Consider the following 71,397-nt stretch of genomic DNA (forward strand, 5'->3'; position numbering starts at 1 on the left):
ATCAAAATTCAATATAGGAACTTTTTCTGTAGTAGGCTCTGAAATACTGTCGTGTTAATCGTTTAAGCTATAGTAAGGGCTGCGTTAAGACATTGTGTGGTTTAACGTAATCCTTAGACTCACAAATTCACTGTTAAAACACAGCCTTGTGAGAGCGTGGGGAGCACTGCCTATCAATTTACACTGGAGGAAAATCTATACGCAGAAAACAGGGGAATTGGTAAACAACCAGTTAAGCGGTTCAGCCCGCTGTCACTCTATCCCCACTGCATCGCAAAGTGCTGAATTCCTAAATGTGGAACCCAGATGCAAAAATAACAAAGACCACATTAAAGTGATGTTAATCATACAAGCTATGGCTCTAGAGGAAGATGCGGAAGTGCTTGGGAGGCTGATACAGGACTGGGGGAAAGATAACGCAGCCTACAATTGCTTTTTCAAATAACGTGTGAAGGGAAAAAGGTTTCTGTGCCTCTACCAATCCTCCTTGCGTGCAGCCTTGGGCATCTGAGACCGTGCACACACGCCCACACGCGCGGGCAGGGCTCCCAACCCCTCTGCACATGTGGGACCTCCAACCTTCCAGACAACCTTGGGAGAGGACTACCTTGGGAGCGATCCTTATTACAAACCGGCCACGGGATGTGGAAAATCTACCTTTTTTACACCAGGCTTTCCAGGGAACTGGTGATTTCCCTAGAAACACCCCAGCTGCCCAACCAGCCATGTGAAAGAAGCCCAAGCCCCTGCATGCTCAGCCCTCCTGCCTCTCCTTACTGGTGACAGCACAGAAGGTCCCTCCACAGTGGGGCCAGGCACGTGGGTGGCTTCTTGTGGCTGGCAAAGGAGTCTGTGAAAGGCCATGTAGTGACACAATGCAATTAGGTGAAGGTGAACACCAGCATGCACTTAGTAAATGAATGATTGCTTCGTTAGTGAGCTCTTTGGGGCTGGAGCCTGAGAGTAGGGCAGATATAGGCTCCTCTGTACTTAAGCTATACCACCTGGGGGAGAGGAAATGATGCCTTGTGATTGAGAAAACCTGATGGGTAAATTATCACCAAATGAGGTGAAAATCAGAAGCTCCCAGAAGGGATTGAGTTACAGGACTTTGAACCAGTCACTGGGGAGCTGAGCCAGACCTTGGTGCTGGAGGCCTGGTTAGAGAGGGTAGAGTTTGTCCTGAGGAGGTGAAAAGTCTTATGGCCTCTGGTGCTTCAGTGACTTTGGGAAGGTGTGAACTCTCCTTCCCTTGGAAGGACAAAGTGCTGGTGCTACCTTGACATTGCTGCCTGCTTCTCTTGAGAAGACTCCGTGTGGGGGAAATGAAGAAGGTGACATCTGGTAGCAGAGAGGTAAGCTTTATCTTTTGTAGTCCTAAATAAAATGGTATAGTAGTTTGGAATGACTGAGAAATAGGGTAGTGTGGTTGTTGTGGGAGTATAGCTGGAAGGCCAGAAGTAGGGCCTGGAGGAGCCCACTCTTGGGCAGAGGTGCCACGCGGTGTGGGACACAGCAGATGAAGAGCCTTCATCTGTTGGTCTTCAGTTGGCCTGGTTATGAGTATGGAAGCAGAGGCATTGGGATGTTGGGGTTGAATGCTGGACAGATGGCAACTTGAAAATACTATGTGAATCCCGTGAGAGGAGTTTCTGTGCAGTGCTTTTAGAGTAATTTTATTATAATTATTATTCAAGTGCTTAATTTGCTCTGGCTTCACCTTCTTGGTCATGACTGGGTTTGGGGCTGGTTATGTACAGAGGCAAGTTAGGCAGTTGCCTGGCTTGCTGTGGCTAGCAAAATCTGTCTGCTGGCTGTGTGCTTTGTGCCTTGTTCTGCTGCTACACTCTCTGCTCTACTTACTGCTGGGGTTATGTACAACACAGAGTAGGGGGAAGGTTCCTGCAACCTCTTCCCACCCTGCAGACAAGAAAATCCTGAACTTCTGAATTTTGCTTCTGTAGTCTGAGCTTGTCCTCTAAGGAAGAGCGGGTGTTGCTTTATCCGTGTAGGGGACCAAAAGCGTTGCTTGGAACAAGGAGTGCAGAAACAAGAGTAGGAAGTGATGTTCTGCCTTTGAAAGCTGGTTTGCTCTTGTCCTTGGGACAGCAGAGTTCAGCCTGCAGTGCTGGCTGGAGTGATACTGCTGGTCTGCGCCCCAACCCTGGGCGGGACGTGGTGAGCTTTATCCCAGAGTGAGCCGATTCCAGCTTTCTGAGTAATGCAGGCTTATTGGAATAAGCTTTCCTTTGATCTTGTAGACAGAAGTCCACAACAGCTGCTCTGCAATAGATAAGGACAGTCACTCTCCAGGCTGATGGTGTTTGGAGTTTAGTCCTCAGGATGTTGCGCAATGAAGGAGCATGGTCCATAAGAGCGAGATAGTCCTGCTGGTGTGCGCACCTGTAAATGGGACAGTGGTGTCAGGGAAGAAAGCTGTCCACTTGTGTATCATGGCTCTAGTGTGCTAGGTGTGATGTAAATGGATGAACTTCTGCTTTGTCTCTCTCTGCTGTATGCCCACAACTGTTTTCTCTTATGGAAACTGGGGAGAAATGCTATTCTTACCTGTTAAACCTGGGGCATGTATGCTGAATCTGGAAGTTGCTGTAAAGATTTTTTTATTTTTTTCCTTTTTAATGGAAATTACTTGGTTATGAAGTCTTCCCTTAAAGTTTTTAGTAAGAAGTTCTTAAAATCTGTTATTCCAAATAGATTCACTAAAATGCCTCTTTGTGCATTACTTGACTTAAATGTTGCTTTGGTCTTGCAAGAGAGAATGACAGCATTCACTTCAGATGGGTGTGTTTGGCAATGTTGATTTTGGGCTTCCTGCAGTGATCACAAAAACCTGTTGGATGTATGTATTTTCAGTAGGAAAAAAGCTCTGCATTCCCCTCAAAGCTTTTGCAGAGGATGAAAAATATTCTGTATGGATGATCTCTGAGTGTGGGTCACTATGAGTCCAAGCATTGGTCCTTACGAGGAATCCACTACATCTCCAGGCAAGCTGTCTAACAGAGCAAAGGGCACCTACTTAATGTCTGGAGCGGGGATGATGTGGTTTGTGTCACCCCTTGGCCTTTGTATGTCACACCTTTCTTGGCACTTGAGGATGTTGTGAGCTGAGATTCCCCTGACGGCAATGCCAGCTTTCCCTGTGAGGAGCAGGGCTTGGATTTGGAGGCTGCCAGAAGTGTGGGTGAGACTGTGGAAATAACCTTTGCCTGTAGTCGAAGGTAGTCAGGAGTGGTGGTGGACATGACTTCACCGTGCCCACTGCTCAGCATGAGTAACCAGTTCCATGCATTTCCATGCCAACCATTAATTTCCAGATGCAATGACTAGCACGGTATTTTCCATTTCCAGATCTTGTTTGTACTGGCGTGATTTAAAATACTTTGTAATTACAGTGGTTCCTATAGTCAAACTGCTAGAGCGATGCATGGTGCTTAGAAGTTTTTTCTTTAGCTAGCAATTTTGGTAATGACAGTAATTCAGATAATTTATCTTTGTGGCCTTGTGGCTTTTGGAAGTATAGGGCTTTTTTTTTTTTCTTTTTTAGAGATGTAGGCCTATCTCTATATATAGCTTGGTGAATATCTGGTATTCTAGATGTGTTAAAATAAACTCAACTGAGAAATTCCGGTCCCATTGCCACAAACTTTCTGATGTTGCTGTTCATGCTAATGCAATCAATGGGGGAAGAAAACGGAGGGGGCAGAGGGGCGAGCTTGGCAGGCAGCGGTGGGCACTGGTTGGTTACATTGCCAGGCAGCTTTGGGGGTTTGGTTGTGTGCCAGCAGCCTGTCCTCCTCGAATTGCTGAGCGATCATGAATATGCTGGACTTTTCCCCCGAGCTAAGCAGACTGGATAGAGGTGAAAGAGGCCAGAGCACAGCGAGAAACCCCTGGTGTTGGCACCGAGGTGTGCAGCCCTGGGTGTGTGGGGTGGGCTGTCCTGTCCCCAGAGGAACGTGGTGGTGATGCCTGACCAAGCTCTGGGTTGTTTGTGTCTGCTCCCTGCAAGTTAACAGTTGAGGTGGGATATGGCAGCTTCCTCTCAAAGATGAGGTGGCCTCAGTTGAGCTTCATTTTGGCCAACAACTCAAAGCACAATAAAAAGTTTTGGCAGCCAAATGTGACAACAGCCTATTGAACCAGGAAAATCCTTTGGTTTCAGGAAGATGGCCGAATCCCAAAGCTGCTCTCATTTGCTGGTTGTCCTGGTTTCGGCTGGGATTTTATTTTGGTTATTAAACTGTTTTTATCTCAACCCATGAGTTTTACTTTTTTTTTCCGATTCTCCTCCCCATCCCACTGGGAGCGGGGAGGAGTGAGCGAGCGGCTGCGTGGTGCTTAGTTGCTGGCTGGGGTTAAACCGCGACACTGGTTAAGTCTACCACCAACAGAGACGCTCCTAAATTACTTCTGGGAGAAACTGGTCAGACAGATCAGAGGCAGACATCTCCCTCAGCATGCAATTATATGTGCTGCTTGCTTTGAGAAGAGGCCAAAGTAAATGGGAAGCAGCAATTAAGGTAGGCACCAGCAATGAAGACCTAAAGTATAGGGCACGGTGTTTATCAGTCGTCACTGCACAGAAAAGGTCTCTTCTTAATTTGGCTGAAGAGGGAAGAGCTGTAGCTCAATATTTTTGTGTATTGATTGAGTAACTGTTGTTTTTCCCAGGAGGTTCTCATATGTAGAGAAGGGTGGGAGGGGCGGATGTTGATTAAATGTAAGCTCTTCTGCAAATGTGTGTGTGACCTCTGGCAAGTTGCTCATTCTTACCCTCCCTTCAGAGGCAAGGAACAGAGGTGGGATGGTTTGCCATACCTCTGTCCAATTAATCTGTATATTTTTCAACTAGAGGCTGACAAAACTGGGGGATCCCAAGCCTAGAACAAGCCCTTGAGGTCACTACTGACATACCAACAATAAATCAACCAAAATCACTTTTTTTTTTTAAGTCTTTAGCAGTAGGAGCAGTAAATGCAGTCTCTCTGATATTCTGTGACCATGTAGCACATTGAAGATTGCAGGAAAGAGCTGTTGAACACACAGCATGTCACGTCCAGGATGTGTTTGTGTCCGTAGTGCGTATGGGAAGTCATGTGGTTCCTGTAAAACAATAAAACCTCACTGAAATCTAGCTGAATTTGGAACCTGTATGTAACTAGAGATTCTGGTATCAACAGTTTTCTTTGCGGTAACCTGTGTATAAGGTTGCTTCTGCCACTTTCCAGAGATCTGCAAGCTAAATCTAAATCAGATGAAATAGTGTCGTCACCTGGCTCTAGAACCAGGGAGTCTTAACAGATGCCCAGGTGGCAGCAAGACCAGTGAGGGCCAAATTGCTTCTGTTTGTGGCACCTGTACATGTATGCAAGGAAGTGCTGTGGAAGGTGTTTTGGAGACGTAACAAAAGAGATGTTGGATATGTTCCACCTTTCTCCATAAGTGTGTAACTTGAAGCTAGCCCCATCAGCAGAAATACTCAATTTGATCCACAGAAATCTGTTGTCTGGCAAAAGGACAGTGTGCTTTTTCCTTTTTTTTTTTTTTCCCCCCTTCCCTCTGCTACTTTCTAGGCTTTGCTTGAAGCTACTGTTGGTTTTGAAGCCCTCTTCCATACCTAGATGGGTGTTCAACTCCCCAGGTCTTAGGGCAGCAATCAAGTTACCTTCCTTTTCTTAATTGTATGTATACACACATGTATGAGAAATATGTAAACACATATACATCTATGGTTGCAAGGGTATCCAAAGCACAGCAGTAGTGAGGACTTGCCAAAGCAGGCTAAGAGCTGGAAAAAAAATTGGGCAGTTCAGGAAGATGGCTCGAAATTAGTGCTGGAAAATAAACATCAGAAGGGTTGGAGCTAGCTCATTTCAAGTGCTAAAGGAACGGTCTCTGCCTGCCTCTCCAGTGTTTGGTCCTCCTCTCTGCAACCATCCAGTACAGTCAGTGGCTTCCCATCAACCTGTCTTGGATGTCTTCTTCCTTGCTTGTGTCCAGCGGACCTCCATGCCATCTGAAATCCCTTCTCTTCTAAACAACATTGCAAGACTCATTCTCTAACAGTGTGATCCTTGATGCTGTCACGGTTTTATTACAGGCCTTAGAGGTTTGGTAGCCTGTGGTCAAGTTTACAGCTTTCCCCATCAATGACAGAACTATACCCTGCTGCCATCAAGAAGCAGTGGGAACAGCAAAGCTCACTAATGCTTGCTTTGTTAATGAGAAATAGGAAGTATTACCTTCAGCCTCAGAGCCCTACTTGAAAAACAGTTGCCCTCATAATAAAGGGGGGGCCGCTCTGCCACCAGATGCAGGGTGCTGTGCTCGTGTCTTTGTCTAGTAAGTGCTCCTGCTGTAGGGACATCATTGTCCCAGGTCTCTTGAAAGCCTGTAGCTTACACAGTTCTTTAGGTTGCTAACTAAAGGTTTTTAATTTGTCCCAGTGTAGCTGTGGAAGAGGGACGTTGTCTTGCTTGCAGTGTGGTAAGGGGCCACAGAATATCTATGCCGTGCTCTTACAAACTGAGTATCGATCCAGTGTTTGATTGATCAGCCAGGGACTGACCTAGATGATCTCTTCCAGCTCTCCATTTGCTGAGCATCTTTCAAGAGGAAGCAGGTGAATCATGGACTTGATACTTCCCTGGTCTTCCACCCCTTTTCATAAAGTGAAGGAGGACACATCTGAGGGGACATCAGAGTATGTCTGACACATGGTCTGGAAATGAAGCAAAGGCAACTCCAGTATCCTGCAGTGTTGGCAGAGATGTTTTTCTTTTCATTTTCTGAGAGGTGCTGCAGCAGAAAACCAGATCTGCTTCCTCAAAGACTGTCACTCCCATCTGGAGAACATAATATTTAACCTGCAGGCTTAATTTGCTGTCAGTCTCCCACATCTCCCAGGAAGGAGTCTCCATCTCTTTTAACTTGAGGCTGTTACCTCTTGCCCAAACAACAGGTTTCCCAAGGCTTGTTCTTGAGACAGATGAGAAACACAAAATAAATGAATGCAAAACACAATCTTCTTCCTTTTTAACTAATACCAATAAGATAATACTTTGAAGAGAGAGTGCTTTGCAAGTGCTAATTAATAGGATTGTCACTGCGACTCTGCATTGCCACTGCAGAGGAATCAGGCTGCAAAATGCAATGTGTCACTGAAGTCGTGTCTCTCTCTGGTTGTGATATCTTTTTATTGAGCATCTTGTTCTCAGCTGCTACTAGAAGCAGGAAATCACTCAAAGCTGGGAAGAGCTGATACAGTTTGTGCCTTGAATTGGTTATGCTTTTCCACCTACTCCCGTGAAGCTGGAGCTATTCTTCTGAGCAGAAATCCCTCCAGCAGCTCTTGGAGGGAGCTGGCTGCCGTTCCTGACTGAAGACTGAAATGGTTGCAAGATCATGACTGAGGTGGTGGAGGTTGGGGTAGGGAATACCTCAGCCTAGAGCCTAGACTTTGTTCCCAAGCACACCAACCTCATGAAAGTCCTTTACTACCTTGTCTCGTTCTTTTCCGTGGACCTACTGGAAGAAACTGCGGGACATTGGGACCCCACTGTACTGTCTCTATCGGGTGTGCTCTAAGCACATCCCCACTAGTATGGACTATTAGGAGCTTTGTTTTTTCCTGCAAACCAAAAATACCAACTTTTAAAAATATCTGGAAATAAACAGTTACATGATCCACTGAAATTCATAACAAAGGACAAATTGAATCCTTCATGCTGTGTAACAGCCATAAATAAAGGCTTTATGGCTGAGAAGTTGTAGGCAATGTTCCAGCAAAATCGGATTTATTCCCTCCCCACCCCCTGCAATATAAATCTCTGGAAATGGGGGTTCCAAGAGCTGTTCTGACACACTGTTCACTACAGCTTCTTAAACCAGACTCCCTGCCAGTATTTATAGTACAGGTTCTGTGCATGGTGTGTGTGTATATAACTGCACCAGCTTTTACAGTTGACTCCTTGGTAGTCATGTGAAACCAAAACAACTGATGGGCTGAACTTAGAATCACTTGTGCATTTCTCTAATCTAAAAAAGGAAAAAAAAAAAAGTGTGCCTTGCTGTTAGGAAAAAGATCTCTTGATTAAAGTTGCTCCAAGTCAATGGTGGCCAAACTTCTGTGAGTTTGTTCCTTCTCCCCCAAACCACTGGCCAGGTTTCTAGGGGAAGCCTGTAAGATGGATTTTAACACCTGGTTGTACAGTTGCAAAGTGAGTACCTGCACGCTTTCTTCTCACAAATGTCTGGCCCTATCTCTGCTTGCTGTCTACTCCAAAACTTAGCCCTGAGGTTTCATGAAATACATCCTTGGAATAATTAACCAAGTCCTAAAACTGCTGTCCAGCCAAGTCATTCCCTGTTAAGTAAGAACAACTCAATTCAGTGGATTTAAGAGCTGGATTCTAGCTTCAGAAGCCACATATAGGTCAGTAGTGGCAGTAGATCACCGAGAAATGAATAAACAAATCAGAAGCAAAACTCTTCATAGGTCAGTTTGGGATCAGCTGAGTGTGTTGGTTTGTACTCCTTTCCTGTACACCTAGTATACAGTCAAAGATAGAAGCTAGAATGAGGAATTTGTTCTCATTAAGCAATTGCCCAAATACCTTTTTTTTTTTTAAAGAGGCTGACTAGTACTTCTGTCCAAGGCAGACAGATGTAGAACCATCGACCTCTCTGCTCTTGTCTACAGCTTGTTATAAACGCTGAACAAAATGGCTTAAATTGTTGGGACCTGAGAAATGATATCTTTGAGCTCTGACCCTTCATAACTGAATCCAGACATTGAATGTCTCTGCTTCCACATATTTTATATGAAGCACCTGACACAGCAGCAACAAATAACACAGGAATAAATCCAGCAGCCTGCAACAGTTTGCCTTCATTAGCCAAGCCAAAGGTCACCTTGCTGGTGTCACCATTAGTGTCTGGCCACTACCAGGGCCATTGCCTGCTCTAGACCTTAGCAGAGAGATTGTGCATTGGAGGGGAAGGTGGGGAACCAGGTCAAAAGGCTCGCAATGCCTCTGTGGGGCTTTTTGTACCCCACAACCACAGTGACATCCCAAACCTGTATGTGCCGCTTTGGAAATTTAGCATAAACCCAAAGTCCTGGGCTTGAGCTACAGGTGCTGACATGCTAAAGCACAACAGATCTGCTGAGATCCTGGCATCCCCCCCTTTTTCTTAAGAGCTGCTTAAAATAAGACCATTAGGCCAAAGTTATCAGCAGCACAGAGCTGCTAACTCAGGAGTCACTTCAGCTTCCCATTCAGAAAGGGCAAGTGCATGGTTTTAATTACAGGCAAGCCCATGGACATTGCAGTGAATACGGCCACTCGCCCCCTCCCAATTCCAGACACAAATGCTCCATTCCCCAAATTACTGCTGACTGGCCTGGGATTGGGTTTTATTGCAGACAAGCAAGCCAATTCTTTTGAGGGTGAGGTTAATTCAAGCAGCCCCATGTAGAGCTTTATTCTGCAAATGGTTAAATGCTTAACCATGCCTGCAGAAATTAGTCAAGTGCAAAGCAACCTCTCTAAGGGTTTGTGGGACTGAGGCTGTAGCCCCCTTTTCTCCCCTAGTCTCCCCAGTACTTTTCTCTGATGGGGGGAAAAAAAGTGAAGCCGTCTAAAGATTGTGCTGTCTTCATTTATGGAATTATTTCAAACATCAGGATTCTATTAATTGGAGAAAACAGCAGTTTTGTCCCAAAGTGGCAAACCTCACAATATCAAAATAACTCTCAAAACATTAAAACTAAAAAGTCTGCTCCTACTGCCGGGTCAGCAAACAGACCCTAGGAAAACCAGCGTGCATGCTAGGAAACAAATCAGTGCATTAAACGTGTGTTATCCAAAACTTCTGATCTTTCTTAGCTGCTGGTTTAGGAACACAAATTCTACTGCATTAAGCAGAAAAAGGGAATAGATATTTTTATTTAAAACAGAGTAACCCAAAGTGGCCATAATAACCCATTTGTGTTGCTTTTGTACTTGGGTAATGAATGACTGTAGTATAAAGTGCTCCTATTTTTTGCCTCAAGGTCTTGTCAATCATTACCTGATAAATAAAAACTTCAAACGGGCTCCTTTTAGCTTAATTGGGCAGAGTTTCTCTCCAAAGGAATGGCTGAATAGAGAGAATAATGTGTTTGTGGCAGCAATGGAAGTCAGCAAGCAGGGTATTTGGATGGAAACATACAGAGGATGCAAATTCTGAACTCAAAAGATGAGTCTTTTTGGTTTTACTTATCCAGAAAGTGTCTGTTCCCATTGCAGGCAGAGCTGAAAGGATTGAATAGAGCAGCGGAGGAAATCCCGCGATCCTTGGCAATGCCACTGAGCTGCGCTTGTGCGAGCTCTGCTCTCCGTCTCTGGTTTTAGGCTTTACAGCTGACGCTTCCATAAAAATCAGAAATCTTAAAATTACACTAAGGCTTACTTAAATCATTATCTTTTATTATATGAACGTTGGCAGCAACGGAGGCAGTTTCCTGCACAGGGACAAAAGGATCCTATTGTCAGTACTGGAACAGATCTAAACCAGCTCAATTAAGCAAACATAACATCCTCAAAGTTTGGCCTGAAAGGAAGTTAAAATAACTGATCTATAAAATGTTTTAAATGTGCTTTAAAATGTCATTACTCAGATAAATCTAGCTGTTTTGAAGCTGGTTCACTAGAGTTTTATGGCCCTGCCAGTTTATGGCAGCATACGTATTGATGTCAAGAATGCCTCTTCCAGAACAGTAGATGAGGAGACAAAGCCACAGTAGCGCTGCGGACTGAGGGGAGGCTGCAACCAGCTCGGGAATGGAGTTTTGGCTCCCAGGCTGGGAAAGCTGCTCCGAAGCACATCCAGCAAGTTGAGTGTGTTTGTGGCAGAGCTGGAAACCAACCGATATTTCATGATATAAGGCTGGACGTGTTGAAGTTAGTGGTAAAGCTTCTGTTGGCTGCAAGACTGGCACTGTAAAGCAGGATCGTTTTTCTTTTTTTATGTGTCTCTTCCCTTCCCCTTGCTGGAAGCACCTCTGACTTACACTGGGTCTAAATGCAGAGAACTGGGACCACACTGAGAAATACCAGAGGATCCTCCTTCTAAAATTAGTCTAGGCATACGGAAGCATAGTAGGCATCAGTTTAGGTCAATAAAGGTCTTTCCACTGATGCTTTGCTGGACTTCAGATCAGTGCATGAAGCAAATATACTTATGAATTTGTAATCGCTTGTGAAAGATGGTAGTTTAACTCCAAATTACTGATGATTTAAGCCTCTGGATCAGCAAATACATCTACATAAACTGGCACAACTCTGCTCACAGCTCAAAGTAAACAAGAACCAAAAATTGCTGGTATGCCCTGAAGATATAATGTTTAGTTAATACAGGGATTTAGACCGTTATTTTTTTTCAGCTGCCTCCATAGCAATGCGGTGTGGTATCCACAGTAGGAAACCTCATGCCAGCAGCATCTCTGAAATATGCTAAAACAATCTAAATTAGAAAATGTCAGCTTCTTGGCTGATGTTCCTTTGGAGTTTCTTTCTTCCTTTCTTGTGCCTCTATAATTTTATTGGGATGACTAAATCTCTGAACTATGTTAGCAGTAAACAGAACTAATTTACCCCCTGCTTCTTTGAAACAGCTGCTGACAGCTGCACTATAATTCAATCATGGATCTTTGCAGTGCAGACTGCAAAAATATTCATATTTTTTATATTCTTCCCTCTCTGTTGTATTTGGACTGAGGGAGTTGCACCAAATAGCGACATGTGCTGGTTTTGCCTGTATGTAGAGATTGATCTACGTGAAAACAGAGGCTCAGGATGAAATACTGCCCAGCCAAAAAGGTTCTTTGAATATAGGGAGAATAACCACACAGATACACGATGTTGTTGGGATATCTTTTGCAAAGTTGCAATGATTTATTTTACTAGTTTGTACAAAAGGCTTCTGACAACTCCTGTGTGAAAAGAACCAGAAACGTGTATGCATTTTTGCCAACTGTTAATAAATATCTTCTTAAATAAGGAAACAAATGTGTTTAGGAACCGAGAATCATTTTTCCTGGATGTGACTGAAAAGGAATTCCGAGGTGGAAATAAATAATTCTTCTTCCGCTTGTGACAACTATTTACATAAAAATGTACAAACAGTGAAGCTGATGTTGAGCCTAGCAACAGAAATCCTGTTATTATGTTTCAAAAAAAAACAAAACCAAAACAAAACAGAAACAATCCCCACATAATATTTAATATATGAATCCTATACAGCAAGATACCGTGGTCCGAGTTAAAAATGCAATACACCAACGCAGTGACCACCAACACTGAAACACCCTCAAGAAAAACTAATCCTTGACTACTAAATAGTGGAAGTTTAGGCATGATTAGCTTTTAACTTTCTAGGCAGCACCTTAACCTCCTTCAGGAGGTTTACAGAAGCACTGGTGTATATACGTATACAATGTCAAGACACTTCCAATCTGTGTGATTTCAGTACCTCGCTCTAAATAAGAGACGCACCGAGGGCGGTTTTGGCTGTTTATCATAGATGGTCTTGTCTGCAGGCTCCAGGGAGAGATGGGCTTGGGGCCACAGCTGTTGTCCTGCCGTTTGGCTGCGTGTGGTCCAAGTCTCACCTTGGGGCAGCTGGGAAGTTTGCTGGAGTTGCACTTGCAGAGCCCGTGTGCTGCGGCCAGGCTGGTCCTGCAGAAGTTTGAGTTGCCTGGGCTGGAAGCTGGTCACATCTGGCAATGTGGCAACTGCTCACCAAGGCCCTGGTCCAAAACCTACCGATGTCATGGAGAGAATTCCACTTTCCCATGAGCCTAATCCTGCTACTTAGAAAACTGCTGGGAAAACACCAATTGACTTAAATGAGATTAGTATTAGACCATCAGAAACAAGCTTCCAATTTATTTCATAGACAGTAATTTTTTTCTTCCTTTGCTTATTCTTTGTAAAGTGAGGCATCTGGTCTGGATTTGATCTGTGACTTAAAGGAAGAAGAGCAGTGAGTGATTTCCAGAATCGGGCGGTTGCGTTCATTTATCTTCTTTCTCTAACTCTCCTCTAAGGCAAGATACGGAGCCAAGTTCCCACTGCGGCTGCATCGCCCTGTCCGCTCACTGAGCAGAGGGAACCATCTCCGTGGATTTATTATGTTCTGGACCCATCTGTTGGAGGTTTAGGTTTTTGAAGTTTGGAGATTTAGAGCTGGATGTGCTGTGGACCTGGTGTTTTATTGGCCAGAATTTTCTTTTTTATCTCCCTGGTGAAATTTATGCCAATCCTACTTTTGTAACCACAGCGTATGCCAAAGTGTTGAATTGGTTTGTGATTGGTTAGTGCTACTTTGTATTCTTCTTCACAACAACTTTAATTGAGTTTTAATTACATAAGTGTGATGTTTGTGTAACCTGTGACTTTAAAAAAAGGAAAAAGAAAAGCCTTGAGGGGACGTTTTCTTGCTCCTGGTTCCAGTTTGTTGGTGTGGCTCTTGAAAAGGACATTTTTTTTATTTATTTATCTTTTTTTAAAAGGTGAAGCCAATAGTAGAGCAGGGGTTTTATCGTAAACACTGACCCTGGGCAGTAATGTTTCCTAGCTTGTTTCTAGCTGGGTCTGTGTGGTGCTGGGTGTATGTCCCAGCTTACAACACCTTCTGCACTTGAGCCTCCACATTGTCAAAAAAGCATTGGAACTTGTTCTGTCAGTGAAGTCAATGGACATTTTCCAAACAGAAGCAGGATCTTTAGCTGGCTTTCACAACTCCGTAACTGCTTAGGATACCCCAGCTAAACATTAGGTTTAATCCCTGTTTCTTAACGTTTTGCTGCTTTCCTGTTTCAAGTTCATAGCAAATTCAAATTCTTTCTGGTTGCTAGAGGAAATTTCCTTCCCTGTTGACAGAAAAAAGTATACCCAAAAAGTCTTGCTCTTTGGAATTATTTTCTTCAGTTCTTTTGCTTGCCAATTAGAATTTTTTTTTTCTTAGACTGATCTGTCCTTTGAATTTGCATCGATCCAGATATAGGTTTTGCTACTATAGTTTAAAACTAGAAGTTGCACGTAATTAATCTTTGGTTTTGCTTATGAAATTGAAGCAAACAGAGGGATGGAAGTAATAATTCTCTAACAAAATACCTGTTCACTCCAGGTATATTTTGTTCACTTATTTTATTGCAAACTGTGTTACAGGAACTACACATGCTTATTAGTCACAGCACATTCTCACTTTGGATAGATTATTATTTTTTAACTCACAATCAACACTGAGTTTGCAATCTTCAGAAAGACCCATTTGCAAAAGTATGTATTGTAGGAGCCAATTTTGTAGGCAGATTTGGTTTTAAATGGTTTCTCTGGCTTGTTTCAGTTTACAAGCTCATTGTCTGTAATAAACTAAAACAAAATGTGTTCAAATACCACTTAGATCCAGAAACTGTTCCATTGTCTGAACTTTCAGAAGCCCGGTCCTAAAAACTGTTTGGGATTTTTTTAAACCCATTGCTGGAGTGCTAACCTTTTCCCTTCCCCCATATAGCCATACAAAACCACTCTTTACAAATAACTTTTTTTTTTCTTTCCTACAAATCTAATGACAGCCACATGCTCGTACCACCATGTTCCTGTATTTTTTTAAGATAACATTGGAGCTGTCATCAAAATAGAGCACTGAGATGGCATTGAGTTGTGTAGGAGCGCAGCAGGGTTTCGGCACAGTCTCTGGGTTTATAAAGTGAACCTGGGGAATGAAAGTAGAGGCGTGTTAAGATTTACTTTTCCCCTCTCCTCCCCCATATTTTTCTTTCCCAGGCAACCTTCTTCTGTCTGTCCCATACACTCACTCTGACATGTTTCGAACACCTGGCTTTGTGTACAAACGTTTTGAGATGTCCCCTGCCTGTACAGAGGCTGACGCAAGCACCCAAGTCAGATCTAGTTGGAAATCTTTCAGTGAGGCAGGTTTTCATTAGAAAATTCCCATTTGTCAGAGCAGTCAGCATTCTGCAGAAGTGTACCAGTTACGATAAACTCTGTGGGATGTGCGGGCGAGGTTTTGTGAGAAATCCCATCAGCCCTGGGCGGGGGGCCCCTGTCCCTGCGGCTGGCAGCACTGAGACCCAGCTGGGGCCAAGGGCTCCGCGTCCCCTGTGCTCCCTGCTGTGGGACCTCCGAGGAGAGGGGGGAAAAAAGCAAATAAAAAGCAATCTACCAGGAGAAAAACACGCAGATACTTCTTCCCTTGGGAATGTAGATGCTTCTAGTTTTCTTAACGCTTTTTGCAACGTTGTCCTTAGATGTGCATGGGACGTAGATGCCTGGGATGTTAAGCTGGACCCGAGCTGGGTAGGGATGAGCATCCAGGCAGGTCAGCTGGGGGTCCTGCCTGGCCGGGGTACTCGGAACCAACGTGTCTTCTGGCCCGTGCCAAGAGCTGTGGTGCATTGGCTTTGGTGACACAGCTGGGGCTGGGTGGCCCCCAGCCAACGGTCCCCCTGAGCACAGGCGCTGTGGCGTGAGGACACGCCAGCTCGGGGCTCCCATCTGGACATCTTTGCACAATTTCATAAAACAAATACACCCACAGAGCAGCTGGGCTGTGTAATTTGGGGATTCGCTGACCCCTTTCTCAGTCTGCCTCCAAATCCGCTTTTGGCGGCAGTGTACAGTGGATCCTCACAGAGTTTTTCCAAGAGGTGCTGATAGCGGGTCTCGTGTCCTGCTCTTTCCTTCCCATGCAGCGGGACTATACCACCATTGAGATGCCTATCGTTGGGCCCTTTTAAACTAGAGAGAGCATGTCAATGCTCGCAGCAAAGACAGGGTAAGTCCTAGCCAACTATTAATTCAGGCCACTTGGCTAGACATGTTGAGGCAGATGCTGCAGGCATCTTAATGAGCTAATGCAGACCTTCCTTCTCTTGTTAGCTTAGAGATTTTTTTGCATACAAACTTATTTCTGAGTAGGACCTATCAGATATAATACTGTAGTAGGAGCTACAGTGCACCTACCAGTGTCTGTACAATGGCATGATTTGTAGCATTCATGTATGAATTCAACGGGAAAGCACATTCTCCTTCACAGTAATATGCAGCGTAGCCCTCCGGAGCAATGATCCAGTCCTTGAGTAAATTGAGTACGTTAAATTGTGGAGAAAGACAGAAATATTGTGCAGTGAAACAAAGAGTAAAACAACACATAAAACTATCAATTCATACATTCGCATGCAATTACAGTGGCCTGCAAAATAAAATCTGGTACGCTGGCCTTTCTAATGCTATCTTGTACACCTCTAAAGCAGCTGCTTTTCCTGGAGGGACGTATCCCACTTTGCAAATGTGCCCATAGACTAGGTGAACTTCAGGGTTTAGTTTATCCATTCAGCAGTGTCCTCCCGGCTGTCCACAAGGATCACTTCACCCATCACTGAAATGCAGGTACAAGCTTTCAGAAATGAAAATGTCTTTAACCAGATTTAAAAGAATTGATGAAAATGGAGAGAGCCATATGTGGGTTCAGCACTGCCAGAGGAAATTCAGGGCCACAGTTTCTCAAAAGGACCTAAGTGTTTTGACTTTCTAGACAGTCTCACACTAAATATTTATATACCCTAACTTTGCAGAAGCACTTCTTAAGCATGCTAAAGGCAATATACAATTTTTTTTTTCCTCAGGGATAAAAAAAAAAAAAAATCAACTTATTGAGTTGATCTCACTATTGCAGCTCGATAAGCGATCTGCAAAGGCACCCCAGCTCATATCCCGGTCACGCACAGCCTTACCTGCCACCCTAGGTCCCTGAAGCTGACGTAGAGCTCGTGCTTCTTGCAGGCTTGTCGCTGGTCGCTGCTGCTGTTCTCTGCATGGGGGGAATGGGTGGCCATAAGGCTGGGCTGCCCCTGCGCTTGCTGCATGCCCCAGCACCCACAGCAATGCCCCAACAGGGAGTGAGGCATCGCTGCTCGTCTGTCGCACTTAAGGCTTGCTTTTTTTTTTTAACATTTTCAGTTTTAGTCATAAAATAATGGCTGGGTTCAATACGTATGAAATGCCCCTCTGGTGCTTTGTGCAAAGCCAAAAAAGGCCTGAGAAAATAGATTTTTTTTTTTTTCTTTTTTCCCTGGGCTTCCTCTGACCTCATATTAGCAAAAAGCAGATTTCTCTGATTATTGCCTACTATATAAAAGGAGAACCTATGAAACGAGTGACAGGGAAAGGCACCCTTTGCCTATTTTCTAAATTCCTGTCTTTGAATCACCTGCATTACTAGTGATACTTGCAACTTCAGGCCTACAAAAGCAACACACGACATTAAGATAATGTGGAATCTGTTGTTTTGTCCAGTGTGGCTGGATCCAGATTACAGACTTCTTGCAACAGGTGACAATGCTGAAGCCAAAGAATAAAGCATGGACCTGAATTGTGGATCAGAACAACCATGACTATCAGTGCAGTTTTAAAGTTGTGTCCATCCTGGACATATAGCCTGAGCTGGAGACCCAAGTAGAAGTACCAGAAAAATATTTTTTCAACACTTGTTGTTGGAAGCTAACTCAATACAGGGTCCCCAAGCTGGAATCAGGACATTGGTCACAGGGACTTTTCTAACCTACTTGCAGAAGTAAGAAATTCTTTTGTCCGCTACCCATCCTTTAAAAATTGAATTGATATAGCAAATAGATGATAAAAATGCACACTTAAAACTGCAGACCACCTATGCTTGTGGAACTGCAAAACCCAGAGCTCAGAAACATAAGCTATGGAAAACGTTTTTAAGAGACTCTTGGATTTCAGGTGCAAAGTACAGAAATACATACACGTGGGCAGGTCAGAGAAGCCACACCGATCACCAGGGCTGTAGAAAAACATCACTAGTTCTAGGACAGGAATGACCTGATTAAATATAGGGAAGCTGCAACAAGACTGATGGGAGAGAGTTCTCCCATAACCTCGCAGGTAACCCCAAGTGATCCAAGGCAAAGGTGAGTCACATAAGATGATATTGTGCCGTATGTTGTCATTTTCCTTCCACCTCTTGCCAGCTTGCCTTCTGTTCAGTGAAGTGCTGGCAGAAATAGAGCTGGAATTTGCCCCTGCCCTCAGCAGAGATGGCCCTGTGCTGTAGTTCCTGCTGGGAAGGTCACCAAGGGCCCGTTATTCTGAGGTATCTCATAAGAAAGCCACGTCTCTATTTCGAATGCCTGACGGAGTTTTCTTCCATATTAGGAAGCACAGCTCCCCCCAAAATAGCTGTGGTTATCCTGAGCAACGAATGGGTTTTCCTCTTCTGCGCGAAATTTTTGGGACTACTTTTGGGGGGCTAGACTTAAAATCACAAACTCTGAAAATCTACAGCATTTTGATTCAGATCCACGGAAATATATTGTCATTTTGATCATTCATTGCTGTAATGTAATTATCTTGCATTTCAAAATGAGAGTTTATTTTATGTGGGAGAAAAGGAGATTTTCTGGTTAGGTGCCTTTTTTTTTTTTTAATTGGATTAATAAATCCCTCAGTTTAGCATTGTTTTGAAGGAACACTATTTTTCCAACTTCTTTTGAGTAATCCCTAATCCCAAGTAGTTTCAAACCAGCAACTGAACACTAGTGGTAGACCAAAGAGACAACAAACAGACTGAAGGTGGGAGAAACCATCCCCACATTATCCCAAGCCCAGAAACATGGACCCCGGCAGCCCGCGCTGTACCTGCGATGTTGGACACCCGGAAAGCTTCCTGGTTCTTTGGCGTTTTTGATCGATTCTGGCTCCTTTGCTTCCCTCCCGTGGAGCGAATACTGCGGAGGTGGACCTCGGTGGCTTTGAAGAAGGCTACTGTGAACGGCTGCTTGTTCTGCGGGCCGTGTCTTCCAATAAGACCCGCCAGTTTGGGATTGATGCTTTGCCCTTAATAACAGAATAGACTGATAAGAGAGCCTGCAGTAACTTTTCATTTTCAGCAGACGTAGTAAGGATAACAAGGAGGAGAGCCGCTGTCTAGCGGGTAAGGGTGATTCCTAGGCACATCTGTATGCGTCGATCCACCAAGGGCCTGGACTTAATCGGCAAAGCTGCTTCTGACAAGAGCAGCTCAGCACAGCTAACTTCATTTTATATCTGCGTGTAAAAGTTACATAAAATAGTCCTACATATAATTATTTTACCCTAAATCCGCTTAGCATTAACTTTTCCTGCATTCTTTAGAGGGGTTTCTTTAAGTTCACCAACCTATAATTTGAAGAGATCCTATAAAAGGAACCATAAAACTCAGCCCATAGGAACACTAAATTCCCACTGGAAGGTTATTAACTTAAAATAAAAATGCCTTGTATGAAATGTTGACAGAGTTCCAGATACACTGTAGCTGAGAGAAACAAATAGTTCAGATGTTTAGAGACATTTTGCTTATTGCTGCATCCCAGCACTACTGTACCTGGTAACTTTGTTGCAAAACTGTTGATTACCATTCATGCTTTCTTCATCCTGGGCTTTTAAAATAATTTGATTTTTGGTAAAAGATGATTAGGTGGTTTCTCTCTAGAACTAAATCAATTATTTACAAAAAACACAAGGAAGGGGGTGGCAGTGGGAAATTTAATGTCTTTCCCTGTTGTCTCCAAAGGATGACTGGGTGCTGTTGTGAAATGCAGGGGTGATATCCAGAATTATCCTGTTCTAAGCTACTGAGTACTGCTGCTAAGTCAAAGCTACATTAATGGCTTTTGTGATCCTGTTGCTAAGGTCAGAGCTGGCCTTGTCAGCTGCAAATCAAATATGCCAAAGGACAGCTGACACTTTCCTAGAGAAGCCCTGAAAGGCAGCCTGGCCAGGGAGAGCAGGCGAGGGGCTCTACAGCCTACTGACAAAAATGTCCTTATCTTACTCGTTTCTGACTACTGTGTCAAAAGCAGCTGGTAACCTGAAACATTTCTAGGTCATATTCTATAACTGCTGTTTTTAAGATGAGTAAAGTAAATGCTAAGGCTTATAAATTATTGTCTTTATGGAATTGTTTCCATCCTTGCTCTTGCATGTGGCCAAAAGATTGGTAAATGTGACAGATGCAGAAAAAGGGGGCTGTGGTCAAAGCTTGAGGCCAAGAAATGGACCAGCCTCAGGCTGGAGTCCATCTTCTGTTCTTCTAAAAGTGTGCAGCCCAGTGAGTAAGTCCCAAGCTGCAATACATGGGATTTGTGGAAAGGACTGGCTCAAGAGGTGTTTTAATGGAAGCTTGGCAGCAGGACAACTGCCCAGCATGGCCAGGCCTTGCAAACTAGATAAAGCAAAATGAATTTTGGGACAGGGCACCAGGAAAGCTTGGGTAAAAATAGCAAATGCAAAAACTCATGTACGTAGATTTATACACGGACACACATCAACAACTTCTTCATCTTCTGCTTAAGCTACTTTCCGGAAACTTGTCCAAACAGTTTTCATTTTAAACATTTGAGGCTGAGCCCACAAAGTGCTTAAGCAAGTAGCTAATGCTAAATATATAAGTAGTTCCACTTGTGCCCAGGCTTTGCTGGATTGAAGCCTTATTTCCTGAGAACAAGCTCAGCTGCAGGAGTTAGAGCTCACTGAATACTGCTCCTATGGCTTTTCCTGCCCCTTTAAAGAAGTCTTTCTGCTTCCCAAAGCTGTTTAAACTAGCAAGTACCTCTACAGCTGTGGTTTTTCCAGTGTAAATTATTTTACCTTTACCATGCCTCTCTAGAGTAGGTCAGCAGTATGCAGTGAGGGGACTCAACTTCACACTGATATGTTTAATGGATTGGCATTAGTGCAGCAATAAGTAGCATTTGACCAATGAATTCCTCGTCTAACACCAAGATGTCACGTTCAAGTCCAGCGTGGTGGCAGTGTTCCCTTGGCAGGGGGGAAAAGGCATGTAACACTGTATGCAAAGTAGCATATTTCTTTTTAATAAGGATGAGAAAAAAATCCCTTTCTAACTTTCCTATACATCTGGAAAGCAAGGTTAAACACAAGGACGCGTGTGTAGTCACCACTAGACAATGATAAACTTCTCCCAAAAGAACTAGAACTGTGCTCTTGAACAAGAGGGCATGGCTTTATCTGCTTTTATGAAGCTACTTTTTTAATACTGTCAAAAATGGGATCTTAAGTAATAAACTAAGTAAACTTAAGTGGGCAGCTGCTGTTCCCATGTGCTGCTGCCAAGCAAGGCGTATCGGGTGCTGGGCTGAGAGCTTGCTGAAGGCTACTGAGTCACTCGAACATTTCTTTTGCTTGCTGCTTGAGTTGATCTCCATTTTCTAAGAGTAAACAAATACCCTTTGATTCCACCCTAGTTGTACATGTTGATAGACTTATTTGGCAAGATTATAAAGAAATACAAAGATCAGTTAATTTCTTTTGTATAATTTCATCTGAACAGTGCTTGTGACGTCAGAATTTTTTTAAATAGACTTTATGATTACAGATCTCTATGTAACAACAGATACAAAGGAAAGGGTTTTTCTTCTAATTCACTTAAAGCTTTGGGGGTTGCCCAAGCATATAGTGTTGCATCAAAATTCTGCTGTTTGCAGCATATGATTTTCGTAAGAAGTCCAGGTGTAAAAGCAGCTTTCTTGTTAGTCCACACAATTGGTCTAAATCCAAAGTGAAACTTGGGGAGCAAGGAAGAACATGTCCTCGCCATTCAAAATAGAAACAAAAATTCACGTGTGTGGTGGAGAAATGTGAGTGCAAAGGTGTGCTGCCAGGGACTTGGTTACAGAAGACAAGCAGACAACTAATTCCTGTATCTCTATATTTACTTCTTAAACATTGCAGTTGGCTTTTCTAGCCTTAATGATAGGATGATTAAAGTATTTTGTTAATCTGTTTTGAGAAAGCAGCAAGTTACTTCGCAAAGGGTGGAAATCATACATAAACTCAGATTTCTCAGGAGTGCAAAAAGAAATCGGATTCCTAGTTTTCATTGGGTTGAATAACAGATGAGAATGCACTTATCACTGAACCTGGGACTTTCTGTCTTTGAAAGCTCTCTCTGTGATAGATCTGGCTGTACACTTTTAAGGGTCCACTTCTAATTGCTCCAGCAGAGCAGACAGGGTTACTGTAAGTGTGTGCAAAGTTGCAGCGTTTCCTTGGATGCAGGACCCTGACAAGTCTCCACTGAAATCTGTAACATTCATAAATCAGCTGCCTTCCTCCTTAATGCTGAAAAATGGGATTTGCTGTAAAATCACTAGGTGAGGATGGGGGAGGACAGAGCGATAAGAAGACTTTATCGGTAGAAGAGTGTGAGTGTAACACTGTGGTATCCATAGCATTTAGATATATTAAGCCTACTTCTAGCTATCACTTTTATGTGGACTCTGGGCTGGGTCTTGATGGTTTTCCTATACGTGAACCACAATTGAACAAATGTGCCATGATCGCGGACACAACTTCTGTACTTCCAATTATTTCATTTAGGAGGCAAACTGGAAATTAAAAATAAGGACAAGTGTTTGAAAACAGGTTAAGCTTGCCTTAGCTGTTAATTCACCTTACTGTTTTAACTTTAAGAGTTAAGATTAACTTGTAAATCAGGTTGAATTTGAATCTTTATACAAAGATGGCAAAAGGCATCTATCATTGGGGTGGGGACTAGTAACTTCCATGGTGAAGCTCCTGCTTTGTATCTGTGTTTGGGTTTCTGTATTCACTGATCACTCAGGGCAGGTTAAAACAAACCCTGTGCACCTCTCTGTGCGCAGGTCTCACATGAATAAAATCACCCTTTCATGCAAATGATTCTCTGTAGGTTGCCTGTTTCAAAACTGCTTTGCACAGTCTTTATGCAAAATACTACTTACTGGAAATGTTCAGAGTGTTGCATAAAAACCAATAGCAAGTGATATCATAGATGCCTATCTGGAGAATGAAAGTATGTCCTTAGATAACTATATTCTGAGTATTTATAGTAGTTTTGAGCTGGGTTTTTCTTAACCTCTCTTGTGGGGCAGCCAGGCTGTTTCAGATGGTCCCAGGTCCTGGGAACCCTCCAGAAGATCCAGAACACTTTGGTTTCCTTGCACAAGTCTCCAAGTGAGCATCAGGAATCTTAACTTTAAGATAAAGCAGCATGACTTTTTAGTTAAGACCAGGTTAGGAAAATTTCCTGCCTGATTCTAAACACATCCTTTCTGGAGATTTCTCAGAGCCAGGTCTTCCCACCCATTCCCAAACCTCTCAGGTTTGTACCATAAGCACACTGCAGACCTTGGACTCCAGACCAGGCATGACTTTACTAGTAATTTCTGCTGCCACAAAGGCAATTAAAATGGTTCCTAGCTGACTTCTGAATTTGAAAGGACTTTTGTGCCAATTAACACTAGTCTTCTACATCACTCAGTTGTGTCTTTTCGCACATAGCAAAGTTTCTTTCTCTCTCCTCGACTGGATTGTACTACCTGCAAATTAGCCAGCAGCGTATATACACCTTGATGACAATGTGTACATAGCTAATACCGAAATGACTGCAGACAGGTTCCCAATCTGTTAAAGCATTTGAGTACATCCTTAACTTGAAATACATCTACAGATTATTTTATTATTGTTATTTCCATCTCAGGCAAATCCAGGAAAAACATGCTTAAGAAATCCTGTTCAAAGGAAAGAGTACTGAATGCTAAAGGCTTCCCCTGGCTGGCAGTCGTGTACCTGGAACAGACTCACTGATTGATGTTGGTGTCTGACACTCACCGTCGATGCCTTCCACGGATAGCTGCAGGCCAAGATTGTGCTGGGGATTCACCACCCAGTGATTACTGGTTGCGGTAATGTCAAACACCAGCCACCCTTCTTCTGCAGCCCAGATTGTTCGAGAGTCAAGCAGGAACAAATCTGAATCCCTGAAATGAAGAAGCATAATTCCCAGTTACCCAGGCTTTCCACTGGCGTCTCTATAGGCATCCATGTACATGCTTTAAGCAACACCACTTGGTCAGCCTTTCAAGCAATAGGCAGATTATGCCGGAGCTGGGCTGGCATGCTTTCCCACCTAATCGCCTTCAGATGGAGCGCTTTTCTTCCCTTCAAAAAGGGAGGATGGGTTGAAGGAGAGCCGAGGTGGTTTGGGGTTACTTTGCTGTTACAGTTAACCTTAGAGCTGCTGATGCAACTTCAGAAAAAACACTTGCCAGGCACAGATTTGCAAAATTATTGTTTGCATATGCACACTTGGTAATTGGGCAGACAATGCTGCTCATTATCCTTTCCACACATAATTTCCTGACGTTTATGCATAATTGTAGCATTGGTGCAAGCCAGCTGGAACACGGGTGTGCATACATTAACATATGTAATGGTTTTCTAAATTTGTTCGTCTGAGGTTACAGATGATTGATTGAGGCAATAACCCTCTGCACAGTCACAGGTCTGCATTACTTTGGGTGGCAATTTTCTTCCAATTCATTGCTTAATTTTTTTAAAGGCCACTGCTGAGTTATTCTCGTTGAAGAACTAATATCAGAAAATGATAAAGATCCGAAATAGAGAGGATTTTGTGCATGTGAAAAGGGTGAAATCATTCTGGATTTACAAAACATTTCCTGGCAAATTTCTGTAAAATGAAAATTTGAGAAAACACAGATTCTGTAAAGGAAGGAATTTTCTCTTATCAGAAATCAGGAAAGAGATAAAACTTGGATGAAAAAATTGGATAGTGGTGCAGTGCCTTTATAAAAAAAGACTTTACGAGAAGAACAAAGAAACACGGTGGAAGTGTCTAGACAAGTCCCGTAAGAGCTGCTTTTGTACTTGCAGTGCACAAACATGATAACTTGTTTAAGTGTAATTATATCCTTTTGAATGCAGAAATATCCTTGGAAAACCCTTTAATCATGTCCTCAAAGCTTAAAGAAGGCCTTATTAATTTTGTCACTATTGATTTGTCAGTGCAAATATATATATTTAATATAGTTTAAACAGGGCCTCTTGTTTGCCCGAATTATCAAGTGATCAAAAATGAATCTGAGAAGTGCTGTCGGCATAGAGGCTTTTGTCTCGTAGCTTTTAGTGATTCTTTTCCCTGTGAGATACCAAGAAATTAGAGGCTTTTGTCCCACACAGCTGACTCAAAACAGAAATGGAGTTTTATTGCAATGTTTTTACTATCTAGCTTTCCTTTCAACCCTTGTGGGCCAGAGTGTGTAAGAGAGAATGGCTTTCCTCTGTGAGCTAATAGATGTTACTGCCTCTGGCTCTGTGCTGGCTTACACAAAATTAAACTTCTGAAATTAGTTCCTGCAGAGCATGTGAGCACATCGCCCGGCACGCATAAGAGGAGGAACCTGCCCTTTCCTCACCAATGCACGATACCTGGCTGAATATGTAGATGCAGCCAGTGCTGCTGAGGGTGCAATTAGTGCTGCATGTGGCAGCCTGAGGGAAAGCAGTGGCTTTCTGTCAGCTCAATTCAGAAAGAGGAGGCAAGGTCTGGTGCTTGCAAGAGATGTTTTGCAGGTGCGGGATTATAAGGAGTGTAATTCCTCCCCTCGCCCGGCACGTCCCTGCCATGGAGGAAGGCACCGAGAGGGAGTTTTGCTTTCTTGTAAACAAAGTTTTGGGTTGTGGAAACGAGCCTTACATCAGAACTGAACTTGCTGCAACGCTTCCTCGGCACTGGGGATCCTATGGGGAGTATCTCCGCTGGTGTTTGGGCAGCCAGAGCGAGTGGCTCAGGAAGGAGCCGTGGTGCAGCATTGGAGAGGCTCAACCCAGGTGTTAGGAGCTGCTCTCTGGAGCTCAGTCAGCTTTGCTGAGTGCACCTAGGACAGCTGAAGATAAACAGTACGGATAACCCCCTCCCTCCGCATACGCATTAGTTACAGGAATGTAAGATGCTTGAACTCTAACCGGGGGACAAATTTCCTGGGGTTTCATCCCCACCCAGAAGCAATGGCCCTGTTCCCACAGTGCATGACACAGCCGCGTGGACACCTCCCGCCCTTCCCTGTTTACAACACGCTGAACAAAACGCATCCCAGAGGAGCCAGGGACGAGGGAGTAGTACAGATTGGCCCGTTCCAATGGCTGAGTCCAAGTTTCCAGAAGTAAAGGGTTTTTATATGCACATACTGCATCATTTAAGCATGGCCCCTGACTGGAACTCATGATTCACACAAGGTTTAGTTAACAGGGACTTGGCTTGCTTGGTTTTTCTCCCTTGTAGTTTGCAGGTTGAAGATAATAGCAATAATGATAACTTTTTTTGGTTTTAGCTACTGCTCAACTGAAGTATTATTACTCAGAAAAACCAGCCTTTAAGCTTCCCATGCTGACATGATGCAATCAGGGTAACCAGACAACATGAGGCATCAAGTACCAGGGTGAGTCAGTCTGGGAAATTGTATAATGCGTTTGTTTTCCTGTAGTTACAGCAATGTGCAAACAATAGGCCTGGAGGGGAAGCCCGAAGTGAGAGAGATCAAAGGGACCCACTAAAGGGAAATGTCATTCCCGCGCACACTTGGAACATTTGGACCCAAAAAGGCCCTGTTTCAGATGCTCTCTGGTGAAGTTCAAGCACTCCTGGATTAGCACTTTCCGCTCTGGCCCACCAGCAGCTGCCAGGGATGGGATGCAAAACCTGACTGGTGTTGCAAGCAGAGGCTCCTAAGATTGTGGCGCCTGCTCCGATGTAAAGCAACCTCTTGTTCTTTTTAAAAGAACAACCTCTCTTTAAGTGAAATGCCCTGCTCTCCAAAGACTTATAGCAAACAACGTTAAATCACTAGCTAATAGACAGCAGGCCCTTTAGACATCATTGTTGGACAAGACATAATAAACATGGCAAAGAAATGTTATTCTGCTTAGACTTAAACAAAGTTTGCTCTGAGGGCTCCCATCTAATGACTTGTCATATGAGATAGTGCTAGTTAAGTCTAACTAATGTGGCTGGTTTGAGTTTTAGCTTTGAGATAAAGATCTAAGCACAAAGGGAAAAGGTTTCTAGTGCACATCTTACTCTCTGCTACCTTACCTACCAACTGTATGCATATTTAGAGCGTTCTTGGAACGATGTGAATAATGGCTCTGCAACCAGGAGGCAGAAAATCACTTTGGTTCTATGGCCCGGCATTCAATCCCTTCATTTGAGAGCATGTGAGAAACTATACGGAACCTCTTACCAGACCAAGAGATAGGAAAAGGCACATGATCCTCATTTTACAGAAAATTAAGCTGGGATGTGGAAATGTTAATGTCTAGATTAGAGTTACATAAATTATGAAGGCTGGATCCAGACCACAAGTATGTTTTGTTGAGACCACATCAAAATGGTTCAGCGTTCAAAGTACTGACATCAGCAGGAGTGTCAAAGCTTTTAGCAATGCTAAAACTCAGGGCTTTCAGCTCGGTTTTCTCAAGCATCAGGCTGTCAGGGGAGCCTAAGATGAGGACAGGAGGTTGGCACTTGTCTACTGATCACTTTAGTAGTGTCTGGCACTGGATGCCAGAAAGGAGAGTCACCTCCCGTTAGAAAGCACTCCCAAAAATTTATCTACAGGTCATATAACTGCTATGTGGTCTATGAAATTTCCTTAGTGAACGTGTTTCTGGACTCAAGGGTGAGTAACAAGTATTGCAAAGTGAGGGTGGCTGGGGAGGATGCATGTGAGATCGTGTCTGGAAAGCAGCTGGAGTTATGGAGGTGGAAGGGCTGAAGCTGCCAAAGGGCTGTGGAGGGCTGGTGGCATGAGTGGGGTAAGAAAAGGAATCACAGGTGATTAGTGGGAGAGAAAAGGACTGGAAGAAGTGAGGTATGTGGGGATGAGTGGAGAAATAAGGGGAGACAAAATACAGAAAAGGCAAGTAAAAGTATCCTGAAAGGAAGCAGTGAGGAAGAGAGTTAGCAAGTTCCAATGCGGTATTTCTAAGAGAAGAGAAAGGATTAACAACCACGAAGCTTCATGAAAATAGTATGTATGGGCTCTTTGCCTTTTGCTGGGGTATTTTTTCAGCCTCTAGGATGCACTTTCATTTGAAGCCATAAACATTAAAAACATATCCAAAAATCAAGTGCAGTATGTCCCCTAATCACCTGCCTTGATAAGTCAGGGCACAAGGAAGAATATGGACTAGCGAGACTCAGTGAAAATTGGAGAGTTAGCAATTCTGCAATAGCAAGAGAGAACAGGAGATGAAACTCTCTATTTATAAACTATAATGCTACAAGGTCTACGCTGCTTGAGGGTAGCCCTCTCACCAAACAGCCCCTGCTTTTGTGTCTGTTTTCTTCACTCGCTTTCCCCATCCCCCTCGTCGGCTCTGTTATTTCAAGCTGCTGGTTGACAAGTGGTAGTAAACACTAATGAGCACTTCCAAGTGGGATAAAAATAAATGGGAAGGACAGGCAGCAGCAGCAAAGGTGACTCTTGGCAACTTTCATCACATTGCAAGACAAGGTGATTTCTGTGACGAGCTGGCGCTCTGGGTTGGGAGCAGACTGGGAGCCCTGGCTCACCTGGCCGTGTCCTGGCAGCCGCCAGCCCAGGGCCACTGTCACCAGGTCCTGCGGTCCCCTGCCGGCGTTCATGTCATCTGCCAGCCCAAAAAGCACACTGAGGCTGCCTGACAGCCGCACTGCTCTAATCCCTACCCGCTAGTTTGAGGAATTACAGATCTAACAGCGTTTTAAACAATAATCATACTGTGACACCTAGCAGCAGATTTCGAATAGTTTTACAAATACGGGTCAACCCTCCTGCTTCCATTTTAAAGTGGGAAACACTTGAGGCATGGATATGTTAAATGTCCTATTGACTCAGCACGTAAACCACAGCCACTGAGCCAGGAGCATAATCCTGTCCTCTTGACTGGTATTCTAACCCTAGAGGGGCTGTTTGGGTCACAGGCATAGTGCAAGATAGCAAGTTTGCCAACAGGCAGCCCAAGGACAGAGCTGGCATGGGGAGATAGGGGCAATTCACATCCAGGTTTGAGCGGGTGGAGGGAGGAGAAGGCATAAAGGGCATCCTGGGAGGGTGAGAGGAGATCTGGGGTTAGAAGACATCTGTTTGGATTAAAAAACTGCAGTATCCAGATTCCAGTTTGCTTGGTGTCATTGCTTAAAGTCGGCTGCAGCTGTCCAAAGACAAGCTTAGGAAAATATTTTTCAGACTTTCCTACTTTGAGAGGGCCCCAGCATCTCCCTGGGCCTCTCCCTGGCACGTTTGCAACACCCTCTGTACACAGACCTGATGCAGCCCTCCTCCCACACCTTCCCTTCCCTGCGTGCCTGGGATCCCCTGGTTATCCTTCCCTTTCCCTCCCCGTGCCCCTGGGGAGCAGCCGCCAGCCAAACAAGGCTGGGGGGGTCTCCTCCAGGTGAAGGGATGGCCACAGCAGGAATACAGTTTGCTGGAGGTGGTTTCCAAGGGCTGGTCTGAAAACTGGCTGTACTGGTAGTGAAACGGATTGGTGTAAATTTTTGTTGAATCTTGGGAGAAATTAAATTCACTTTAAAATTTCAGCAGATTCTTGATTCTGGTTTGTGTGTTTCTGGTAGTCGTGCTCCCTTTCCTATGTAGTGTTTGAGAAGGGCAAGATCTAGGTTTCAAAGACTGATTAAAAGTGGCAATGGGAGTCTGTTACAGAGAGATGCAACATGTTTCCCAAATATGAAGCCTCTTGTAAAAGCAGTGCTGAGAGAAATGAGGTTATATACATATCTCTGACACTTTATATACAGCTGTTTCTATTCAGCATTGAATCGCTGTTTATTAGTGCATCACTTAGCTGAGCAAGAGCCCACTGGGGTATGCAAAATGCCTCCTGCGGCTACTCAAGTGCCTGTGAAGAGTTGTGCCTTGCTAAGTGAGTTCAAGATTTTTCAGGTTTTGCAGGCTGCAGTGGCTTTCAGGAATGGTCTGAAAAAGATAACTAGATACAGCTCTGTTCTTGGAGAGCTACAGGGTTTCCACGCTGAAGTTCCCTTGCTACTTGCTAAGAGATGAGTACAGTTATCAACTGACTTGCAGATAAGTCATCAAAAAAAAATATCAAAGCTATTGTCGGTACCTTTCTAGATGCTGTTAGTACTTGCAGATACCGTCGTGGTGCTGGGGCACAACGTTAAAACAAACTATGCCCTTTGCTGCACCGTCTCTAGAACAATCGCACTGGTACTTAAAAAAGCTCCAAAAAGGAGGCACATCTGCTTCACGGATTGGGTGGGCCTAAGCCTTTCTTAGTTACTAGAATTACATGTTTCAACCCACAACATGGAAACAGACTCCAATGAATGGGAGAAAGGGGTCTGGAGAGGGGCTCAGGTTTGATCTGGGTGCAGAAGTGGCGTAGTTTGAAGCACAAACTAAAGTGTTCCAGCTGCAAGTCAAACCCAGGAATGCATCGTGCAAGATCTTATTTTTCTGTAGGGCTGGTAACATGAGCATTCAAATCATTCGCTGCCTTTGAAGCCTGTGAAATCCATAATGGCCACAAAGTGAACATGTAGCAACTACATTTCAATTACCAAAGGCTGGTCAAGTACCTGGCTTTATTCTTTCCATTAACAAAACTCCCATCGACTTCAAAGGGCTTGGGATTTACTCCACAGTGCAAGTGCTGGGTCCAGTGAAATTGGAGATGTAACTCTGGGACAAGGTATTTTAGCTTCTGAAGGTGGAGACAGATGGGCAGGATCGAGCTCTGATGTTGACGGGAGCTATACAGTCTGCATTTTTTTGTGCAGCTTCAGGTTAATAAGCTGAGGATGATGCCCTGACTGATAATCTGCCCCAGAACTGCATGGGCACTTTTTGAAAATACACAAGTTGCTATCAATTGCAATAGGAGTTAGGTATCCAACCTTCTTGGCCACTGTTAGAAATCCCACTATGTACCTGTGTGTCTCTTCAGCACTTAAGTCCCTTTGAAATTCTTGCTTTGGCCATTGCTTACGACAATAGTGGAGAGTCTAAGGGTAATGGATATTTCTTTTGCAAAGTAATTCACAAACTATTTCATGATTCCACTGTAAAAGTATCAAAGTTCATTTTTCTCAGGCTCATGTCCATAAGCTTTATTTTGACATGTTCCCTGTGTAGATGCCCCAGATAAACGACCTTCAACACCTTGTAGCAAGCCTTGTTCCCTGTGATGTGTGCTCCCTAGCACTGGAATCTGCTTTGCTTTTCCGCAGCACCCAGGAGAGAGGAGACAGAGGCTTGAGCAGCACCCGGCTCCCTGATGGTAACCTTTAGTTCCCACTAGCAGGGTTTGTGACCACAAACAGGGACTTGATGTCCTGCTGCTCCGCACCCTTCTCAAGCCTCCTTATAAAACTCTTTCCCAGGCTTTTGGGTGAGTGAACCATGAAGACCAAACAGAGGTTGGACATGAGTCACTGGACTTTAAGTTATGTATGCGAAAGCTTTGAGACATGTTATATTAGTCAAAACATCAACTGGTTTTGCAGTGTTTATGATATTAGGAACACTTTTTTTTCATGAATGTACTTGTTTGCTTAAAGCGAATAACTGATGCTTTGTGCCTAAAGAATGCTGTACATGCCTTTTTATAAAGGAGATGTTGCCAGTTTGAAAAGCTTGCCTTGCAATTAATTCATAGATTTGGAAAGGCCAGAAAGAATATTTGATCATTCAGTCTGGTTTCCTATAAACACCTGTAATAATATCTTCAGTCTGACAGAGATACAACTTCTATAAGTCAAAGTCCAGAGTGGCACCCCGTCTGCTACAAAGGTCAGGGCTGGGCTCTCATTTTTACTGCCAGGGTTGTTAGGTGTCTATCTGTCCATGACTGAGCAGGTAGATGGCAGAGAGCTTCCACCCTGTGTTCAAATGTTGGTACTATTCAAGGGCAGGATTTCAGAAATAGTCTGCTGTGGGTGCAGCTGTTTGTCTGGAAAGACCTATGCCTGTATTTTTCACCGACAATAAATTGCAGACAAGAGATGTTGCTGGTTAGATACCTGCCAGCCTGTCTGAACTCGTAAAGCAAGTCATTAATTGTTGAACTGCTCATACTTATGGTTTATTTGAACTGAGGGCACACCATCACACCCTCCAAACTGGAGGCTCATCTGAGGTTTAACTGAAAACCAAGCCTTCAGCGTATCTGACGATCTCTTCACCCTCAAAGGAAAAAAATCTCCAGTCAGCCTCAGCTTGGGCTTTCCAGCTGCATCCCGTGCTGGTTTTGTGGCCCTAGAAGCTGTCCTGATCTCTGCTGCGTGTAGCCATGTTACGAAGGAGAGACGATGCTGCAGCTGCCTCTGGGGAGCCTGGCGCTGAGCTCCTGCGCGTTGGCGCGCTTAGACGGCGCGCACGTAGCGGGGGGGGCACGGGCCTGGAGAATACCTGCTCTTTCAGAGCCTGAAAGGCAATTCCAGCGATCTCCTGGGAGATCCCACTGCTCTTGTATTATCGTCGCAAGAGCGCAGGGAGCAGGAAAACCATTTGGGTTTTTGTTGGCCATTGTACCTGCCGGGCTCTAGGGAGAGGAGTCTACAAAGTCAAATGCGAGCAAAGGTTTTCTTGCCTGCGTGGGGGGGAGGGTTTGGCTTTGTTTTGCTCTTGTTGCTAACAACGTCAGATGGGTCTGACTTTCCAGCCTGCTCAGGGTGAGACAAACAGCCAAGGAAGCATCAAAGTGAATGGGTGTTTTTTGATCAACATTGGAGAGAGTTTGTTTTCTTTCTCCACTTGCCCAATGACACACTGACTTGGATGACTGGTCTGTGACAGAGCCGGTTGGAAAATGTCAGTGGAAAAATGCAGAAAAAGAGCAAATATTTTTACAAATGTTAGTGACAATATTTTTACCTTTGGTCAATCCAAACCAACAGGAATATTTTTTCAGGACAAACTGTTCAAAATTCACCATTGCCTGTGCCAAAATGTATGCAAAGGGTGAATATGCAGGAACGCTCGTTAAAAATAGTGTTCCTGTGGTGACTGTGATGCAGTAAAACTGCATCTAATCTTGTAGCTGGAACATCTGTATAATTAGCAAGATTCCCCACCTCTTCCAGCCAGCGGTTCATGTATATGCCTGCCCTTTGCATACATTTTTTCCTTTAGGAATAAGACTTTGTAAAGGAGACGCTTTGCAGAAACACTTGCTGCTCCACACGTAACTATTCTCAGTAGGTACCTTACAGCCCTCTCTCAACATAGTTTTAACAAACCTGTGGATGTATTGTCATAAAATTAAGGTAATAAATGTCATCCTAACTCTGTCAGTAAGATTCCTAGTGGGCACCTACCTCACTCATCAGGATCTGAAGAAGAACTTCCCTGGCATCTGATGAGGAAGGACATTTACTTCAAGAACAGGTTTCTGGCAATTCCCTAATGCCCTGGCACACGGGTTAGGGCCCCTTCATCTGCCAACACATTTCTTGTTTCTGCTCTTCCCAAGAATGAAAAGTCATCCCCGCAGGCTTGTACCTAAATAACCTACTCAAGAAATACAGCAAAGGGAGGCTTCTATCTCTGGAAGGGCCTAAGATCTAATAAATGCTTATGGCAACCAGGACATCTAAAGGGTCCTGTGCACATTTGTGGTTTGTTGCCTTCTCCTTTAAGAAAGCCTGGTTAAAATGTATAGTTTGACTTATCACTCTTTGAAAATAGATTAATATTAGCATAGTCCCCAAATCCTGCAAATTATTCTGTCATTAGAAAAGCCAAGAGAGCCATGAGTTTTAAGCCATAAACTCAGAATTTCAGATGTGAAAGAAAACACACCAGTGGTTAAATACTTTCACCATACAGCAAAGCCGGTAGAAATTGTCACCATTTAAAAATGTTGATAAGGTTTCCTGTCATATTTTAATCTTTTTTTCTGCATTTTTATTAGCTCTTATAAAAATATAAAGCCAGAGTCCTGATTACACTTTTTCTTTTTTCTTACCTTTTTGGACTTTCCCCTTTTTAAATCCCTAGCATTTCTCTTTTCATAAACCTAAATTAGGGCTGTAGTATTATTACCACACATTTAGTAGTCCTAAAGGATAACTTCTGACCTGCATATGACTGTAAATATTTTTCATGTAAACAAATGCAATCTCACTTTTGGTAGGATTTGTATGTAAAAGAAATATGTGCAAATGAAACTAAGTGCCTTTGATAAATGGTTTGGGATTGCTGATTAATTGGAACTAAAAACAGATGAGAAAATTGAACATATGTTCTTAGTCAAGTTCCCTGGAGGATTTGTCAGGGAGCTTTGCATACATTAATAATTGCTTGGAATGGATTTAATAGCTCATCTTGTAGTTTTGCACATGCAAAACAATCAGTCAATATAAAAAGCATGGTGTCATCTGTCTCTGTTAATTAGGGATCTCGAATGCCTTTGGTAATAAAGGCTAGTAATTAAGCTACAATTAGGAAGGAAGCATTCGGATGTGGTTTTGCCACCTCAGGATCCATAAGCGGCAGGAGGAAGAGAGTAGGTCTCCCAGAAACCTGGAAATACTCTCAGTTTATGATCTTTCCCCGCACTAGCACATGGCTAGGCTTGTTGGCTCCTCAGCTCCTGAGTGTGCGGAGGCTCACAGGGCACCTTCTCCCCATGCCCTCGGTGGCTGACTACACATGGCAGCTACGTGCCTGCTGCATTGGCGTCGACTGAGATTTCAGTGTACAACCCTGATGCCCAAACCCAGCTCTTCAGACACTTTTGCCTACGGCACCAATATTCCTAAAAGTATTAGACATAGTTCTCTGAAGGAACGTACTCTGCTTGTGCTTTCATTGGGATTTCCCTGTGGGTCACTCACCTTCCCGGGTGCTCCTGGAGTACCTGGTAGACACTAATCTGGAACGTTTCATTATCGAAGCGTTCGCGGATGTAATCCTTATATATTCTGAACTCAGCAGCCGTCACCGCTTCCCCCTCTGGGATTCTGGAGAGATCAAACCTGAACTCTCGGTAGTGGCAGCGCTGATGGTGAAACTCTCTGTCATGCTCCACTGAAACAGAAAAACAGCCCATTAGCCACCTGCTTTGTTCCCTTTCGCCTCACCGTCAAACAAGCTTGTGAGTTGCCACAACAGAAAAGGGCAAGAATATCTGATTGCAGCATCTCATGCTGTTGTTCGGTTCATTAAAGCACGTAGGAAATACATGACTCTATCTGGGCTATTATAAGCATATACGTGTTTATCAGACTCTCTTTGAAACAGTTTTACAGCTGGCTGGTACAGGGTGTGGGTGACCGTTGTGTTTTAATGATTTTTGGCAGCTTCATGCTTGACAAGCGACTCTGGACATTTGCCACTGATAACGACCGAGCTGCTGTGGGAAGGGGCTGAAAGAAACAGATGGGGCTTTTCAGGAGTGCTGGTTCTTGGCCTGACTCTGCTTCTGAAAATTATGCACACACACGCATACCCGCACACATATATACACAAATTCCAGTCCTTGAGGCTTTTCATGCCAGTGACCCACATTTGGTGCCAGCTGAATTCATCACAAGCTCACAGACCCACTCCGAAGGGTCAAAGCTTTCATTTTAAAGCATCTTTAGTGATCAGGGCTGCGAACCAAATGTTCAAAGCAACGACCTTCTTCCACCTCCCAACCCTGACCGTGAAATAACAAGTGCCAGAGTCCTCCCAAGACAGTGTTAGGACAACACGTTATCCCACCAAGTGACAGGTCTGCCTGTCTTCTGATGGACAACTGATGGTCTCACGTGACACTGCTTGTGGATATTGAAGTTGAGGGTCAGTGTTGTGGGGAAACAAAGACTTCGAGACTGTCCTCCAGCAAGGGGAAGGCGAGGTGTCCGTGCTCCATCCCAACACATGAAGTGAAGCACCCTTCTTGGAACAAATTCCAAATTAAATAGACAAGTTGGACAAAGGAAAATGGGGAAACAGAGGTATAAGGGGATGAACTGACTCGACAGAGGTCACACCGCGTGACATTTTAAGAGCTGAGGTTTGAACCAGGGACTTCCCGTATGTCCCAGTCCCGTCGTCTGTCCACTTGACCTCCCTGCAGCTCGACTGCACAATTCAAGTAGTTAGCTCTGAGATTTTCTTGGCAAAGAATGTGTGTCTTTCTACAGGCCTGATTCTCTTCTGGCAGCGGTAAATCCATTGTGTAAATCCATTGACTTAAATGGAATTACTCCTGAAAAAGAGGAGTTTCAAGCCCGAGTTTGGAAAGCGCTATTTAAATTTATAGTACTGCACTGTACAAATGTATATCAGCACTCACGAGGGCCTCCCCTGTGGCAGGGACGGAGCGTGGGGAGCCTCCGGCAACCGGGCTGTGTCCAAGCGCTTACACAGAGCAGGTTCAGTGCTGCTTTGCTGGCCAAGATTCAGCAGCTGGCCACGGGCTCTTCCTCCTCTTGCACATTACTCCTGCAAGGAGTCCAGGGCTCGCAGTTTGCCACTGTGTGATTGCTGTTCAGGGAAATACTTCAGAGCTCCTCCTAATAGCTGGGATTCATCTTAGAGGAGTTGTTGAGGTATGAAACCCCTAAACTTTCCAAGACAAAGGCGATTAAGTTCAGCAAATGGTTTTGCACGTTGAGCGGTCTTAGTGTGCACTGAATGAACAAAGTTATTTTTGCACCTCTAGCTATAACATCTCATACGGCCGCAGGAAGATCACTCAATCTCTCGTACCCTGAAGTGGGGGAATATTGTGAATATTCAGCAGTGTTTGCAAAACAATTGGCAGGCTAAAACTGCCCTATAAATGCTAGCAACTCTATTAAATGTGCCTCAATCCCCTTCCACCAAAGTATTCTCAGCAGGATAAGATATAAAGAGTATGATTTCAGTCTCAAAGGAATTTGTCTGCACCTAAATTATAGAGGGGAGGAAAAAATATTTTAATATGGAATAGCTCCTTTAACCACAACTATAGAAGAATGAATATAATGTTGTGTGGTTTTAGTTATATTTATTATGGATAACATCACCAGCAGGGTGTATTATAGAGAGGTCTAGCAGTTGGGTGTCCCAGTATGATTTGCTCCCAAAGACACGGGAAGGCTGAGTTTTCAAAGGAAGGTGGGTGCACCTTTTCAGTGTACACATGTGATGACAACTACACCGGCCAACACTGGTCTTTAGCTGCACTTTATACACAAAGTCTGACAACAAACACATGAAGATGAAACTTTTTCAGGTGCTGCTAGAGTTCACAGTGATTCCCACTGCAGAGCCCTAGAAAAAATGTGTCATATTAGTATGAAAAATTAACGGCCAGGGTCATAAAATAAAGAGCCCCAAAGTTTGAACTTTCCCATGCTTTGCAGATGTTTGGATATAGGGTTTTGGGCTGAGCCATCTTTAGTGTTAAAGCAAACATTCCTGTGGCTATAGTCATTAAGATCATGAAAATATGTGGATATGTAACTCAAGAAAGAATCCCAAGAAACCCTTCAACTCTGTGTTTATTGTTTTTCCCCTTTTTCTTTGCACTCTGGACCTATCTGCTGACCCAGAAGTAACAAATCCTTTCAGAACTAATTTATGAGAAACACTGACCCTGAATCAACATCTGTTAGATGACTGCAGTAAATCTTATTACATAATTAAACACCAAAATCTATGTTAAAATAACGTTAAGGGTCTGACTTGAACTCATAAAAGCAAGACTCTTCATTATGAAGGCTGAAATCCTATCCTTAATTCATGCTGCTGTGTGTTGGTATTTGTGAACATATGGTACAGTATATATGACCGTGCACTTTTTGTAGACCCCAGTAATACCTTAAGCACAACAGCACGAGGTAAGCAGGGGAGTGCTCAAGAAGTCCGAGTTTCCTGGGTTTGATGGGTGTTAGTCAGACCTTTGACAATACTGCAACTGGGTTGTTTCCAATTAATCACCTGAGGAGTTTGAACAGGGCGGGGGGGGGGTGGAGGAGTGGGTGGTATTTTAAGCGTTCGCTGAAACAGTCAAGCGAATTGCTACAGCTCTTTGAATGTGACTGTAGTTACTCCATTAGATCTATAAAATCCATGATCCCTGTTGACACAACATACAGTAATGAGAATCTTTTGGTCATTCTTGAAGGACTTGATCTCAGCTATTTGTCAGCCATTACGTGTTAAATGCTCCCTTAAAAATCATCAAGCAATATGAATATTCGTTGGGTATACTTAATAGCCCTTCTGCCCTAAGAACTTGAACTCACGTTTGTCCCAGGTTCGTGGTTCTTACAAATCGCAACTACACAAAGGCTTTTGGTGAATGGTTTTAGCCCAGTTCCTTATTTCAAACATTGGAAATTCCAGCTCAGAAACTGTCACAATTCAAATGCCTTGGCAAGGCAGCTGCTTGGAGAGGAAGCCAAAGCTCTGGATGTGCAATCAAAGGTTGTAAAATATGAGAAGGAAGAACACCCTTGAAAAATAATTCTGCTATGAAACAGACTGTGTGCCTTAGCTGTGTGAAAACAGTAGATTTCCTCTCCTAAAGAAACAATCCAAAGTCACTTACAGGTGATGCATGTGTAAATGCACCTCTCTTCTCATTTCTAGAAGTGGTCTCCCATTTTGGAGGCGCAACCACTGTAGAGAAATTATGACCTAGTTTAACACATGGCTCAAAATCTGCTGGTGCAAAATAACTCTTGGGCATGGTGAGTGTGGCAGTAAATCATAGCTACAGTAGGTGGGGATCACCAGGCACTCCCTTTGCCAGAGTCCTTTGGGAAAGGAAAAGTCAAGACGATGGGACTTGAGAGCTGTAGGGTGGAGGCAGACAACAGATTCATGAGAAAATAAGCAAGACACCAAAAAGCGTGCAGGACTATTAAGGTGATCCAAACAAAACAAGCACTTAGGTTAGTGGTTATCAGTAAATTTGCCACACCTCTGTTGCAAATATGCAAGTAAGCTCAGCATCTTTGAAAGCCTGGCCTTGACTATCTGTCTGCAATCTGAATGCTGCACAGACTGCGCTCATCCATCTGATACAGATAGGGCTCTGATCTCTCTGAAGTCTTTTGTCTCTCAAAACCGACTCTGTTGTGGCATTATGGTGATGCAAGAGGAGGCAGGACAGCACAGTTGTGCAACAGCAGGGATGGTTAAAAGAAAACATGATAGATACATGTGCTCAGGTGTGAAGTAGCCAGGTATCAGATGCAAAAATATGGGAAAGCTGGAGATAAAATGTCAACGAATCCCTGGTACTTGTGACATGTCCTGAAGTGTACTCTTTTCAGCTACAAAACTTGAAAACATTAAGATGCAGGGATGAAAAAGTGTAGTTACAACTAGAACTCGTAGCAATAACAGTTGAAACCAGTACCAAGAAAGTAACGTTGGACAGAAAGTCTTGTGATCCTGGTTTAACACCCCAGGGTACCCAAACTTCTAAAGCAAATGACACATCAGCATAAAGCTGGGAAACTTGAACTGATCCCACATTTGGGTTTTTTCACAACAAAATATGTTGAGACTAGAAATAAGAGCCCCAACTATTTTCAGCTACTTTGTAAATTCCTACCAGTAAGTGAAAAGCTGGCCTGAGCTAATTCTGTAAACATTGGTTGGACCACTGGTTTTGTAAATATGGATTGATGGTGGGCAAGGCATGTCACATGACAGCAAAGATTATGTTGAGGCATAGCTTGCAGTAGTTATTATTTCTCTCTACACATACCAAAGAAACCATACTGTTTTAACCTTAGTACCAAGTGCAGTAGCACAATGTCAATCAGTAACTCCATGTGCCAAGCAAAGAACCAGTGAATCACAGCAATAACTTTCCAAGAATGACTGTGTGAAAAAATAATTAATACTGGAGTGTTAAAGAGCTAATCCAAACCCCAGGGAAGTCAATAGAAATATTTCCACTAATTTCAATGGATTTTATGGGAAGCCTTACTCTTGCTAATCTACCTACCTAAGTAATTTTATGCTCTTGTTTTCTGAAGATGTAAAAAAGCTCTTTTTCACAAGCAAACACTAGATGAATAGATTCTGTGCTCAGGCTGCCAAACTGGAAAAGCTTCGGTAATTCCGTACCTCGTCCTCCCTGGCACATTTGGGTGATGCACTTGGAATATATTTTGAATATTTAAACAAGTAAAAACTTAAGTTTTCCTATTAACACTTGCACCTGATAATATGTTAATTGTCTTTATAAGGCACTTTAAGAGTAGTTGTCTAATTTGTTGTAGCACTCACAACAATTAGAGTGCTACTTGTTTCTCATTTACAATGAAAAAAAGCACCAAAAGGAATGTGCAGTAGGGTGTCTGTAACTTCTTTACTCCCAAAAAAGGCCAGAAGGGATTTGTAAAGGACTTTAATCTCAAATAGATTAAAGGTCCTGAATTCCTGAGACTGAAAGATAAGTCGAAGGAAAATAGATTCCAAAAGACAACACCCCCTCACCTCAGCCTCTCAGCCATCAGCAGTTGCCTAAGAAAGCCCTCAGAGATTTGGATGCCAAAAGAAATCTGCCACGCTCTGGCATCAAGGTCCAACAGGTTTTCAGAGTCTACCTGTGTCTGCCTGGCCCCAGGGACTGAAGAAGTTGTGTAGGTGAGTTTAGCGGGTAAGAAAATCTTTACCTGCTTTCCCTCTGATAGCTGCAGAGCTACAGAAAATGAGTGCTATTTCTTCAGAGATGGCTGAGGGCTGGCTGGCTTGTCCTGTGAGCCAGCGGATTGATGTTAGCCTTAGTGTTTTCATGAAAGGGCAAAAACCTACGCTTTGAGTTACACTGTTTTCATCCAGCACTGCAAAATCTTGTTTGGATTTTCCAAGAAAATTTACCTTTAATTCCCTCTATCACCACCCCTTGAAATAGAAGCCAAAACTTCAGAAACTCTCTTGGATCATTTCAGCGTAGAGCACGAGATTCTTAGAAACCAGCTGCCCTGGGACCACCAGCTCTGCCTGGGGTCCACGCGCGTTTTCAGCCTACGTACGTTACCGCTTCCGAAGGGAAGGTCCGACTCCTATCTACCGCTTCACCCTGCTGTCTCCCTTGGGGAATGGATTCAACTGGAAGACAATTTTCCCTTCCCCAGATGAGTTTTCAGGTGGATCCCGTCCTCGCCCAGCTCGCGGTGCCCCAAGAGCAGCGGTGGCAGGAGGAGGACCGGGGACCTCCCCGCGCGTCGGGGGGGACGGCAGGGCCACCCCTTGGACTCTGGGCTCGCAGCGGTTGTGAAACTGCGCTGTAAATCTTCAGGATGCCAAATTCGAGACCTCTTGATGGGATTCTAATTAACAGGCAGTAAATGTTCCCTCTATAAATTGCACTTCTTTGTCTCTAAATTGGTGGATAAACCCATGTCACTTATGAAATATAGGCCTTTTCTCCTCATGTTAGTGAGGTTCAAGAAGGACAAAACCAATTAGGGGAAGGATCCAGTGGTCTCTGCAGCTGAAACAGCCTACTGGGCTCAGCGGGATTCCCGATTGAGCAAGAAGTGCAAGGTCAGTCCTTATATTTTTCTGAGGAAAAGGGGGAGTATAATAAAGATTGCAATAATGTCATGCCAGGCCACAGTCTGCTAAGGCACATGTTTCCCTCCTCATTGTGCTTGACAGCAAGAGTTACAGGAGCAGTGGCAGTAAATTTATAATGGTAAGAATCTGGGAATGCAAAGTTCTGTGATTGGTTTTCATTTGCTTCATCCTCTCGGCTACAAGATTTACATGCTGACATTAGGCAGCTAAAGCAGCAGTTAAAGAAATATTTGAAGAAATAGTTAAAGAATATAAATTGGGAGTCCTATAAATGGAGTAGAGCAAATGTCCTGGGTTGTGTGATGGGATTTTTTTTTTTTTTTTAAAGAGTGATAAAAACACTATTTGGAGGGCTTTTTTACATTGGGTAGTTGCAGCTCTCAAACTCATCTAAAAGCTACTGCAGGTTTTTGGAGAAACCTAAGGAAAAACAAATGCACCCTTGATTTTGGTCTATGAGATAAGCTTACTAGAAAAATAGTCGGTGGTTTTTCTATAACTCATTAATGCATCACATCACCAGGAACTGTCATCATCCTGCCACTTCTAAAAACACAGTCTGTCCTTCAGCCGCAGGCCCAGGACCCCCAGGCATCTGGGGGGGTCTGGGCTCATCTGCCAAAGCCCTGGCCTGATGGTCTGGCCCCTGTCTGCCCTTTGAGGAAGGGGCTGCTCTGAGCCAAGGCAGTGCTCAGCAGAAGGGAACCTGCACCCAGACGCTCAGTGCTCACGTACCCATTTCACAGCCCGGTAAAGGGAGGTGAAGGTGATAAGCTATTTCTTGCATGGTAAATTCAGTGTGTGACAGGGGAAAGTCCTGCCCCGTCCACGGGTGGAAAGCAGGACTAAGGCATTAATTTCAAATGAGATGAAAACCAGGCTCCATAAATCCCGATTCCCAACCCCAGAGGTTAGAAACAGAGGGGGTCGAAATTCTTTAGTGCTCACTCTGCAAAGTGATCTGGGGTAAGCATTTTTGCTTCGAAAGGGGGGGAAAAAAAAAAAAAAGCCCTCTGGAGTTAATATTCTTCCTTTAGCCATCAGTTCATTTTTTCAGCTTTCAGCATGAAGGTGGTGTTGCCAGCAAGACCACCTAGCCACAAACCCAGCAGGGAGCTTCCAAAATTCTTCTAAACACTGACTCCTTGTTATAAATTGAAAAGTGGTAATAGCAACAGTGCATATCACATCTGTGCCAGGCTTCAGGCCTGGGAAGGAGCACTCTCCCTACTGCTCAACACAACTTGGAAAGATCGTTTCAGTCCACACATGTATCAGCATTAGCCATTTCTTTGTCAACAAATCCCTTAATACGTACCCTTTCTATCATGTACAGATGTCCAAAAAATAATGGAATACTGTACTACAAGATTAAACACTTTAATGTCAGCATATGTGTTGCATGACTCTGAACAATGGTATCATTGTGCGTGTACAAACAGCGGGTTGAAGGAAGATGGGTTTAATTATCTCCGAAGCAGCAGCAAGTTCTTCCTGACCAAGTTAAACTTCAGCTAGCAAGGACTGCTCAGGGCCGAAATTGGTATTTCTCTAACAAAACGCCTGGGCCCTTTCCGATGTTCTTTCAGGGTTAGGGCTAGTGCCGTACCCACTTCGGGCAGGGCTTCGGAGCGCGACGCGGAGCCACCTGCTTCCCTGGGAGCCATGCTGCCAAGGAACGCGGTTTGGGGATGAGAGGATGCTGCGAGTCACCACATCCTCCCACCCCATGTGTCACCCAGGCGACTTTTAAGTTAAAATTCCTTAGGATGGTAGACGGCAAAGGGGAAACATAGTAACTGGGAGGGAAAGGACAGAGAGAAGTGCGCATGCCGCCTTCTGCGTTTGGAGACGTTCCCCTGCCGGAATTTCTTTGCAGGCACTTTAAGGCAATGCTGGATGGTAAAACTATTTTCCCTTAAAGAACATCCATTAACTATCTGGGCAGGTTATGCACAGATAATCCATTTTCTTTTCCGCGTGTGCCCTGATTGGTACCCATTTACGCTGCGGTTTCTCTGCTGAAATCAGAGCCAGACTAGATGAAAGGTATTGTGAAAAATTTACACGTGGGACTGCTCTGTGAACACGAAACTCTCCTAATAGTAAACAGACTGATCGTGGTGCGAATCCTGATGCTGAGTTTGCAGTGTCTGTGTGTGTATCTGGGGAAAGCAAAGTTAAATAAGCAGGGAAGAGTTGTGTTTCTTCAGAATACCTTATTCACAGCCTTAGCACATGAAACACGGCAGCACATAGCGCTGCCATCCATCTGCAGCTGCTGTAATGCACTTAGGATCGCTGCGGGATTTGGGGTGTGTGAGAGAATGGAGAAACGGGGGGATGACAGGGGAAAGAAATAAATGGGAGTTCATGAAGTTGTTTCTTTAGACAGACTCCCTCTACTTCTACCTTCATCTTCCAGGAATCCAGTATAAGGAAATCTCCTGCAGGGCCTCCCTCATCTGCCTCTCAAATCTTGTTTCTCTTCCCTGCTTCACTGGGAAGGGGGCACCCAGTGATTTGCCCCCGGCAGCTCTCCCTTTCCCAGCACCTCAGGGATGGCATTTTTCCAGACAGACAGAGGCAAGCTGGGGACTGTGGTGATGCTGCAAAATGCAGCTCCTTCTATGTCCTCCCAACTGGCCAGCGTTGTGGCCATCACGAAATGTCTCCAGCTCTCATGCCATCACCGGGAGCAGGTTAACTGAGGCTGATATTTACTCTCGACAGAGTGCACCACCAACAGATTCGGGTTTTGTGTCTCTGGGTATGTAAAAGATGGGGATGCACCTGGAGAGCAGCTCCGAGCCAAGGACTCCTGCAGCTCGCTGCAGGGACCGTGGGCTGCCCAGGGTGGGCTAAGGCAGCTGCAAAGCTTCCTGCCCCCAAAGGCAATCTTAGCTCTTCTCTACACCCTCGTCTAGAAATGTCCCTGTAGTCAAACTGAGCAGTGAGCAAAATGACAGGCAGAAGGTCATCATTACTCCTGCTTTCTTTTCTCTGTCTGCACCGTAATGTATAGCGTGGAATAACACAGCCTAAGAGCAGAGGCGTGCTGCTGTCTAATACATCCCCTAAACCCTCTGCACGCAGCTGTGGGAGGTATGTGAAGATGCAGGAATACATTTTTCTTTCCCCTCTTTGAACAGAGATGACTGCTACACTACACGGCTCGCTCTCTCTTTTTGTAATTCAGGGGACAGCGAGGCTGCTTTCCTGGTGCTGTGAAATCAGTGAGTTGTATCTGGTGAGGCCAACTTGCCGGGGAAGCTGTGCCAGCGTTAGGTGTGAACTCCAAGTCACGCGTTTTGCCAGTGCATCCAAGGGTCAAGGAGATAGTGGCAGCCCAGGGAGGAGGGGGAGGAATCATGGATGAGGGTCAGGACGGTGGAGATCGAGGTGAGAGCTGCAGCACAGAAAAGGGTAATATGGGTCTAGAGGAGAAAGCAGGGCCATGGGCGTCTCAACGGGGAGGAGTTTGCAGAGCACAGAGGGAGAAAAGTTAGTTACAATATGGTTCATTGAGAAAAATAATCCCCCAGTCCAACCAGCAGACAAATGGGGCCCAAGGTGCTTCCTGCAACCTGCTCTGAGGCTGGAGGCCTCTCAAAAGATCACTGATGCAAAAACCAGCAGTCTGCCCTGTCTGCTAGTACACACGGCGCTGAGCAAATGGAAACACATCCCCAGGCCCAAGGAAGGAGAGACAAGTGGCTGAACAGATCTGGTCAGAAATAACATGTATTCAGCCAGGGAAGGTAAGAGGCAGCAAGAGAGACTACTACAGGGAAACCTAAAATGGGCTATTTGGGATGAAACGCAAATTTTAGAATAAAAAGATCCAGGTCATTCTCGAAAGCTTCCAAGTGTGAAACAGTTCTTCAGCTTGGACCAAACTTCAGATTGGGGGAAGGCAAGAAAGTTTACCCATAGTGGTTTTAGGCAGCTCTAACCTAACCTCAGGTAAAGGAAGATAGCCCACTCATGACTGGTAGTCTGGAAGGGTGCTCATCCTCGGAGGGTGAGGGCAGCAGTACCGCAAGCTTCCCTGCTCTTCTGAGGGTGTCTGCTCACACCCCGAAGTCTGTCCTAGGGAAGGACTAAGCATCTCTGCAGGAAGCTACGAGCCTGCAGCACAGGCACCCTAATCTGCAAGAAGGCATGTGCAGAGGACATGCAGAGAAAAAACAAATCATGTTACAGTAACTCTTTGATGCAAGGATTTCATGATGCAGAGATGCGGCAGCATCAAATTATGCTCTTGCATTCCAGTTACTACACTGGGGCAAACTAAGGCAGCTTCAAATGTATTTGATAAATTAGATACTGTTCATAATAAACAGCCTGAGTCAGTAATCTTGGGAAAGTCACTGCCCAAGCGTCTCTGATGTGTTTATACAAAACAGACAGAAATGGCTAAACGTACCACTAATGCCCTGGAGAGCATGTTCATCCACAATTGCAAGGTCAGACTCCTCTGCCTTACACTGGGCCAGTGAGAGACGATATTGCCTACCAACTTAGTTTCATTTTTTTCCAAATCTTACTTCCAGAGCATGAAGAACTTTATGGAAGTTGTGCTCATAAACTGATGCTTTTCAAGCTTATATGCTGCTAATTATCTTCCACTACATGATTTTTTCAAGTTGCCTTCTGTTCCTTATTACTATTGGTGTATTACTATATAGCATAAAGTTTCTTAATACAGCAAAAGATTCAACAACATTTGCAAAACTGATATAGAAAGAAGGACTGGATTCTGGACTGGTACAGCTGGTTTAAGGTATTTTAGAAGTAAATGAAATCAAATGAGAATTTATAATCCTTCCTGAGGTCTGGATTCCATCAGACTAAACTCATTAGGCATTAAGGTGCAGGTGCAGCTAAATAAAGGATTGTTCTGCTTTCCTTAATACCATAGATTCACATCTTGAGTTCAAAATAAAAGTCTTTTAAAAGCACATGTATATATTGTGCATCTACTGGCAACACTTGAAAGAGAAAGTTCAGCTGATGGAATCTTCAGATGCCTCATTTTTGTCAAAGGAATGTGCCCGTTTCTGTCCCGACCGCGCTAAGGGACATGAACGGAGAAGTGACTGCACATTGGCCTCTTAAGACTTACTCATTTCATTTGCATTAGACTTCCTTTCATCTACTGAACAGCTGCCCAAATAAATAACATATACCTAATTAATCGTCCTTTAATATTGTATTGCCACAACAATACCAGCATCCCCCAGATATTCCAGAGTGTGGGTCTACACCTGCACAGGCTCTCCGGGAGGAACACAGCGGGAGTCGCAGGCACAGGGAATCAAGCCTTTTTTGTGGTTTACGGTGATAAAAGGAAAATAATTCAAAAACCAGTTTTCCAGGTTGGAGACCATATGACTTGCTGGATTTCTCAGCTGAAATCCCAGATTCTGGTTTTGTTGAGAAAGTAGTTTGTGGGATATTACAAAATAACCAGTCGATATCAGACATGCGGCCATCAGATAAGAATCTCAGCCTTCGATTGTAATCAGCAAAATTTCAACTTGGAATGTATACACTCCGAGCTGTGCAGTAAGACTGCAATCGGCTGGACCTTTTGAGCTTGTCTATGCAATAACAAACATCTGTGCCTTTCTCGGTCAGGCAAGTGCTGGGAGATTAGGGGGCAACAAACTATTCAGGGGAAAGGTCCGTCTGCCCTGGAGGGGAAATCCCTGCAAGAGCAGAGCTCCTCTTGCAGCCATGCTGTTACATCTATTGCGTATTTTTCAGGTGTTCTGTTCCTGGGAGGTCCAGGGGTATTAACACAGTTTATAAGCCAGGATTATTAGATAGAAATACAGTGTTTGGAGGGGTGGGAGGAAACATTTTGGAAAATAATGATTAGAGACTTCAATTACTGCTTAAAAAGATACTCCGCAGTGCCCTTCCTCAAGATAGTAGGACTTTGTGACCTATTCCACATTTTTCTTTGAGATCATCGTGTTTCCTCTGTGCTGCCAAGATAGTTGAGATCAGGTGGGGCACTGAGCACAGCCTCTGGGGTTTGAGACGCGGGAACGGGAGAGGAGCTCACTGCCCGGGAATGATCCTCGCTGCCAACCGCTGCACATCCACTCGCTGTCCTTTTGCCTGTGACGGGACTCGTAGCTTCTGGGTATAACCTTTTTGCTTTCTAGGAATGTTTGCTGTGCAACGCATTTATTTTTTATTGAGAAACAGGCAGGGGACTGTTTATTCCTGTAATAACTTGGTATGTGGGCCTGAGATCTATGAATATTAAAGATCTGTAAGTCGATGACATCCACATATATTTCCATTGGTAGATGTAAAATGCTAGTGTCTTAGAGTGATGGCAAGTTTAAACTATTATTTCAGAAATGTCCTCAGGAAACTTTTGTATACATATATATATGTGCATGTATAGAGTGCGAGGATGTGTCTGTCCCGTTTACACTTGAAACGTTGGTGGCCAACGCCCCAGGCGTAACAGCATCTGAAAGTTAGGAGAAGATTTATTTCCAGTTTAATTCCCACCCACGATCCCTATTATACAAGAGGAATTTTTTTTTTTTTTTGGTAGAAGATAAGCCCATCGGTGACATCAGCAGCACCTAGCCCTGCATACCACACTGCGGATCGCAGGGCTGGATTCCTGACACTGAGCCTCTCGCTAGGGTTGGGCCATCCAGGCCTCCTGAGTCAGCCCCTAACAACAGCATTTTCTGTTTTGTTTTGGGTTTGTGTGTCTTCAAACACAATTTTGCAATTGCAGTTCTGGGGTAAAAGATCAGCTGTTGTAATACACCCTCGCGTCCTCACATCGGTTTGGTATGAATGAAGGGAACGCAGTTCACGTCCTGTTGCGTGCAACTGTTAAAAATAGCACAGAAATGGGAGGATGGCGTTTACGAAAGTGTCGCTCAAGGAGCTGGAACACAGATCATTCTTCTCCAGCTCGGTCTCTCGCCTACCAGTCGCTACTCTCTTGTTGGGCTACAACTGCCAATGTGGGGAGGAAAGACTCTCAGCATATTAGACACACTGACTGAGATTTTTCAGTGCAAGAGTACTCATCTCACAGTTGTGGACTAATGAGCAAAATGACAGTTACTGTTTTCTAAAAAAACATTTGGCATTTGCTTGAACGTGTCTCTGCATCATTCTGGATTCTTTTATGTATTTCTGTATTCCCTGTGTCAGGCTTTAATGTAGCGTAACGGTCAGAGATTTCTGTGGATATGGAGTCTGATATTCTTGTAATTTGATTATAATGCATGCCACTGAGTTGCAGGAACTATTGTATTCAGAGGTCAAAGTTCTGTTCACACCAATGAGAGAAGTTTTACACCACATGTCTGATTTGCTTCTCCTTTTCACCTGTCTCGGGAGACAAATGATTCATCACATAGTGCTGAAATATCTTCATCTTCTGATTTGGGCCAAGATTTAAAAGAGTGGTTACTCAAACCCTTCTTTTCGAGCTGAAGAGAAAGATCTGTGCTGAATGATTCTTTTTCAGCTCTTCTCTTCTGCACTTTATTACAAGTATATTTGTGTAATTAGGGGGCCCAGTAGTAATGTTGTTAAAATACAAGTGGGCACATTTATTGTTTCCTCCAAAAGGAAACAACCAATCTCCAGCAGTTCTGGTTTTTCCCTGTCTCAACTGAACATTTACTGCTTTATGTAGCTAGCAGATTGTGAGGCTAAAGTTACTTCTTATTTTTTTTCTTTCTTTCTATTTCTTTTTGTTAAAAAGAAAAAAAATCCCCTCCTTTCTCTTAAACAAATGCTGGATGTTTTAAGGATATGGTCAGAAAGGGGAACTTAAACTCAGCATGATGTTTATAGTGCCACACAAGCTTCAGCAAAAGTGATGTGCAGTACTCTTTATTAACATCTAAAAAGTCCCTGTGGGATTATAATTACTTCACAGTAATAAACAAAAGTAGCAAGATTAAAATGTTCAGAATATTTTTAGTGATAGAAGCAATTAATTTTTAACCTTGAGAACCAAGGGAGGAGCAGCATCGAGCATGTGGGTAGAACAGATACAATTAGGAATTGATTCCTGTTAGTGGTGAATGATTACCATTTGTGGTATTATAGGTACTTGGCTGATGTAAATAAATCGTTGTTAAAATATCGATACAAAAGTATTTGAACACTACTAAATTGTAAGCACCAGAATTCAGAGTTTCTAAATTACAGTAATTTTTAAACTTCCATTTCAATGATAAAGCTGAACTTGCTTTCCCTTGGGGTGCTGAAGGACTCATGAAAATCAATGGGCGTTTCAGGTACACAAGCAGTGAAATACTAGCAGCCCTGTTCCTAATCCTTGCTCAGCAAGAAACCTGTCTCTCCATCAGAATTATAACTCCCAACTACTGATGCTGTATTATTTTATGAGCATTTTTTAGTAGTTCTCCCAGGGTTCTTCTGGTCTCTCTTAAAAAGTTTTACTGCCACTGTGCTGTGGGAAGAACAATTGGTAAAATCAGAGGACTGAGGCACTCCCACCGGTGCCAGCGAAGGCAGGATTTGGCCCAGCGGCTCCAGGAACAGAGTCAAAGCTCGACCTGATTTACAGCCCCCCCCCAACTTGGTACAGACACTCTGCCAGCTCCTCAGATGGTGTCAACTGTGGTGACTTCACTGCTGGGCTGGCCTTGGGCCAGGTTGCTCCAGCTGAGGATATTGCCCGGTGACATCAGTGGGTTCGCGTGGAGGTGCAATTCGGATCAGCATCGCGCGCTGGGAGGTTGCAGCCTAACGAGAGGAAACTTTTTGCTCATTTGAAAGGCAGTTGCGCACAACAGGCAAAACTCTGAAAAGGGATGCGCTGCAAGATTATCGGCCCGATCAGCCTGATAGTGTTCCCTCATCCTAAAGAGCCTAAGAAGGCACTTGCTCGTTTTAATTATTATTTAGAGGGAAGCAGTGCCTTCCCTCTCCCCCTCCCTTTTTTTTTTTTTTTTAAGGAAGGTAGCTTTTAAGAGCTTGCCATGAAGATCTAAGTTAAAGGATTTTCTCTACTACAAAGCCTGCATAGTTTCCCAGGCCAGGTGGACCCGATAGCACTGACTGCATGCTGAAAAATCTCATCCCCACCCTTCAGGCACTTTAATTGTAAGCCTTTCCAGATACACTGGATAAACACTGTCAAAATGAACCTGAAAGGGTTGTTGTTGGTTTAGCCCTTAAATAATTATGAGTTTGTCTGTCTAATTACAACATAATCTTGTTTAAACTTGGATGGCTATTTGCAGTATCTTTTAAATGACTTGGAATCAGAAACAGTGAAAAACTGAAAATTTACAAGTCTTCTACTTTAAGGCAAGGAAAAAGGAATTCTTACTCCTGTAAAATTTAATTCAACCTGACAACAAAAAAAGTCTAACTTGGAATCTACTGTGGTAGGATAAAGATGATAAAGAATAGCATGGGACCTCTGAGATGCAACAGAAACTTAATACTCTATGGATAAAATTTTTCAAACAGTTTAGAAATAGTTTAAGGTAATTTACGGGAAGACTTGAGTGACAAAGCACATTACTTGAAGTGCCTTTCCTTCACTAGGCACTTTCTAAATTCTTTCTCTTTCATTTCTTTACTCTCAGGAGACTTTTAAATCCAGTGAACCAAAACAACACTTTGTTTGTTGGTATAGCGCGGGGCTGGCACAGATGGTAGACGTTGCACCTGTTCCAATAAAAAGGGAAAATTGAGAGATAAACCATAGCACTCATTAAGAGGAATCTACTAAAACATGAACAATTTGTATTCTGAATGTCCTCCAGGAATAAAAGGAGAAATACATAAACAGACCTTGTTTTCACCATCACTTTAAAATAAATCTGTTTAAAGGGAACTTCATATTTGTTTTATGTACAAAGACAGTACATACCACTAAAGAAACTATGTTTATGCTTGAATTTCTTTAAGAAAGCAAATGATTTTATCTAGCTACTCCTATTCTTTTAAAGAAAAATTATCTGTTGGCAGTTTTAATGAAAATCAGTTAATCCCCCTATTCCTGAGTTGTGGCAGCTTTTTCTCCTTTCACATTTTCTCATGCTGAGTAATATCACATTCTTACAATCTAGTTCATAATGATCAGAATAGTAACACAAACAAAAGTCCTGCTCATCTATTAATAAATAACTAAAATTGTGGGAGGTGAGGGGAACCACAGAACTGTTTGGATAGTTAGCAACAAAATTCACTGCAAAATAGTTTTTTCTAGGCAGAAGGCATATGCTGTGTAATATCTGATAGATTATTAAAAAGTCTTAAATGAGAAGAAACATTAAGTAACAGCTACTCAAAGGATAAATTTCTTCCAACATCTGCCTTGATCATCAGTGGCTGTGCTGTTCAACATCCCATATATCTCTCTCTATTTCTCTCACACATACACACACAAGCATTAAATACAAAATGTCATGAAAATTCCTAAGTATCATTTAATGTTGGCAGCCCTGCACTGTAAAGCCATTTATATAAAACTGTGGTTGGCAGCTCTCACTCTTCCATGGGAACAAATTAACATTGGCATTCCAAACACAGGAAAGTAAGGAAATTAGAAACACAGTTTATATTTGGCCAGCGCTTTGAAATACTGTACCATGCTACTGATGTCAATTAATGAAAAGCAGAATTTTGCGGAGAGGGTCTGGTTTTGAAACACATTAACACACGTTAAACATGTTTGCACAGGAACTGGATTGTAAGCATCTTGGTTCCAAAACAATAAAGCAATTACACTAAAACTTGTAGTCTCAAAGTTGCCATTAATTCAATCCACTCAATCTGGATCACTAAAGGATTTTCACTGACTTCAAGATGTAGTCAACACAACTGTTTAAAAGAGTGTGCGTGGCACAGTATCGTGGGGCTTGCACATATGAGCTCACACCCAAGATCCTCTTACGTTACCTGTTGTAACAGATCAGATAAATTTATGTATAAATAATGGAATTGTATGACGTATACCCAAATAAAGGGGCTCTTGGTGAACTTTGTACTCTTCATCAACAAAATAAGGATTTCTGAAAGAGGTATTTGAATTTGAATCGATTCAAGCTTTGCTACCTGCAACATTTTTCTTAGCAAAGAAGTTTACCGACAAAATCTTAAACGCTTCTGTTCTTTTCACGTGTACACCAAAAAAATCTAGATGGCAGTTCATCTCCTGGCACAACTCCACTGACTTCAGTGGAATTACTCCAGCACGGAATTTGGCCCCGCAGTCTTTACAACACACTGTTTATTTGTACTGTGGTTCAGATATTTTGATACCAGGAATCTTTCATCACTGAAGTTTCTCCATATGAAATATGTCTTCTATTAAGAAATATCAGTTTCACATTTTTGTCAAACATTATTTGTTAAATGCTGTTTGTTGCAAAGATGGGAATTCAGCTGTAGTTCAACAACATGGATTGGGCTAATAATGATAGGCAGTGACTAATAGGAGCTAGTTCATGTTTTGATTATTTGCAGTAAAGTAAACCTCCCTCAAAAACAATTTCAAGACTAGGAGAGAAAACTGTTTGAAGCTCTAGCAGAAACTACTGCATGCTCATTATTTCAACACAGGGGCATTTCTTTGGCCCAATTCTGCTCTCAACTGTGATAGTGCAAATCAAGAGGGAGTTTATGGGAATTACTCTGGACGTACAGTTGTATAAATGAGACCACAGGGCCAGCTTCAGTAGAAATTTGACAATTTACACCAATGAAGACCTAGCCAAGAACTTTCTCTTGGGTTTCCATTTTCCAAACACATGTGTGTGCAGAACTTTATCCATGTAATTAGTCCCATTTACTTCAAACAGTTGTAGAATGAAAATCTTTATCCTGAAACTAATTTAAACAGCTCGCTCATTTCTTTAGAAGTTCCTTCCCTTTAGAGAAAAAATTTATACACATAATAGCATATTTTATTTTTATATATATATAATATATTTTTAGTTAATTCACATGAATATTTTGATGCAGGCCCCAGAGAGGAGGACTGTACCACCGGAAAGGGCTTAAAATACCGTGGTGTCTTAATGCTGTGCCTCAACAGGTAGTCTCTTCATCAGGCGTGCTATCAGAATTTTCTTACTTGTGTAAGATAATGTCAGATAATGTCATCCATCCTTGCGACTTCTCGCTGGTATTCATTGAGTTAGAACAATTTAGATGCGTAAAACTAAATGTGTTATCATATTAACCACAAATTAACAGTTTCCGTATAAATATTAGCATTTCCTCACTTGGTCTAAGGATAGAAGCCATAATGGCACTAACAGTATATTTGATTTAAACTAATTAAAAACAGAGGCTCTTGCAATTTAATATATTGATTTTACCAGTGGGACTTAAATCTTTTATAATAAGTGTACACAGCTGCACCGCTCACCCACCGCCACTTTTAAACCTAATCCCTGCATTCCTCCTGACAATAACATGACAGGATCCACACATCCCAGTATTAGCCTTAACCCCAGTGACACTGCCAGAATGTATTAAACTAAAACATTGCAGTGTCCTATTTAAAAGGAGCCTGTCAACAGCCCTGACTAGGCTTTAATAGTTATAATCTTTTTTTTAATTAATGTCTCCAACCACTTGTGTAACCTTCTCTCGCACATCTCTCCCCCCCCCACCCGAAAATGTGTTTCAAGCTTATTTACAGCCGAAAACGTAATGCCTGGTTTCATGCTGCCTGCCCAGAGGCCATTAAACCTCCTTTGCAAAAGGAGCAACGGGGGGATGCACACACACACACGCACCCAAGCAAAACCGACGGCAAGCAGGGCTCGGGTGGGAGCAGGTCCTGTACGCTTCACTTGTGCCTAACTCCTCTTACAAGCATCACAAGATCTGGCCATCAAGGCTTGGCTCCTTCAAAGCACTTTACATGCCGCTGGGTTTTGGCTTTTAAACTACAGTTCCCGGAGGGGACTTCACCTCCCCGGGACAGCCTGTGTGGGAGCGGAGGAAAGACCCTGCTTCTGGGATAAATCCGTCGCAGAAGCGTGTGAGCGGCTGGGGACAATTTCCAGGTGGTTTTGCCCCGCATGAGGACATCTGTCCTCGGCTGCTCCATTCTCTGCTACCACCGCACCCCTATGGCGGAGGTAAATAGTTCCTGTTCTGCTCTGCCGGTTTGCACCTGAAAATTAGAAAATGAATTAATTTCTCTCTAGAACAGGTCTGTACGTTCAGAGAATACCGGCCGGTGACTTGCTGCACGGTCACTGTACTTCCTACCTTTAGTAGGCTGCACGCTTTCTACCTTAGCTAATCTTATACCACCAAGTGTTGCATATATCCATACTGTCCAAAACAATTACAGGATGTACCTGTTCAGGCTCGAGAGCTTATAGCAGCGCTAGGTGGAGGAGAAAAAAAAAAAAAAAAAAAAGCTGAGGGCTTGGCCTAATGTATGGACAAACCATGTGATCATGACCAGGCATCCAGGGCTAGCATTTAATCTGCTTTGTTTCAAGTGAGAAATATGTGAAGATCAAATAAGTTCAAATCCAGGTCAAATATCCTTGAAAATCTTTGATTTATATAAGCAGGAAAATGAGGTTTAAAAGAAGTGATTATGAAAGGGTTACTAAAAACACAGCTGTACGCGTACTCTTATATCTGAGGCTCTCCAAAGAAAAACTGTGTGACATCTATATTAACCTTTGGCTGTACACCAATGAAGGCCTGTAGTGAGCTGGAATGCAAGGCAGCCCCTTCCAAATTTTAACACAAGCCAGGTTACAGCTGCAAATGCCTGCAGCCCGTGCTCACTTTATAAAGTATTCCCCGAAGGAAATTTTTTAACTGTTATAGAATCTTTTTCTAATACCCTACAGTGTTAAAGCCTGTTATTAAAGGGCAAAGAGATGGTTCTCTATGCCAAACACTTGTCAACAAAAAGGATAGCCAGATGGTATGAAATAAAAGGAAACTTGGGGGCTCTTCAGCTTCTTGATTTACATTAACAAAAGCCACTTTCATGTGCTCCTTCCAAGAATGACTAATTCCACCCCCCCCCCCATTTTTTGCCAGGATTAAACAATGTTGTTCATTTTATAATCAACCACGAGACAAATTAACAAGTTGCATATCACTTGTGCCGACTCTTTTGAAAAATATTCTAAGCAAGTCTGTTTACCAAGGCAAGATTACCCACATAAGGACAACTCAATTATTTTTAGAAGAGAGGGTCTAAGTAATCTAGAGGATGTTTACTCCTTAGTTGCTGTTTATAAACTTGAAATTAAACTTGTGCAAAAAATGCTTTGCATTTTTTCAGTTCCTAAAATGGATCAGTTTGTGAAGTGTACTTGGACAGGATCTGAAATGAAATTCCAAATACTGAAATTACAGTAATAAATTTTATAAAATTAGCCAGTAATTAACTGACTAACTTAGTCAGACCACTGTGGCTAAATTCTCTTTTAATTTACATGTAACTTCATTCTTGACACAAATCCATTCCCCATCCATCTTAGCACAGGTGTAAGCTAAGACAAAACGTAGCCTGTGAATTAACTGGTTATAAATCTAAATCTAATTAATTGTCAAGATTTTACAGTAACATTACATGCTTAGTACAAAGCTCCCTCCAACATAACTCTGAAATGGAGCACCTGTATTCTGGTTCCTCCCTACCAATACCCAGTATAAATTCTCTGGAATAAATACACACAGTATCTCCATAGAAATCAATGTGTGGGAGTTTTGTTGTTGGGTTTTTTACTATGTAGCCCAGTAAATCTAGCAACGTAATTTTTTGAATAAAGCAAAAAAGTGGTTTTGTAGATTAGCATTTGGAAGCCTGGAATAACATGTTTTATTTCTTGAAATTTAAAAGTATTATTTCTTTACTCACTTTTACTTCCTCCATTCTAAGGTGAAACTTTATTATGCTGTGACACTTCCACATTGTGATGGCTCTAGTATAGTAATAAAAGCCTACCTGTGAAACGCAATGCTCACAGAGTATCTCTTACAAAACTAGGACACAGTTTACTACAGTCTGCATTTAGCAATTCAGCTCTGCTTTAAAAGGGATCATTGTAGAAAGTCTCCAAAAAAATATCAGTTCTACAATAGATCTTCTAATTTCACCTTCATATCAAAGCAGGTGTTGTACTTGACTATATACGGGAGCGAGTGGCTGGTCTAATTCATTAAAACGTCCATAAACAAGCCTGTCTTTGTCCTATAAAGATGAAAGACCAATGACTATAATGGGATGAAAGGTGTGCACAGTGATGAAGAAAGCTATTATAGATCTATGTCCTTTTTAAACTCGTCCTGGCATGCACTGTTGACAAGGGAACAAAACAGTACAGATAAACCTCCGAAATGTGCCTTGCTGGTAATAATTCCACCTGTCCTTCTTAAAACCTATTGGATTTTGCCTGCGCTCTTACTACTCACTGACCATCCTCACAGCAATTAAATAAAATGGTAATTAGTATTTTGCACAAAGAACACTTTTGGATTTCTAAGCCGCCTACAGAACTCAGCAGGTTGAAATGGATGAATACATTCACTGTAGTCATCACATCACATCGCGATGTCAATTATTGATTATGTACAGTTTATACAGGTAAAACCTGCTCTATAAAAAGTTCTCACATAGAAACAGACATATCCAAAACGTAACTTTTCTTTCACAGTTTATGGATCCATGCCACTCCTTTGTATTCAAAATAATCAGGGACCTGATTACCAGGGATATGAATTCCTTTCATGCAAAACTGCCATGGGCCGCAAAGGTGACTTTTCCTTACATAGGAAGCATGGGGCGGGAGCACCGCAGTTTCACTGCTGAAAGTTATGCGGTAAATAACTACACCCGAGGAGCAGAGCTGCTTCCCCAGAGCTCAACTCCCTTCCATTAGGTCCTTACATGTTTCATAAAGGTTCTCGCCTCTCTACCGAAACGGAAACAGAAGTGTGAATTTCGCTATCGTTATTTCAACATCCTTTGTCTTCTGCTCGGGACTCTCCCTGCGCTGTGGTTTTACATGGTGTATGACCCAAGAACCACAGAAAACAATGTTAGCAAGATCACTCTTATCTCTAAAGTCAAGTATTTGACCGCCATTGGTATTTTTGGCTGCTCAAGTATTTGATTTTAAACATATCATTGCTGATCGGCTTAAGCATCTAGCAGCAATTAGACAAACACTGTAATTCCAAATGGAAAGCACCAGCGCTCTGAAAGAGCGCAGCCCCCAGGCCAGATGTAATTCAGAGCTTCCCGCTGTGAAGCTTATGGTAGTTAATAAGGAGGTGCAGCTCATGCAAGCTAGAGATCTCCCACAGCGTCCCATGTCTCCCTATCACGCAAGAATCGTGCCGGGATGGCTACCGTGTCTAATAATTATTAACGTGTGTCACAGAGCCTTCACAGCTACTGATCTTTTTCGGTTAGTTAACGTGCTGGGATTAGAGAGGTGGTGATTTAAGTGGTGATTTAATCTTTGTTGCCTCTGAAGTTCCAGACAGTGGAAGTGTCCAGAACAGTGACATCCGTAAAGGTGTTAATGGATTTATTGGCGATGGGGGTGTCTGTAATCCCTAGCGGGTTACGTGCCAGAGGTGGGCTCCTCTTGCTCTTTGAGCGTCCCTTTGTTTGGGACAAAGTCTGAGTTGATCTTGTTTTGGAAATACCATTCAGATTCTGTCTCGAACTTGCAGGCACCCAATCTGTACGTGTGGTGGTTTCCGAGCTGCACATGACGAGGTCTAAAAATGGATAGAGTGAACCAGGTCTATAATTATATATTTAAAATAGAATGCTCATCCCGACAACATTTTACTCAAATCCGGCCAAGTCAGTCCACACGGGTGTGCAATCTACAGCAAGCAAATAGAAATCAGACTGGGCCGTGGCATCCAATTAGAGAGGCCTAGCGAGCCGCATACAAAGCATGCCAACTTTCTATCATTTGCATAAACCCATCCACATGTGCTTGTGAAAAGAGGCGAGTTAGCTGCATGAACCGGGGTCAACAGAAAAAGCTGCAGGAGTAAATAAGGATTTACTGTGGAATCCCTCTCAAGCCATTAGGAAAACATGTGCGAGCAGCTCGGCCCCTTTGGCCGAGGGAGCGCGGCGCTGGGATGCCGCAGGGAACTATCCCTCTAGGCAGCCCTGTTGGCTCCGCATCCCGCACGAGCGCCAGCCCGCTGCCGGGAGCCGTGCCGGGACCCGTGGTCCTGCCCCGGTTTCGCGTCTTCCTTGGCGGTGCGGGATGCGGAACGGACCTTGCTAACTGTCCTGTCCGGCTCCTACCTGCAAATCCAATTTCCGAAGCGCGGCAAGCGACTATCAAAGGAAGAAGACGGCAAAGAACTTAGTGTGTCGGCGCGCGGGGTGGAGCGTGGCGATTGCTCGTGGCTGTCCAAATGCCGTGACGGGAAAGCGGGAGCCCTTCTCCACGTTGCTGCCATTTAACCACCGCCTCGCAGAGCGGCCGCCTTCCCGAGGGCCGCTACCTGCCCTTCCTCGCCCCGGCGGGCTGCCGCCCATCCGACCCGCCGCGGACGGAGGTCCCCGCCGGGGCCACCTGCGCCACCAAGCCCCCGGCCCTCCCGTCGGTGGCCGGGACCCCGCTCCGGCCTTCCCCCCCCCCCCAACCTCCGCCGCCCCGGCACGGTTCCCTCGCCCGGTCATCCCGGCGAGGGCAGGCACTCACCCAAGTTGACGAAGCTCATGACCATGTCGGCCTCGGTGAGGAAGTTGCTGTCCTGCAGGCTGGCCAGGGGCGGCCCCTGGGTGCTGAAGATGGGCTTGTAGGGGTAGGAGAAGCCCTCGCCCTCCTCGGCGGCGGCCCCCGCCGCCCCCTCCTCCACGGACATGGCATTGTAGAGGTCCAGCATGAACATGGGGGCCGAGTTGTGCTTGCCGTGGAGGTGGGGCCGCGGGCGGTGCGGCAGGCCGAGGATGGAGAGGATCTCCCGCTGCATCTCGCGGCGCTCGGGGCCGCGCAGCCGCCGGTGGATGAAGCTGGAGTGCACCTCGTTGTCCACCGTGAAGTCGGCGAGGACGCAGCGCAACCAGAGGGCGGGGGCGGCGGCGCCCAGCACCAGGAGCCAGGAGGCGGGCTGCCCGCGCCCCGCCGCCGGCATCGCGGCGCGGCGGCGGCGGCTGCTGCTGCTGCTGGTGCTGCTCCTGCTGCTGCTCCTGCTGCTGCTCCTGCTGCTGCTGCTGCTGCTGCTGCTGCTGCTGCGGAGGGGCGGCGCGGGGCTGCCCCGCCGCGGGACGCGCCCCAGCAGCATGCGCGGCGCGGAGCGGCGCGGAGGGACGGCGCGGCCCCGCGCTCACTGCGGCGGCCGGCAGCCCCCGCGGAGGCGCCGCAGCCCGCTCATGGCCCGCCGGGGGCTGCCTAGCGGCCCCGGCCCATGGACGGAGCGGCAGCGGCAGCGGTGGCAGCGGCGGCGGCGGCCCGAGGCGCTTCCCCCGGCGGCGGCGGCGGCGGCGGCGCGGTCTGCCCGCGGTCCCGCACGCCGCGGCGGAGCCGTGTGTGCAGTGGTGCTCGGCGGAGAGAGGCAGCGGGAGGTTGTCTCTGGTGGGAGGAGCAGGCTGGAAAACCCAAGCGCTCTCGCTCGCCCGCTCCAAACCGCTTGGGAGAGAAAAATCCCTGTAACTGCCTAGAGGAGGAACATCTGATCAGGTTGCTTTTCAGGATGTTTGTGGAGGCTTGCTGGCTTGGGGGAGAGGGTGAGCCGGTCCCAAGCGCCTAAATTAACGTGAACCTAATTAAGGAGAAGACACCGCAGGAGGGACCGTGGCTTATGTATACGGAAGGGGCCCAAACTCCCACAGAGTTTAAAGATGCAAGTGTACAGTCTGTCTGCACAAACACGCGTACGCGGGCATGCTTTTTGCCTCCCTTCCACCCCTTTCGTGTTTTTTTTTTAAAGAAGTACAGATGATAGGGAGAGACTGTCCGCGACAAAACCGACAGCGCTAAGTTACTTAAAATGCAATGATTGTATATTCACGCACGTAGGCATGTACGGCCGTGTGCATAGAGCCCCAGGTCACCTTTTCCAACTGGCAGCGGGGAGAGTTAATGGAGAAGCATTAGAAATCCGAGGGGGGAGTTATCATATGAGAGTCTTAAAACCAGCAGCCTTTACTTGGACTGGACCCATCAACCTGTGCACACGGGTGGTTTATGCCATTACATTATCCTGCTCCCTCGCCTTCCCCTTTCCTCCTGCTCTCTGGTACACGCCTTTGTGGAATACTGTCGCGGGATGGATTGTCAACTTTTTAAAGCAGTGACTTTTTTTTTTAACTCGGTGGGTCTACCATCTACAGTAATGGAGCCCCAGTCCTGATTAGTCCGGGTAGATGTCTACTGCAACAGGAAATAATAACCTCATATAACAAATGTAGGCTACTGCTTCCCAAATTTTACTTGGAAAGCAAGGGGAAGGCGGGATGGAAGGGTTTATCTGAGTCACTGAATCCAGCCTGAGGTAATTTCAGACACCATATATATATATATACAGTAAGTTTACGCTGACATTAAGGTTCGTTCCTTAGGCAAAGGAGGAAGAAGAGGGGCAGGGGATAAAGGAGGTCAGTGCTGTTTTTTTGATAGATTGTTCATCTGATGTTTTCAGGAGCAACATCTAGTAGTATCCAGCACCAGATCCTGCATCTGTTCTGGAAACTAATATCGAGCACTTCTTTTAGTTCTTTACATTTAAGATCCTTGCGTGAATGGTAGGTAACTAGTCAGAAAAGCTGCATGGGAAACATGTTGAGTGATTTAGAGTGTCTGTATGCATGCATGTGCACCTCTTAATAACAGGGAAACTGAGGCATGACATTGAAATGAATCACAGAGGCATTGAAGTAGTGGTGGAACCAGCATTAAACTCCTAGCTCGGTCCTAACACATGTTTGGGAATGGCTCAAGCTCTGGGAGGATGGTGGGGGGGCGAGAAGCTGTGAAGCCACATCCACCTTAGGTATCATGAGAGCACTTGCTAAACTCACTGCTGCTGATGGGGGTGCTCAGCTGCCACCCCTGTAGCTGCCTTTCCATTGCTCCCCACTAATGAAAACACCAATACCTAAGCAGTTGCATTTTGGATGCCCAGTTAAGATCAAACTCTCTACCATCTTTTGTACTTCCTGAGGAGCAGCTCTAACCTGCTCTTAACCAGGCAGGTATTTGCCTAAATTTCTCTCTTGCCGAGGGTGTGGTTTCTAGATCAATTTAAGCTGTTCTAAAGCCAGGCTTCTCCTGAGAAAGATGGTTTTTTTCTCATCCCACCCCAGCCTGGATCTTCAGATGTGCAACCCCACCCCTCTCCAATGCTGGTGCTAACACTTACATCCACACACAGGTCAGATTCTGGTTTGAAAAGTAATCTCTTTTTAACCATTTATATATTTGTTTTTGCTGAATTAATTTTCTGTTGGATCAGCTCCTCGTTCGGACTGACTACATATTGTGCTGGAATTAGGGAGGCCACAGGAATGTGCAGCTGGGGGGCAAGGAGAGGGTGTCTGGGCCAGGCTGCCTTAGGTTGGCTTAAACTGGTGGTGGAAGGACAGACAGATGATTCAGTATCCCTCCGCTCTCCCTTTTAGTTGCAGATAACTTGATTTCACTTTCTTTTTTGTTCCTTGTAGGCAGTTTGTTTTTCCCGAGTTTTGAGTGTTGGCCTTTCATCAAGCAGCAGCAGGGCAAGGAGACTTGCCTGTGTCGTGGACAATGAGATTAAAAAATCTGTAAGGATGGAATAGTGGACTGGAGAGCAGGTGTCTCTGCTGCCTGAATTACTTCCACCTGAATTGCTTGTACCTCACGTTTAAAAACTGACTAAATTTCAGGTCAGTGTTGTGCTTTGGAATGACATTACTCTTTGAGAGAAAGAAAGAAAAAACAAAAATAGTTTGGGAGGTTTGGATCCTGACTCGTTGACACCTCAGGTAACTACTATGGAAGCTGTATGTGTCACTGAAGAAACAGCAGAGGAAGAAAAGCAAACCTTGAAACCTCTTGATTTGACAAATCTCTTGAAAAAGTTGTGTTTGAATCGATTTTCTTCTTGTTTTGCCTAAGTGGTCTGGGTTTGGCCAAGTTTAGATACATCCCGATTTAATGCAGGATGTGTTCTTTAAAGAGGGGGCAATGCTGCAACTGTGTCCTATGCTTTCATAGGAATAGTTGCAAGAGTTTAATCTTTTATAGCAGTATTTTCTGTGATCCTATTGCACCAGGTACAGCATTAAATAAATGCATAATAGTTTGCAATGGAGGTACTGCTTGCATGTATTCTTAAAACAGCATAACAAAAACACTCTAGGCATGTGCAATGAGAAAGGGAATCTGTTAAAGAATAATTTTTTTGAGTGTGAGGTCCTCGGCTCTTGACTTCAGCTTGCTTTGGGACACAACAAAGAGCAGCATTTATTCTGCTGCATACAATAAAGGATGATGCAGCTCAAACTGCAATGGTTCAGTCCTCAGATCCGAGTTTGAATTTCAAATACCTTTCAAACAGAAAAGGTACAAACTGGATTGCCTTTCTCATGGACAACGTCTTTCTCTTCCCTCCTTTCTCGCCTGCTGCATAAACCCCATCCTGCTTCCTGTAGGATCAGTTCCACACAGGTTGCTGAAATATTGGCACCCTCATGTCATTGTCTTTTTCCTCCTCCTTCCTGGATCAATTAAGAAACCAGTTTTTCCTCTTACTCTTCTCTGCTTCTCTTGTCTGTCCTCCTCTCCTTGAGAAGGAAAACTAAATGCTTATGATGAAGTAATCCCTGTTTGTTGGCACTTGCCGCTTCAGATAATTTCTATAAAAACAAACTCCCAATGTTTCTGAGGTTCTGCGCAAGCCACATTACCAATTGTGTAACTTTTGATCTCTTTGAGCTTTGTGTGTAAGCTCTTATCTGATTTTTGTACCAACTACTACCATTGTTTTTGTTTGTGTGGAAATCAGTATAGTTGGAAGCATGTATTTAGGAGATAAAGGGTCTGATTTTAAAACACAAAACAGACAAAAATATGCAGGTTTTTGCTTGATGAATTTGTATGTTCTGCTGTCATCATCGTGGACCCATATTAGGCATATGCCACGGGCAGAATTTGGCCATTTGCATTCAGTTTTACCAAATGGGCAGTAAAAAGTGTGGGTTCTGCCCAAAAGCTCGTTTCATGACTTTTTAAAAATCAGACACAAAGCATTTTTTTCCTCTTTTCTGCTGAATCAGTTTCAAACTCCTTGCCTTCCTACTTTGATGTCCTCTTTTTAACTTTAACCATGTTTCTTTTCCTTTCTGTTTTGCATCTTCTCTCATTTGTCTTGAACAAAGTGCAAGTCCTAAATTGTAGCAAACTTTTTTCTTCTTCCAAATATTCCCACTAAAATAGCATGTGTTTGGGGAATTTTGAACTGTTCCTCTGGGCCCTGTGCATGCAAAACACTTAAATAACAAAAATAATACTGTTATTATTTGTGTAAGAATGTGTAATTAGCTTGCATATTTAATTACACTATATCGGATCATTCTTATCAAAAGTTTCTATTCATCTCTTCAGCATTATTACTGAGAACATACTCACCAACATGAAAGTAATTGCATTATGGGTAAGCCATTATATTAGCTCTAATCCAGGAATTTGAACAGATCTGGGTTGAACTGTGCTGGGTTGGACTATCCTGATTATGCTATAAAAATTAAGTATTGATTCTCATTGCTACTGATCGGAGGAAAGTCAGAAATGAAATCTGTGTTTTGGGGTCTGAAAGGGCATTGTTACTTCTGGAGATGCTAGTGGTAACTAAAATAGAAAAAGATCTTTGGATTTATGAAATGGGACAATAGTGCCGAATCTAACTTTCCTCAACTGAGTAAGGTGGACAAAGTTCAGTTCTCCACAGTTCAGCACTTCAGAGGACCTCACTTTATAAAATGGGATCTCTGTGGGGATACTTTTATTATTATTTACTCCAGAGAACTTTAGAAATGAGTTCATGTCATTGAAACATTTGTAGTAGTATATTTATCATACATCTATATACAGCTTGAATATAGGCCTGTGTTATATTTTATATATATATATTTGTATGTAATTGCTTGTATATTGGTATGAGCATGTGTATGTGTGCATACACCAGTCTTTGAACTTTATGTAAGTAATATACTTCTGTAGCACAGATACATACATATGAATATTGTTTATTGTTTATGGACTTTTTGGTCCATATAGTGCCAAAGCAGCCCAAACAAAACTGAATTTAGTTTTGTACTATTAAATTATTCTGTGCACACTTGATTTGGTTGAAGCTTTTGGCATAAACCCAGGCATTTCCTTCATTGGTAACACTGTAAACTGAACATCTGAAATCTTAGGCTTATATTTGTGAAGAACTACCCTGAGAACACACTGGTATGTCACTGTTAGGGGCGGACTTAAGCCATGCTGCAGCACCTTGGAAATGTGCCTCTGAAAGTCTGCTTAGTTGTGATGTTTTCTTATAGTAAATGGTGATCTTTGCTTCTACAGTCCGTCATCAGACATTCAGAATTCTTCTTATTAACGTGTATTTATGTCTTCTAGAGTATTTTTCGGTTTTCTGCTGTTTGTATTCACTAAAAGTAGAGATGTTTGGTATTTTTGCACTCAGCTATGTACAAAAAGCATATAAAACCTATTCATTGTTTTCAAAGGGAACAACAATAACTGATTCTGACCTGTAAAATGTGATGGGACAAATTTGGATGCCTTTACTTTTTCTCTCCAGGCAGGTGCAGAGTAATACCTCAAAAGAACCATTATTTTGTGCCTTTATTCCAATGTGTACATAAATGCTTGCATAACCCTTGCACAGCTGCTGTACAAACTACTCATGCCACAAGTATTAGTAATCCTAACAGGGGAGGTTGCATGGAAAATTGGGGTGTGTATGCTAAACCATATGTACCATGCCCCTGAATCATAAAACTTCTGTTGCTGGAGCAGAGAGATCTTTGGAGACTGTGGATTTTACAGGTCTGTAGGAAGCAGGATTATATACAACAGCTGCACCCCAGTTTCTCTCCTGTTGAGGCTTATCTTGTGCATTTAAATAAGCAGGAAACAGAATTTGGTCCAACATTATCTTATATGGTCTCAGCTTCTACTTTTATTTATATTTCATTTCCATAGGAACAATTATTTTAACAGCTTATTTTGAATACATGTTAGAGCCACTCAAATTGGAAGTTCTGAGCTGCCAATTTCGAGCTGCATGGGGCTGCAGAGATACAATGTGCATTTTTTGTGTCTGGTTCTGCCTCTAAAATAACTTTCTTTATATCCGCGATGATTTATAGCGGTGTTTCAGAACTGGTCTGAAACAAGATGGAAGTTAGAGATTCATTTGATTCTCTAAAGCCCTGGCCACAAAAATCCCTTCCCAAGTTGCGCAGAGTAGCACGGTTTGGCCCCAGTTCTCCGTGGTTTGAGGAACGTTCCAGCTCCCGGTCTGACCGAGGGAGGAGGTTTGCCACATTGCAAGTGGCTGCATGAAGAAATCTCCCAGAGCTTTAGCAGCAGAAAATCATTAATCAGAAGTTTATGCTGGAGAATTTTAAAATAATATGAAGGGACTGTTTCCTCTGCTGGTGCAAATTGGCATAGCACCATGTGAGTAGACGGAGGTACGCTTATTTACACCAGCCAAGGAACTAACCTGGGGCTCTCCTGTGGCTGGATATGGAGTGGTTGGTATTACTGCTGCTCTTTGTGAAGGATACTTTAGTTCTAAGTGCAACGCTGTAAGAGTTTATCTTTCTGAGACTGGGACTTCTAAGTTTTCAGTCGGAAAATTTCTGCTTCCTAAATAGTGCTTAGCGTGCACTGAGTTTGCTTTGTAAAGTGCATCTTTTCAGCATTCATCGAAAGCCTTTTCTGCAGTTGTCTGAGCCCCATAGGCAAATATATACTGTTAGACTATTAAGATAATTTTTCAGTTAAGACATCGTCAAACTGCAAGCGGGACAATAGAAACAAAACCCCTTTTGTTCTGACTAAACTGTTCCTAATGACCCCCTCTATAAACAGTGGCACCAGCGGAGGTCTCAACAAGGCTCTTCATTGAGACCCCTTTCAAAAGGACAAGCAGAGCAGAACATGGGGCAGAAACTCTCAGAGTTACTGCACTTTACTCCGCTTTGGTGGTCTGACCACAAGAGAGAATCTGTTGTTTTTGTTGTTCAAGGCACCCAAAAAGAATAATTTAAAAGCATGAATTTCCACAATTAGCATTCTATAAAGAGTTCTAAATATTTGGATTGTCGGGAAAAGAGCAGAAGGAAGCAGTTTGTTTGTTTGTTTGTTTACTTAAATCAAGGGGCTATAAAATAGACTCTTATGAGCTCCATATAAAAGCTTCTTTTTTTTTTTAGGATATTAGTTGTTATCTGTTAAGCTCATATGAAAATAAAAATGTAAAGTCCAAAGAAGTTAAGATTTTTACATTCCAGTAAGATCCTCATGTTTGGGGGGTAAAATTTACCTTTGTGAATAGCATGCATTTCTCATGAGCAGGGGAAAGGTTTCAGTTGTTTAGTTTCTAGAGAAATTGGAGATATGGTGACAAACTGAAACCACTAAGGACCAAACTCTTGTTCTTCCAGATGAGTAACTGTAGGACGCTCTGTACAGACAGATACATGTAGCATAGACAGTGTGTCTTCACGCGGTTGAGGGCTATGGAGATCATGAATCACTTCCTGATTATTTCTGTCCCTATTTCTGTGTCCTGAATACATCAGAAGAATAGCACAGAAGACCTTCCACTTAGACAAAAGCCTATTTACAGAGCATCTTCATTGTATGTAATTGGGAAGCAAGGATAGGTCAGGCAGCAAAAGTCCGTAATTTGGATGATTTTGGAATTAGACTGGCTACATTTGCAAATAGAAACGCCAGTTTCTTCTGAAAGAAGCTGGAGTTTGTGTTCTAGCATCTGATTTACTGGGGGTATTTCTGACTTAAAGCATGGGCTACTGCTTCAGTTGGAAACAGATAAGAAGGGCTCATGGAAGGAGAAGAGAGAAGAACATCCCTTCAGACAAGAGACACATATTCTAAGTAAGGGCTAAACCATGGAGAAAAGTAACTCCTACAAGATTCAGAACACCTTCAAGTCTCCATGATGTGACGGGGGTCCGAGGGCACTCTGCCACTTGTGAGAAGTGCTCAGCAGTTCGCAGCTTTGGGCTTTTGTTTTTTGATTATGGATAGCGTCCACACTCTTCCTTCATAGGAGAGTGGGATGGAAGGTTTCAGTGTGTCTTGGAAAAAGGAAGGGTTTGGGTAAGTGCAGGATGAAGGTCTAGTTCCCTGTGACAGGATACTGAGAGAAAGAGAAATGTCAAAGAAATCTTTAAGGGATTTCCAGTAGAAACAAAAGAATCTTTGTAAAAGATACTGTTAGCAAGTCTAATGGAAGGGATGGGGATGAAAAATGAATTGCGAGGATTTGCAAGTTGTTTCTAAGCCTTGAGGCAAGAACAAAAAGCTGAGCATTTACTGTTTACTATATTTGGTATGTATGGAAGAGCAGTTTGGACATCAAGGGAGCTAATAAAATGCAGAGCCTAATTCATCTCTTTACTGCAAGCTGTGTTGTTGCGCTAGGGATAGAGAAAATGCTTCTGTTAAAGGACAGGTCTGAGGCCGAGCAGCTGAGACTTGACCTGGCCTTTTGTGAAAACGACTGTTTTCACAGCAGTGTAGCCAAGGTCCATAAGCACACACCAAGGTTTTCCACGAACGCAATTTTATTTTTCTTATTTGTATGCATGTAAGTATTGTACAGAGTGCTGTAGATCTAGTTTTCAAGATTCAATATCATAACTGTCTAATGTGATAGCACGAAGGTACAGTATTAAATTTGTCACATCTTTCCTCAAAAATCCACATTTGAGGATTTTTTTTACTGAAAATTTCTGAAAAAAGACTAACAGTATCTGACTAAAATTTGCTGCCTCAGAGACTTTCTGATTGAGAAGTCCGGGAGTATAGGCTGAGAAAACACCTTGTTTTCTGAATCTATCTACAGAAGTTTATGGGAATTAATTTATCAGAATAAATGAACAAATGGACTTCTAACTGTGTTCAATGCCACGTAAACTAGATTTTATTTAATGTTTTGACTAGAAACACTCATATTTAGGGGTCATATTACAGATGTGATAACTGTTAATCGTGAAGAACAACAGTGTCAAAGGGGATCATTTTTTTCTAGTTTTCGTTTGGTTAAGTTAGGATAAAGATGAGGAAGAAGTAACAACATGAACTTCATACTAACTTTGACTGATGTAAAATTGCTTTCTCTTGAAAGTGATGAATCTGGTTATACATGAATCTCCTGAGCCAAAGTATTCTTCTTGCCGTCTTTTGAACAATCTTGTGATTCTCCTAGATTTTAATAATATTACTAGTTATTTATCCTAGTGCACATAAAAGCTTATTGCAAGCTTTCAAACTATACTAACAACAGTAGGACACAAGTATATTGGTATAAAGCAGCGATCTTTAAAATTTTCCAATTTGCAGACTTTGGCAGCAGCCAATTCTTTATGCCATATCAAAGCAATCTGTCTTATTTACTTTTTTGGATCCCTGTAAAAGCAGCTCATGTGCCTCAAATGCTTGTGAAGCACACTTTAAAAATCAGTGATAAAAGGACAATACAGAATGCACAAATCAAATTCATTTTCCCTATGCAAGAGCTAAAAGGCTCTCACTCTTCTAAAGGCCAGCAACTTGGATCAAGTTTTAAGAGAAAAAATGAATTGAAGAGTTAAGGGCGGTGCACTGAGAATTAGAGTTGTCCAGAAACAAAAAAAATCTAGTATATAAAAAAATTAACAGTTTTGACATTTGTTTTAGATTTGTCACAGAATGATTTAAAAAACAAAACATGAATAGAAAGAATGAGACATCCCAGAATAGCCAACATCCAGTGGCTAGGGTATTTACTTGGGCCAGATCCAAGTAGTGCTTTATGGGATTTGGAGCAGACATTTGACATAATGTTTTCAACATTATTTTTGTCAGACTCAAGTTTGGGCTCTGAAGTGGGTTGAAATAGAGCTCGCTTGGAGTCCTGTACTTCATAGGTGAGACTTAGTCACCAGGCTGTTTCATCACTCAGTCTGTCTTTGGCTTAGGGAATTTTATTTTTTTAAACAAAGTAGCTGTGTAGAGAATAGACAGGCAAATATTCTGTTGCATTTGGTAGGGTGCTATCATATATTTGGGTATTTTTCTGACTTTGGGAGTGAATAAAGTAACATTCTCATTTCTACTCCATTCTCATTCAGAACAGATTTTTCTCATGGAAATATTTGAACCTGCCTAACTATATTTCCATGGAAATCAAATCAGTATATTACTTTTAAAAATTTTATTTTTGGCAAGTTGGCATTTTATGATGGCAAAAAGCACTTTGTCCAAAAATTCCCAACCAGCTTTTCTGAGCTGAGACCTACCTCCGTGTTGTACAAATGTGAGGCATTTACCTTCAGTATTTTTGTAGGTTTAAGAAGAGATCACAAGGGAAGTGTATTAAATTCAGTACATAGGGAAAAAAAATCAGAAAATGTATTGGGTTGAAGTTTCAACTCTTATCCTTTGCTTTGTAAACATGGATCTTTCAATCCACTCCTTTCATCCTTGTTCCCAGTCCCACTCTGAATCTCATCAGGCTCCAGTGGACACACATGTTCAGCTTCTCTTTCTGGTTTAGCCTGTGCTCCCGCCAACCTTCCATTAATTTGTATTCCTTCCTCCCTGCTGTCTGTCTTACACCCAGACCTGATCCTATCACAAATGCACTTCCCTAGCTCTGTGCACCCTTGGGCATTACTGACTAAGAACTGAGACTTGCATGTGTCCCAGGGGAATCTAAAGGTGTAGATCATGTGAAGATCTATCTACACGAGGTGGAGAGAGTGGGTTTCAACAGCACACTGTCTCCGTGCCTCAGCTCTCTTAATTCATTAATCAGCATAGTTAATTTTAAAGACGTTTACCATTTCTGCAACTGGTTATTGGAAAGCTGATTACTGGGTTAATGGCCCTACTTGAAAACAGTTATCCCATTACTGCAGATGAAGTCAATCCAGTTCAGCATGCCTTGTAATAAAGCGTTGTTACAGATTATGTATGCAGTCAAGGCCTTGTTTTCCTAGGAGAATAAATGGAAATACATTTTGCATCAGACATTAAATGTGGCTTGCCCAATTCCCCAAGCAGTTAAATGTTGAACAGTATTGGGGGTAGCTCTTTTTGATGTCACACGTGTCTCAGCTCCATTCCCTTGTACAGATTCAGTATCTGTAATGTTTCACTTTCAACATTCATTTCTGAACAACTGAAGTGTCTAGAAGTGAAAATGAGTGCCGTGCAGCGACAGCAAAGCTATCTAAGTCATCTCCAGCCCGGGATTTGGTATAGGTGTGCTAATTCACCTACTGCGAAATAAAATAGGCTAATTACCTACTGAGAAGCAGAATTTATTAGCTCTGGTGCAAGTTTCTTGTTCTACTCCTAGAACCTGGTCTAGCTTGTTTTGAGCTAACGCAGGTAGTCTGAACAGGTGCTGTACACATTTCCTGTAATTTAGGAAGTGCTGGGTGATGCTCTACTTTAAACGAAATACATAAACAAGATTCTACTGACTTCTGGTCAGTGGAGATCCTATCACGCCTCTTAGTCTGGTTCCCTGGGGAAACTACTTACACAATCTTATTATTTGTCTGACCCAGTTTCCAATATGCTGACACATTTGTCACAGGTTACATAGATGTTTCAGAGATACTATGATGTCCTTGC

General features: G+C 43.4%; 1 protein-coding gene across 1 annotated transcript; it reads right to left on the minus strand.

The window, feature by feature from the left end:
* Window positions 1–14,201: 14,201 nt before the first annotated feature.
* BMP7 (bone morphogenetic protein 7) lies at window positions 14,202–59,912 on the minus strand. Its single transcript, XM_075019882.1, has 7 exons — window positions 59,224–59,912; window positions 34,819–35,011; window positions 23,766–23,914; window positions 18,753–18,950; window positions 16,826–16,902; window positions 16,056–16,166; window positions 14,202–14,784 (listed from the first exon to the last, which is right to left on the minus strand). Exons 1-7 carry the CDS (start codon window positions 59,804–59,806, stop codon window positions 14,635–14,637), a joined length of 1,461 nt encoding a protein of 486 aa, XP_074875983.1. The 5' UTR covers window positions 59,807–59,912; the 3' UTR covers window positions 14,202–14,634.
* Between the last annotated feature and the right edge of the window lie 11,485 nt (window positions 59,913–71,397).

This window comes from Buteo buteo, chromosome 2, assembly GCF_964188355.1.
Source record: "Buteo buteo chromosome 2, bButBut1.hap1.1, whole genome shotgun sequence".
NCBI classification, from domain to species: Eukaryota; Metazoa; Chordata; class Aves; order Accipitriformes; family Accipitridae; genus Buteo; species Buteo buteo.

Coding starts and splice junctions, on each gene's coding strand:
- BMP7 (XM_075019882.1), bottom strand. CDS start 59,806: ATGCTGCTGGGGCGCGTCCCGCGGCGGGGCAGCCCCGCGCCGCCCCTC. Junction 18,951..23,765: donor ATCCGTGGAAGGCATCGACG/GTGAGTGTCAGA, acceptor TCTGTTATTAAG/GGCAAAGCATCAATCCCAAA. Junction 14,785..16,055: donor ATGCCATTGTACAGACACTG/GTAGGTGCACTG, acceptor TTCATTCCCCAG/GTTCACTTTATAAACCCAGA.